This window comes from Argopecten irradians, chromosome 7 (genome assembly GCF_041381155.1).
Source record: "Argopecten irradians isolate NY chromosome 7, Ai_NY, whole genome shotgun sequence".
Lineage (NCBI taxonomy): Eukaryota > Metazoa > Mollusca > Bivalvia > Pectinida > Pectinidae > Argopecten > Argopecten irradians.
In genome coordinates this window covers 26,561,591-26,633,679 of record NC_091140.1, presented here as the reverse complement: position 1 = coordinate 26,633,679, position 72,089 = coordinate 26,561,591, and the positions used below count along the sequence as shown (strand labels likewise).

Below are 72,089 nucleotides of genomic sequence, written 5' to 3'. Positions count from 1 at the left end.
TATCGGATTTCTGGAGTTTGAGTATATTTGTGTTTAATAGTTTTAGCTTGTTTGTCTATATGACAGGTAGAGTGCTAACAAAACAACACAGTTGTTGTATTCAAACTTAAAAACGATTGAAAGAGGATAGAACATAAATGAAACAGCTGCATATAAGTTAAAGATATGTATTTAGCTCACGACTGCAGCAATGTCGTGGTATTATCCTGATCCTTTTAAAAATTAACAGAGATAAGTTAGTGTGCTTTGTTTCCCGAGGAGTAATTCTGTTCCATTGTCGTATTGGACTTGAAACTGCAGAATAAAAGCTCAATCTGTATGTGCCGTCTATGGTGCAATACTAGTTTATTATTCCGTGTTCAGCTATCACTATACACTCTAGGTCTTGAATAAACTTTTCCTCGTTTACTTCTATAGCGATACTGCCATGGGTCCATAGTCTTATTTTTCACAAACTTTGAAAGTTGACTTTTCATATTCAACCATCTTATTTAAAATGTCAAAGTGAGTGACACTGGCACATTGCATTCGAACATTGGATAAGATAGAAATAGTAAAATCGATTAATTGATGATGCATCAGCGGGTAAATACAAGCTTTGGTTACTTGTCGTACTTTCAACGATCAGTTTTTTTTTATGCACACATACTAAGGCTAGGTAGGGTAAGACTATGAGTTGTTTCGGGGGATCACAATTAGATCACGAACAGGACTTAGCAGTCTCCTGAGCTGTATTATCGTGCTACTAGTAATTATAGTAATATATCGTTTTAATTAACCTATCCGACTTAAAGACTGTTGTTGTCTTGTCATATCTTATCAAATGTTAACAATAAAATGCAATTCAATTTTATTGCTTTCTTGCATCCATACAAAAAAGGATCGATCGCAAAACATACATACATAAAACACCGTAGATTAAAACAACAACTTATTTATAATTATCAAGCCAGATTTCCTAAGTTCAAAGGACTTTTTAATAAAGAGGCCTAAATCCTGTAGAAGCCTAGATAATTAAAAGACAATTTAATTTAATTGAGGATTTTGTTTTTGCATACATGTTGCATATTACATTAAAATAGTTTTGCCGATACTTTGTTCGGCAAGGTTATATAGTAAGCCTGTTCTCAAAACACTATCAAAAGCTTTGTTAAAATTAACAAAGCAAGCATACACTTTGTTTTTTGCATGTGAATATTTATTCAACAATGTTTAAACTACTGTTTTTCTGAAAACCAAATTGATTTGGACAGATAAGTTTTGCGTAAAGATTCAAAATTGAATAAAATAATTTTGCCAGACAACTTTGAAGAAAGATGTCTCTGTAATCAAAGGGTTTGTGACACAAAAAGTGATAACTTGTCTATAGATTGGGCCCCCTTTAAGTTCTTCCGAAATAGCCCACTTCAAGGGGATGGTAAATACACACACCGATATACCAGGCTAGACATAGGACCGTCTTGGCAGCTGACCGATATGCAAAAATGTAGTGTGATAACGAGGCTGTAAGCAAGCATGTGTCACTGGTTCATCGACTGGCTCACCGCTGCTGAGTATAGAACTAAACATCTTAACTTACGGTTGTCTGTGTGTCACACTAAATAATTACAGACTGTCATTATAGATCCAGTGTGTTGCAATGTGCTGTTTATGGCTGCTATAAGAATCAAAGAAATAAAACAAGTTATTCAAAATACATGAGTTAACAGAAAATCATCGTCTATGTGAATGGGGTTTTATATGGAGGCATTAAATTACTTCATTAAATATATTACAGATTATATTCACGTATTAAAAAGAAATTATCAGATGAATACCCATAAACGCATCTACATCTATAGTTAATGCCAATAAATTAAAATAATAATAGGTGTATTACAAACCATGCTGCGTTGTCAACCGATACTCTTAATTAACTTCTTGGTTCTCTTGATCAGCATGTGAACCATCTGGCGATGCTATCCCCCTTCTCCGTAGAAAGGGAATTATCAGTGTGTATCAAAGGGTCAAACAGGTATGGGCTCATGTCCAGAGCAAAACCCAAAGCAGAAATATCACTGTCATTGTTTTCCACCGCAGATATTTACACAAAAAAATGCTAGAAGACTCTGTTTTTTTTTCTCTATAAATATACAGTATCTACAGCAGACAACAGAGCATGGTGAAACGGATGCCGCGTTGGAACCATGTGACCGGCTAGCTCATTAAAGTTTTCTCAGCCGCAGCAATTTACCCTTACTGCCTTTAAAACAGCTTTGCGGAGTGCTGTGAAACGTATGTCAGCCAACATTGAAAGGGTCAAACTATCAGAAAATCTATAAAAAGGTTTTTTGTGTCACAAACCAATTAATAAGATCAGCATCATCTGATTTGAAAACAGGAATAAGATATGATTAATTCCAGGAATTAGGATAGCAACCACAGCTTATAATTACATTAACATTCTTTGCTAATAACGGTATATAATACAAATAGAATATAAATATTGCAATGAATAACACTGCGTTGCTGATACAAAATGTAAACATTGCGACGTCATCGGAATGTGCAAAACTGTATATTGTACAACATTGTATATTATCGTACGCACGGAAGTATTGATCAAGGAGATACGATAGTAACTTCAACAGTTTAACCTTTCTACATTTGTGTTTACACACGCATATGTACGTATGTTTTTAAACCAATTTTGAAAAAATGTGCCTCGGTCGTACGATCGGAAATGAATACAGTTTCTGATGCGGATCATCGTATATCCATACACGTGACTCCAAATTAAGCGTGACATACTCAATCTATCGAGAAACAAAGTTGAGTAGCGTTTGGTTGAAATCTACGGTGTCTATACTACTAATTCACCACTGACTGTAAATATTACAACATAAATCAACAAGAGACAAATGCATCAAGTTGGTAATTAACATTTATTTCATCCTAGTGATAGAAACAAAAGTGCTAATAAAACAACACATTTTTTGTATTTAAACACAAAAGCGATTGAAAGAGAACACGACATTAACGGAAATAACAGCAAATTAGTTTTAGATATACGTGAAGCTAAAGACTGCAAAAATATTTTGATATTATCGGGATCCTTTCGAAAATTAACAGAGGAATATTGTTGTTTTTTTGTTCCTGACATGCCATTCGGTTCCATTGGCGTTTTAGACTTGATCATGCATTTTAACTACAATTAAAGCTATATCTGCATGCGCCGTTCATAAAACTAGATTATGCTCCTGGTTCAGGTATCACTATACACACTAGGTATAGTTATGTTTCTATAACAACATTATTACGACTTCCAAGGACACAATGGTCTTTTCTTCAGAAAGTTTAATTTTCATATTCAATCATCTTACTAAACATGTCTGGTACAGGCACCACAGCCACATCCTTGATCTCCGGGAAGTTAGAGATAGCTGCCTCCACTACACTGATCACAACCTTCATACCTCCTCGTTTTATGACGTCCCTGGATTTGCCTCTCAAGAAAAACTTGCCTTCTGGTGATATAAATTCAATGTCCCTAGTACGGAACCAGCCGTCATCAGTAAAGGATGTTACGTTTAGTTCCGGAGAGTTCCGATAGGACTTCAACATTGACCAAAAACTTACTAGGATGTCTCCTAATTCTCCACGAACAAGAGTTTCTTCGCCGGGTCCGGTAATCTTGACCTCATATCCCGGAAACAGCTAAACTATATAGCCTTTGTCTGCGTCCGGTGAAAGTGCTGTTAAGGACATCCACCAGGTCTCGGACAACCCGTAACCCAAGAACAGTTTCTCCGTGCATTTTTCGATGATTTCAGTGATATGTCTTCCGACGCTTTGCCCTTCGATGGTGATGGTATACATTTTGTATCCCTGTTCTACAATTCTATCCATGTTTTCCAAAATATTGGTCAGTGTATAAGGAAGCAAAAATCCTGTAGTACATCGTTCCTCCTTAATGATACTCCAAACAGACATAATGCTATCTTTCATCAAAGCGATTTCAGTTACTGTGAACACTCGTTTGGTGCCTCTCAGGATACTGATCACGGGTATAACACCACTCCAGCAGACAGGTGTAACATGTGTCTTCCTAGTTGATGGTCGCCGATCCTACGACAAATTCCTGATAATTAACAATTGACAAATTAGTGCTCTCAACCATCTTTGGAACTCCGGTTGAGCTAGAAGTAAGAATCATATATGCAGTACTTTCTGGCTGCACATTGGGCAACGACAGCTTTTCCTGTTCTGGTGTGAGAGTAACATCGGCTAGTGAAGAGAAAGGAGATGAAGGTGTTTTTTAGCAAGAGAGGATTGAAATCATTCTTTGTTGCTTCCTTACTATTGACATATTCCACCATGTCCAACATACACTGTACATCAGGGCCTACATCGATCAGAATAACATTACATCTTATGGATTCTAATTTTTTCAAAGTCTCCGCAAACGACACTGATGTTTTAAACACATGGACTGCCGCAGCTCATGTTGAGCAGATGGCGAACTCCCCAATGATCCACTCTAGCGAGATTTGTCCTATTAAAGCGACGGTATTGTCAGGTTTGACTCCCTCAATAATAAGATATTTTGCAATATACGTTGATTCAGCAGTTCAGAATACGTCATTGATCTGCTTCCTTTGCCTAGACTCCTTTCAACGCAGATTTCTTTATCAGGATTTCTTTGCGTATTCTCCTGCACTATATCGGGAATCGCCTTGTACTGGAGTGACGCAGGATTCGGACAGGAAAGATAGCTTAGTTGTTTTGCCATAATTAGGATACAGTGGTCGTTATTCTGAAAACAATAATTATCTCTAGAAACTTATACTGTTAATAACATAGATGAAGCCTGACTTTATGAAATAAATTATGTATACATTATTGCTTTAATAAATTAAAAAATGGTTTTCAAATCATACAGAGATGATGTTAAAGAACGGAAAATGATCAAATTAGAAATGAATGTGGATTACAAAATACGTGCCATAACTGGGCAAAAGTTGGTCATTGATGAGGATGATATTTTTATGACATATTGATTGATGATGTAAGTGTATATGATGATCATTGTTGAGGATAATGATATATGATGTGAGTCGGTCTATCGGTTTATGATGATCTTTGATGAGAATGTACCTGGTAGATAGTAATACAATATTTCTCCTGTTTGATAATAATATATTGCAATGCTTAACGATGAGTATGAATGATGATCATTGGTGAGGCTGAATGATGTGAATGTAATGGTCATTTTTAAGGATAATGATGATAACTGAAAATGGCAATATATTGATATCATGCTGAATATGATATTAATTAGTGTGTATGTCGTGAGTGAGAAACCATGTATCTCTTTTAATGTATAATTCGCTTCAAAAATAAAAGAAAATTATAGAAAAAAATAACTATATTTATTTACATGCGAATAAGAAACCTATATGTAATAAAAATCATCAGTAATCTATTGCAAGCCATAAATTAAGCTTTGAAAAAGTCCCAAAGAAATATTTTCGATGTTTTTAAATTATAAGCATTGGCTACAATCAGAATATATTCACTGAAATGGTTCTGGTTTTTAATACTTAACGTGATATGTTCAGATGAAAATACATAAGAAGAAAATAACTTAAAATTACTAGAACTCTTGTAAAATGTGAAAAGAAATTGTAGACCACAGCTTGGTTCTTTGTTTGACTATATGTACTCATTTAACTGCATTGTTGATGTAAACATTATTTTTGACAGTACTACCGGTATTTTGAAGTCTGATATAACTTGATCAAATTAAAAACTATGTAATTTTTTACCGTGTGTGGTGGTAAATAACATATCAAAAGCTCTTTTTTTTCGTGATTATGAACTTAAAACAATATTTCTGTGGTGTATATAAATTTCAGCATTGTGCAGACATATTTCATATAAACATTTCCGTAAACTCAGTATAAACAAGAGTAGACAATGAACACTGAATTTTAATTAGAAATCTATTATGTAAATGTTATAAAATTATAAATAAATATAATAGGTGTAAATAAATTAGTACACAATTACCTACCTGATCCCTTACCTGCTTTCCATGACAAAGACCAATTGGTATTTTTTTAGAAACCAGACAATTATTATAAATATAAGTTGGTTATTATGCTATTCCATGTAACATAGAGGACAAAGTCATGACAGAGCAAACTAATTATCAAATTCATATGGTTTCTATGTGTACGGTAATTTTATGTCATTCTTTATTCAAAAAATTAAAGAAATTTAAAACTGAAAAAATGTATGGTTGTGTGCTGAATTAATCTACTCCTGTGTGAGGACACTTGAAGATGGGTTCCCGCATAAGTTGCGCTCAAATTCACTTATCGGAAAAGGAATAAGATTTATTTTTCATTTTTTCGCCAATGCCTAAAGTTATAAACTTTGTGTTAATACCAAGATTACCAAGTAGTTCGAAGTGTAAGTAATTCAAATATATATAATTGTCTTTGATTTGTTTGTAACCCACAAATAAATACAAAACCACGTGTACGGAATGTACCGACGGTTTCCGATCGAACTTGCATTCGGAGCTGCGCATGCACGTCGTGCTGTTAACGCAGTAAATAATGAGAATAGCAATGGTCCATTTTCAACGAAAGCCTGGTCTTCCAAGATTATTCTATGATATGAAACAGACAGAAATTAAAAATGTCTCAAATCCAATCTGTTATAACAGAGGAGAAGTGTTTATCCTAATGGTGAATCAGAATGATAGACACTTATCAAGAAGTAAAAAGGTACATGTATGTAACTTCGTTATGAAGTTGCAAAGCTATTCGGCAGGTACAACTTTGCACGTGGGGTTACAGAAGGGGCACGAAATATGATAAAATAAGAAATACTAATATCGTTATTTTGTTGATATTATCCAATTAAAACTTTTTTAAGGATTATACTAAACCTGACTTTCTCTCTCACTGAGAGCTGTTGTATAGCTGACAAATACATATATGTACCTGGTACATAGAGAATACATGGTCAGTGTCTTAAAATATGAACTGTATTTTAACGAGGGTTAAGGAAGACAAAAGTGGCGAGTCTCCGGCGAAAGTTTGTCATCATTTAATTACTTTTTAACTAATATTTAGAAAGATCGATGATCTACACAGACGTAAAAATCATTTACATGTATATTTAGGTAATGAAAATAGTTTAAACAAGACTATTTAGTTATTAGAAATATAAATGTAGTTAGTTATAATTTGTTTTAACGGCGTCAATATAATTGTGCCTATTTCTAGGTTGTTTTGTCTCCCTAATCTACCAGCAGACACGTATATGTACATGTCACGTATATGTACCAAATACACATGTATATATTCGCGTACAGACAGCTGTCTAATTTTGGTTTACTGCATGATAAGGCGAATGATATATATCCTATTTTATATCAGATTTTCATTTTTTTCATTTCATTGTTTCTTTCTGATGTAATTTTACCAAATTATGCACGCGATCTCTTTCACATTATTCGTGCATTTTGTTATTACCCCTTGTTGGACTAGACGAAGCGTGACATCTACTGGATCATAGAACAGTCGTATAATTTGAGGATTATCGACGTGAAATTAGCATAATATGTGTAAAAGTTGTTACCAAGTAATGAATTTCACTATTTGTATTCATAAGAGTTTCAAAAATAACAAGATATTTGTGCTGTAACACATGTAAACATTACTTCTGACCCTGTTGACCCTATTTTCTGAAGTCTTATGCAATAGACGCGGAGTGTATCATGTTTGTCATGCCTTTATCGGTTCGCCTGTGTCAGTATAATGTGATCGGGTGGGATGTGTTGCTTAATTTGTAATTCATCACTACACAAGAAGATACAACACGAATATCAGCAGTCTCCCAGAATACGCGTCTCGCACTTCACACGCTGGACACTACATCCACTGGAAATCGTCCTTAAATGTCCCTGGTTATTGATATATTGATATGATGTAAATATAGTAAACCAATCAAAACCATAATCCAAACAACATACATGACGGTATAATTATCTTTAATGGATAACTTAAGCTGTGGAGGCCAATGTAACAAGCAAATATTAAATTGGTTAAGATTTTGCCGTTCTTAAGACTATGTGCAACAGACAATATAATTTTTTCCATCCATTAACTTTATGTCAACAATCTAACTTTCAATACATGACAGTAACAAGCTGACCGTAAATATTCAAGTAGAACGGTGTAATTCAAATTATTAAAAAATAAATTGCAAGCGTAACAAACTGTCAAGTCGATATTCATTGTTCAGTAGAAGGATTCTAGTCCCGTTACACCAAAATAGGCTTTTAGGAAGGAACAGCATGTTATTTGGTTCTGGTCTAAAGGCGGATTTCTAGTTGTTTATGATAACCGTTGTTATTATAACACGTAATCAAGTTGTAAAAATAAACATACAACGATTGCAAAAGACAAAATCGAAATCAAAACGATCTCTACAGTTCTTAGCTCTCTTCAAGTAGAACTTTGTAACTTCTCCTCCTCTGTCCACATTAGATGTACCACATTCTCATCAGACCCTATCGTAAAACCTGCTCCATCGAAAGCGCTGGCGTCTGTAAACACTATACGCTTCGGCATATTGTATATCTAAATAACGGGATTACTTGGAATACCCTCTAGACTCTCCAAACAAAATGTAAGTTCATTTAATGCCTCAGATGGTACAAAAAATACTTGATCTCAAGAATCATTGTGACATACAACATATACGAATGCCTGGTCATCAGCTGACATATATTACCCAATGTCGATTGAAATTATATCATTTTTGAATTTCATTTTACCGATGTAGCAACTCAGCTTAATTATTTCCATAAGACCACTGTGGAACATTTAAGGTATGGAAGTATAAGCCTAATAACTGTCAAGGAGGATGAGTATACATATAAGTATCCAGAGTATCATGAAGATATATCAAAACCTATCGCCGGAGAACTTTTACGTAGGAAGGTAGCGCTGTTCATCCTCCTGAGCGATGTCCTGTCAAGATTTATCAGCATTATATCAGTCTAAGGTAAGTTTGGAAAAGTGGTATTAGAGGGCGATAATTTAATGTACATTATAATTTCATCAGTTTCTAATAATGTTGTACGTTCATGCGTGAAACTACATGATAATTTATCATCCATGTTCGATTTGCATGTCGGTTTATTGCAGGGGATTTTTTTGTTTCCATTTGTATTTGTAAAAGGGAAACGTAGATTAGTCTATAGAAATTGTACTTAAGTTTTGGTACCTGGGTTTAGTTTTTATTTTAATGGAAGATTTACGGTAGCAAGAAGAAAAATGAAAATTTATCCTTAGTATAGAAATGAAAATATCCTTATTTGATACATATGCTACTTATCTAATTATGGATGTGAAGTTTGGGGTAAGATATTTCGCCACAAGTTCCAAAAATCAACTCCTTTTGCTTAAAAACATTATCCATGTCAGACAATACATCTAAGATGCTTTTAAAGGGTAGATGTCCATTGTATGTGCAATTTGAAACAATTGTTATGAAATAAAATGTAAATAGCGTACAGTTTTATATGATTACATTATTTGATTTATTTTGTACGTACAAGTTAGTATCTTGTACGTACAACTTAGTATCTTGTACGTACAAGTTATTATCTTGTACGTACAACTTAGTATCTTGTACGTACAAATTATTATCTTGTACGTACAACTTAGTATCTTGTACGTACAAGATAGTGTCTTGTTCGAACATCTTGTACGAACAAGTTACTATCTTGTACATACAAGTTGAGTTGAACAGCTGTTCATCACCACAGAATTGAGTCACCCGCCTGATATTTTTCGTAATTAAAGATAGTCTGTCTACTTTCCATTGCTTCAAGCACGATCACAGGTTTATTAACTTATTTGACAATATTAATAACATAAACGTATATTAATGAGGACCATATCTTTTTCATAGTCGTAATTGAAATTGCCGGATTATGAGTTGAAACTGTATAGTCACTTGCATTATTTTGAAACTGACACTGTATAGTTCCTTTCGACGAAATTGTATAGTCGCTTGTTTTATAGATAAGATACATTTAGTGATTAAATGGATATGATACATCTCCGATTAATGATAAGTTTTATCTATTAAAAAGAGGAGAAAGTAAATTTGTAATTTTCTTCAGTAATTAAAGTTAAATAATTCACACTGGTGCCATTATTGGAAATGTTGGAGCATTTATTTTACTTCAGAATAGTAGTATTGAAAATAATTAACTGCCTCCGAAACAAATCCTAGGCATTATGCCTTAATTTGAACGAGTTACTGATTGCACTGACAACAAAAGCAAAACAATTATTGTCCAAATGATGATCATAGTTAATACTCCGCTATAAACATTTACATGTATATGTTCGGAAACTTATCACAGCATCACAACTCCACAAAATGTCGCAAGGTATTTTTTTCCATTTGGCTGAAACAAAGGGTACGTAATATACGTATAGCTTCATGCGATGCCATTGTGACAGTCAACCAGTCACAGCCTTTAATACCGAAAGTTTCAACATTATACTATCTTGTACGTACAAGATAGTAACTTGCACGTACAAAATAGTAACTGTTTAGTACAAGATGCTAACGTGTTAGTACAAAATACTAACTTGTACGTACAAGATATTAACTTGTACGTACAAGATATTAACTTGTACGTACATGATACTATCTTGTACGTACAAGATACTAAGTTGTACGTACAAGATACTAAGTTGTACGTACAAGATTCTATCTTGTACGTACAATATAGCAACTTGTACGCACAAGATACTAAGTTGTACGTACAAGATAGTAACTTGTACGTACAAGATGCTAAGTTGTACTTACAAGATACGAAGTTGTACGTTCAAAATACTAGCTTGTACGTACAAGATATTAACTTTCACGTACAAGACATTAACTTGTACGTACAAGATATTAACTTGTACGTACGTACATGATACTATCTTGTACGTACAAGATACTAAGTTGTACGTACAAGATACTATCTTGTATGTACGAGATACTAAGTTGTACGTACAAAATACTAAGTTGTACGTACAAGATACTATCTTGTACGTACAATATAGTAACTTGTACGCACAAGATACTAAGTTGTACGTACAAGATACTAACTTGTACGTACAAGATACTAAGTTGTACGTACAAGATAGTAACTTGTACGTACAAGATGCTAAGTTGTACTTAACAAGATACTAAGTTGTACGTACAAGATACTAACTTGTACGTACAAAATACTAACTTGTACGTACAAGATAATAACTTGTATGTTCAAGATAAATAATTTTTGTAGTGGCCCTAATACGCCGCCGTACATTAGCCTTTGTTTTATTTGATGTGAGATTTGTTTATATATCATTATCGTATACCTTTTCTCCTTTTTGTAGTTTTTTACAACGTGGTTTCACCTCAACTTTTGACAACAATGACAACGAAAAGATTAAAATTTAAGGAAAAGACAATTTTGTGTGTGGTTATGCTATCTGCAAAAGCTAAGGACAGAATAAATATTATTTTCTGTCTACATGCAGTACATGTACAAGACCCTGACATAAGTACAAACAATTCTTCAAACTTTGACTTATATCCATATTAATCCTCCATTGTCATTCTCCTCTAGTTAGAACTGACCATGGCGATTCATACTTTCATTTATCCAAGTTACGTAACTGTAAATTTAATTCAACCAAAGAATTTTTTTCACTATTTAATTAAGATACAGAGTACGCAAATACAATATTATACTGGTGTTCAATCAGCGACGTCTCTGATTAAATCAAATAAATTGGTATGGATTTTAATATTAATTAAAAAAAATATGGTCCAATAAAATGATTCAATATATTTAATATCAAAAGTATTTCAGCACATCTTTAAGAATATAATCTTAAACAACCTTAGTCTCTGGTACACTCACTTGAATGTAGATATTTAAGTATCACAGTTTTACAGTTTACTCGTTGACATCCTCATGTCAAAAGCATTAACTTTTGAAACTTTTCATATCTATAATCTTGAAGCTTGAACTCAAAGAACGCACCAAACATTTCAAAATCCCTCTTAAAATTTATTCTCAAAGTTTACCTCAACAGGCGATTCATTTTTCGAGAGAAAACATTTTATCAAAGCTTTATCTGAAACAGATATTATTCTTTCAAATCTCGTAAATAGATTGTATCTCGGGCACTGGCCAAAAAAATAACCTTCAAAAAGTTTGGTTTGCATACTTGGAATGCATATGGATATGTTATCAGTTCATTGTTCTTAAGAACCGAACCACATTCGACCGAATTTGAAAACTATTTCAGCCATCCTCACCCCTGCATATTTCAGAGAAAAAAGATCGAAAACGTCCTGCATTACCTCGATTGCTGGATGTCTGATCCTATTGATGTACATAATATCAATAAAATATTGTTGAAATTGAAAAAAAAATTGCTGGATGTCTTCTCGCGGTCCTTGCGGCGCTTGAGCGATACCGAGAGTAGTGTATTCGCCGTGAGTCAAGCGTTGAGGTGACGCTTGCCACAATTGACTAAAATGGAAAGCAGAAACTGGTATTTTCTCGGCATTTTTATTTTCAATCGACTTTTTAGCGACATCTTGAAATAGTATATCGTCTTTGTTTTTGCCTCACAGCACAAAATTTACCCCACGCGGACGCAAAATAGAAAAAAAAACACAACTATGGCCTTATTGGAAATTGACATTACTCGGTGACCATTAGAGATACACAGTAGCCGGATAGGTCTTTTGTTCGTCAAAACTTTGTTTAGATATTATTTAGGTTTTCGGAAAACTAAAATATACAAAGCATGCTGTATAAGTTAGCTGTTTACAGTTAAGCCGAATGGCCTGTTTTATTATATGCATAAAAATACAAATGTATATGTCCTAAAATTGGTGAATTCAATCTAGAGACTTATATGTAGGCTCACATTTGCATAAAGAAATTCAACAAATTAGGTTCGAGATAAATGGTTTATAGGGTATCCTAATGTGTGTCTTAGACGGAAAAAAATAATAATTGTAGCAGAAGAAATTGATAGCCGCGGTACGAGGTAAGGTTGCTCAAAAGTTTAATGTTATACCTATCTCGAAATAGGCTCAGTTCCGCCAACAAGATAGTGATGCTTGGTTTAAACTGTATTCAAGAAAACAATTCTCGTAGAGTGGGTGTTATTTCGGGTTAAAAATCCCATTTCTTTGCAATTTAAAAACAAAATGGTTAGCATAGTGTTTACAGGCTCACAAAACCACAAAAATAAGACATGTCAAAATTTAATTTTGCATAACATTTGAAAATGTTTTACAGACTACAATATATATATACTTTTATATAGGTGTTATTTAAGGTATTCAAGCTGCGTGTACATATTTAAAGCCTGTACTTTATTTTGCTGAATTTTTCAAATCTACTGTGTTTTGCTATTCAAACGCTGCATGTGTTGTAAATAAATTGTTGTCAGTCACTGCTTGTGTTTCCTTTGAATAATGTACATCATTTTTGTATCAAACAGTTAATTTTTCACCAAAATATTTTTCAAATTGATGGAGACGGCCATTAAACTTGACTCATTCCCTGTAAGTGCCCTGGGGCTGACGGTAACAAAGGTGTAAAAAGACCAGTCAGATACAATCATCCCAGTGTTACTTATAGAGGCTAACTGTTTCACACCTCTCTTGTTTACGTATAAAAAATAAGCGTAATTTCTCTGTCCAAGCCGTGTCAAAATGGCAACCGGATGATGCGCGTTTTAGAAAAGTCAAAATAACATTTTTTTTGATCGCTGTAAAGAGGTTTTTTGCGACCTCAGGAAGGAAATTTAGTGGTCGCTAGTCGTGTTATAGACTGGCCAGTATAGTCTCTAGAATAATAAAAAAGCCCTAAAGTTTGACTTGATTATTTTTGTCTACAAGATGCTTGATTCTAGAGACTTGTCAAATCCGAATGGTGTTTGTAATTTGATACGCTAAGTTAGGCTGGATGGGAAACCACAAATTCATTAGGAGAATTAGTCTGACCTTAGGAACATTAGTCCCTCATTAACATAGCCATCGCTTTATCTTGTGGTGTAACCCCAACTCACTGAAGTGACTGAGTATACAGCTAGAGTAACCTGGTAGATAAGAGCTAGTCTGTCTTACGTGTATATTAACAAGGCTATTGCACTGAGAAGTTAACAAGTTCAATAATAAGTGTATCTTGGATGTACTAAGTTTTGTTCATCTAATCTTGTTACCAGTCTAACTGCACAACTGATAGATGATAGAGCTCACAGAGATTCTGATAATGTTTATACGAATTGATCAGATAGCTACTAAAACCTCAGTTTTCATTGTTTTAACGCCATCAACAAAGCGATTAACTTAACTTGTGTATGATGTGGAGAGAAAATCGAAAATGTAAAAATACGTCAAAGGCTGGTAACAAGCAAAGGTGAAAAGACAAGAAATTTAATTTTAATTGTAAAAATACTCAGTGTTACAATCTCTTTAGAAGGACATAACGATGATTGCTGCAGTCGCTGTGTACGCAAATTGGCAACCATTGATAAATCAATCAATCAATTCAAAGAAACTTATGTGTCAACAAGAGAAAAACTTAAACTAACTCATGGCAAAAAACAAACAGCAAGAACCCGTTGGGCCCCATTCAGTAGGCGAAAAGTTCCTTTCGAAATTTAAAATGCAGAGATTGATGACCAGGTAAGTCTTCTTACTGAAATAATCTAACATTCAGTGATAAATGATAAACTAATAACAAGCGACTATTCAATTAGATATTTCTTTTACTTGTAGACGATTATTTTTTAAACAAATTACAGATACATTACTAACAATTTATTTTTTACGATTGAACGTAAAACAGATGGTTTGATACCATTAAGGCCACGTTGGTTTAGTATTAAAACAAGACCGGAAGTATAAAGAAAAACTTACAGTGGTGTCCATGGTCGCCATATTTTATGATAAGTGACATTTTGATAACCATTCTGTTTGTTAAGCAACACTGTATCAGTAAGATTAAAGAAATGAGATAATATTTATAACAATATTTTAAGTTTCAAACTAGGGTGAGATAATCTAGAAAAAAACTGCGGAGAAAGCCTCTACAATTTAGGATCTGGTGGCCAGTCTAGTCGCGTTAGAGAGATGGTCGTTTAACAGAATTAAAATATATAGTGAAAACGCTTTGGAGGAATTGAAGTGGCCGTTTAGAGCAGAAGGTCGCTTAATGTTTTAAAATATATTATCGAAATTTGCCAACATCTCTGAGTTAAATCTTAATTACGTCATAAAACATTAATTATTGGACGAACTTAGATTTGAAGACATAATAACTTTTGTACTTCTTGAGTTCTAGCTTTTTTGTAATTTTATGTTTTAAGCCTACAGAACTATTTTGTATCCTATATCATACCATTTGACTGATAGAGCGTTCACAACAACACGAAGAAGAATGATAAGAATAGTAATAAGAATGAGAAACTTCACGAAAAAATAGGTCTTTTCACCATTTGGTGAAAAGCTTTAATAAGAATAAGAAACTTACCGAAAACAAAAAGTATTTTCACCATTTAGTGAAAAGTCCCAATAACTATATTCTGAAAGGTTGTTATATATCAAAAATTATATTGAATTATTCCTTAGTAACCGTATAAAAATTTCAACTATGTTATGTAAATATTTGTTTCTTACTACAGCGAAACGAAAGCAAGGTAAAATTCGAAAGTTATCGTTAATCGTTATTCGAATAACGAATAACTGTCTAACTTTACTTTGCTCGAAAAGAAACACTCTGCTCGCAAGTAATAACTGAATTATTGTTATAAATGATTGTCTGTCACCAGTTTCAATGTTGCCCTTGTATTGCTCATACATCTTACGTATAGACATACGTAACTCAATAGTATATGGGCTGAAATATTGTCCTCCGCCACAACCTGTAATTGGCCGTCCTTAAATTACTCAGACTGTTGATAGGATGTTACATATAAGCTAAATCACATTTCTGTATACTTTGGCTTTTGCAAAGACATTTTATTTTACTAACCTCTGCTTGATTGTCAGAATCAGAAATAGTATCAGACTTCGCCCTAGCCAGTTTTCTACTCTTATCGTTGTTATTTCTTCTCTTATCGTTGTTATTTGTCGTTTTATAAAGCATTTTTTACTCCTACGTTCATTTTGATTTTCAGAATTCGGAATTTAATTTAGTGAAGGATCGTTTACAGGAGAGGAAGTTTGTGAGTCAATGTCATGTCTGTCAATATCACCGAAACATTTCCCGTTGAATCTGCTAGCACAGCCATTTTCAACTGCTTACAGAAGCTTGCTGACCTAAGTTCTATCTCATACTTTCCATGAAACTTTCGATGCACTGTTGTTTCATGTCCCATGTGGCGCGATGCTTTTTCCAATTCTGTTACATTCATGCTTATGATCTGTGTCACAGTCCCCTATATATCTTGAAGCGCTGTTGGTGTCATTAAGGGATGTTCTATTTTTTCTACACTTGGTTACACCTTCATGCCCTCAGACAGATATATCATCTTAAATTTCGTATATGATGTGATATACAGCGTGCCGTATAAATGTCACTAGGTATCAAAAAACAAAAAACACGCCAGGGCTCTAATGGATTGCTAAAAAACAATTCCATGTCAACGCTTCAGATTCAAACTAATGAAAATTTGGTAGAAAACAAACTTACGGGTTAGGTAATCCATGTCTAATTGTCATCCATTGTCATGTGTGTGTAATACATTAGTTTTATCGGTGTTCATTGGTCAATTTAGAATCAAGGGATTAGGCCAAAGTGGCTAAACATCATGCCATGGGAGTGCATCTTAAGCCTAATCGGAAGGGGTTATGACAAAAGCATAAGTTTAGGTGCCGTTATTTTATGAGGATGTAACATTTTGTGAAAGAATATGTTAAGGTTTAGATTAAAAGTACCATGTGGATATGTATACTGTGCCGTACTGCGGATTGGATGCATTGGATTGATATAATTTGCACTTCGTCCATTTTGTAGAGTTGTTTATTCACGTCATATACGTCATCCACATCATATACATCTCGCCGTTAATAACTGTGATGATATTTCACTAATACCTACTCGGAAAGGCCGAATATAATTATAACCATTTTCTGCTGACGTTTTATACCTATTCCTTCTTGCCCTTTATAGGTTTTGAGTTTATATCGTTATAGTTGTAGGACTTTCATTACAAATAATAATAAAAATTAAAACAAAAAATGCATCAAGTAGGTAATTTATTTCATCCTTGTGAAAGAACAAAGCGTGCTAACACAATAATAATATTTTATATTTAAACTCAAAAAAGGATAGAACATGAAGGTATACATGTCACTAAAGACTGCAGAAATCATCGTGATCCTTTAGCAAATTAACAGATCTATGCTGTTCTTTGTTTCTAAATATAGTGGTCAGTTCAATGCCGGTATTGGACTTGATAATGCAGAATTAGAGCTTTATCTGTATGTGCTGCCTGTTGTGCAATACAAGCTTATTATTCCGTGTACAGAAATCCCGTTATACTGTAGGCCTTGGAAAAACCTTGCCTCTTTTATGTTTCTATAGCGATACTGCTGCGAATTTCATGGACACCATAGTCTATTTTCTTCCACAAACTTTGACAGTTGACCTTTTATATTCAATCATCTTATTTAACATGTCAAAGCGAGTAACACTGGCATAATTCGTCCGAGCCTTTGATAAGAAAACAATAGTACTCCGATTAAATTGATGATACTTAGGCGCAGACATACATGCTTTGGTTACATATGGCTATATAGATATCGTAGTTGCAGCTGTCAGTTTTTGACATTAAGCTTTTCTAAGGCTAAACCTACTAAAATGTTTTTGTCAGTTTTACCGGTCCTTAGTCTTGGAAAAGTATCAAATCGGAGAAAGAATGTAGGCGAGTTTCCCAAAACATTATTGCCGAGAATTTTCCTACATTTCCTGTCCAGTTCAGCTTCCGTTGTGTGTAAATCATTGTTCAGTATATAACAAGCACACACTTCCTCCAGGAGCCGTTTGTCTGGTACAGGCACCACAGCCACATCCTTGATCTCTGGGAAGTTGGAGATAGCTGCCTCCACTACGCTGATCAATACCTTCATACCTCCTCGTTTTATGACGTCCCTGGATTTGCCTCTCAAGAAAAGCTTGCCTTCCGATGATATAAATCCAATGTCCCCAGTACGGAACCAGCCGCCATCAGTAAAGGATGCTGCGTTCAGTTCCGGAGAGTTCCAATAGGACTTCATCATCGACCTAGCCCTTACTAGGATGTCGCCTAGTTCTCCACGAATAAGAGTTTCATCACCGGGTCCGGTAATCTTGACCTCATATCCCGGAAACAGCTCACCGATATAACCTTCGTCTGTGTCCAGTGAAAGTGCTGTAAAAGACACCCACCAGGTCTCGGACAACCCGTAACCCAAGAACAGTTTCTCCGTACATTTGCCGATGATTTCAGTGATATGTCTTCCGACGCTTTGCCCTCCGGTGGTGATGGCAGACATTTTGTATCCCTGTTCTACAATTCTATCCAAGTTTTCCAGGATATCGATCAGTGTATAAGGAAGCAAAAGTGCTGTAGTACATCGTTCCTCCTTAATGATACTCCAAACAGTCATAATATTATCTTTCATCAAGGCGATTTCAGTTACTGTGAACACTCGTTTGGTGCCTCTCAGGATACTGATCACGGGTATACCACCACTCCAGCAGAATGGTCGGTCGTTGTAAAATGTTTCTTCCTGGTTGACGGTCGTCGATCCTACGCCAACGTCCTGATAATTAATAATTGACAAATGAGTGTTCTCAACCATCTTTGGAACTCCGGTTGAGCCAGAAGTAAGAAAAATAACTGCAGTACTCTCTGGCTGCACCTTGGGCAACGACAGCTCTTCCTGTTCTGGTGTGAGAGTAACATCGGCTAGTGAAGAGAAAGGAGATAAAGGTGTCGACTGTTTTAGCAAGAGAATATTCAAATCATTCTTTGTGGCTTCCATACTATTGACATATTCCACCATGTCCAACATATACTGTTCATCTCGGCCTACATCGATGAGAATAACATTACATTTTATGAACTTTAAAGTTGTCAAAGTCTCTGCAAACGACTCAGATGTTTTGTACGTCTGGGCTGCCACAGCTCCTGTTGCGAAGATGGCGAACTCCCCAATAATCCATTCTAGCGAGTTTGGTCCTATTATAGCGACGGTATCGCCAGGTTTGACTCCCTTAGTAATAAGATATTTTGCAATATACGTTGATTTGTTCAGGAGTTCAGCATACGTCAGTGATCTTCTTCCTTTGCCTAGACCCCTTTCAACGCAGATTTCTTTATCAGGATTTCTCTGCGTATTCTCCTGCACTATATCGGGAATCGCCTTGTACAGGAGTGGTACAGGATTCGGAGAGGAAAGATAGCTTAGTTGGTTCGCCATAATTAGGATACAGTGGTCGTTATTCTGAAAACAATATATACATCTGGTAACTCATACTGTCAAAAACATAGATGAAGCCTGACTTTATGAAATAAATTATGTATACATTATTGCTTTTATCAATTAAAAATGGTTTTCAAATCACACAGAGATGATGTTAAAGAAAGTAAAATTATCAAATTAGAAACGAATGGTGATTACAAAATACGTGCCATAACTTAGCGAAAGTGATTTTTATCAGTCGACTATTGATGAGGATGATATTTTTTGATAACATATTGAGTGATGATGTAAGTGTATATCATGATCATTGTCGAGGATGATGATTCATTATGATAATATAATATTTATGTCATGTTGAATTATGATGTGAGTGGGTCTATCGGTTTATGATGATCTTTGATGATAATGTACATGGTAGATAATAATACAATAATTTTCCTGTTTGATAATAATATATTGGTATGCTTAACGATGATGCGAATATAAGTGATGATCATTGATGAGGCAAAATGATGTGAATGTGATGGTCATTTTTGAGGATAATGATGAAAAACGAAGACGACAATATTTTCATATCATCCTGAATATGATGTGAATTGGTGTTTATGTCGTGAGTGAGGAAACATGTATCTCTGAATATGTATAATTCTCTTCAAAATTAAAATAAATATAGAAAAAAATAACTATTTTTATTTACATGCGGAAAACTAATAAAAAATCATCAGTAATCTTTTGCAAGCCATAGACTAAGCTTTGAAAAAATCCTAAAGCAATATGTTTAAAGTTTAAATTATAAGCATTGGCTATGAAACAGAATGTATTCACTGTAATAGTTCTGGTTTTTAATACTTTATATGATATGTTCAGATGAAATTACTGAAGAAGAAATGACTTAAAATTACTAGAACTCTTGTAAAATGTGAATAGAATTTATAGACCACAGCTTGGTTCTTTCTTTGACCATATATACTCATTTAACTGCATTATTGACGTAAATATGATTTTTGACAGTGCTGCCGGTATTTTGAAGTCTAATATAACTTTAACAAATTAAAACCTATGTATTTGTTGTAATTGTTTACCGCGTGTGGTGGTAAATAACATATCAAAAGCTCTTTTTTTATTCGTGATTATGACATTTACGGCATAAATAACTTAAGATAATATTTCAGTGGAATATATGGTGTATATAAATTTCAGCATTGTGCAGATATATTTCACATAAACTTTTACGAATATTTTGATCCTAGATGCAATATTTACATTTATTTATTTATTTATTCCATTTTGTACATATTTTTTTTAATTAACTGGGATTACTAAAGAAAATAGTTTTATAAAAATGATTTTATCAATGATATTTTATCAGAACTAAAAGTAACTCTATTTATTTTAACAGACATAAAATAAATTGCGTTTGTCGACTTTGATTTTGATAGATATATTAATGCTGTCAGTTTTCTAATTTGTCAATCTTATCAGAATTCAATTTTCCTTATCATTTCCGTAGACTACGTATAAACGTTTTTATGGAGTAGACAATGAACACTGAACTTTGATTAGAATGCTAACATGTAATTGTTATAAAATCATAAATAAATATAATAGGTCTAAATAAGTTAGTACACAATTACTTACCTGATCCCTTACTTTCTTTCCGTGACAAAGACCAATTGATATTTCTTTAGAAACCAGACAGTTGATATAAATATAAGTTGGTTATTATGCTATTCCGTGTAACAGAGATGACAAAGTCATGACAGAGCAAACTAATCCTTATGTTTCTATGTGTACGGTAATTTTATGTCATTCTTTATTCAAAAAAAATTAAAGAAATTTAAAAGTATAAAAAATATATGGTTGTGTGTTGAATTAATCTACTCCTGTGTAAGGACACTTAAATATGGGCTCCCGCATAAGTTGCGCTCAAATACTTATCGGAAAACGAAAAAAGATATTCTTTATTTTGTCGCCAATGCCTACAGTTATAAACCAAGATTACCAAGTAGTTCGAAGTATAAGTAATTCAAATATATATAATTGTCTTTGATTTGTTTGTAACCAACAAATAAAAGCAAGACCGCGTGTGTACGGAATGTACCGACGGTTTCCGATCGAACTTACATTCGGAGCTGGGCATGTACGTCGTGCTGTTAACGCGGTAAAGAATGGAAATAGCAATGGTCAATTTTCAACAAAAGCCTGGTAGTCCAAGATTATTCTATGATATGAAACAGACAGAAAATAAAAATTTCTCAAATCCAATCTGTTAAAACAGAATAATGGACACTTATGAAGAAGTAAAAAGGTAAACGTATGTAACTTCGTTATGAAAATGCAAAGCTACATGTACTATCTGACAGGTACAACTTTGCACGTTGGGTTACAGAAGGGGTACGAGATATGATAAAATAAGAAATAATAATATCGATATTTTGCTGATATTATCCAATTAAAACTTTTTAAGGATTATAATAAACCTGACTTTCTCTCTCGATGAGAGCTGTTGTATACCTGACAAATACGTATATGTACCTGGTACATAGAGAATACATGGTCAGTGTCTTAAAATATGAACTGTATTTTAACGAGGGTTAAGGAAGACAAAAGTGGCGAGTCTCCGGCGAAAGTTTGTCTTCATTTTATTACTTTTTAACTAATATTTGGAAAGATCGATGATCTACACAGACGTACAAATCATGTACATGTATATTAAGGTAATGAAAATAGTTTAAACAAGACTATTTAGTTATTGGAAATATACATGTAGTTAGTTATAATTTGTTTTAACGGCGTCAATATAATTGTGCCTATTTCTAGGTTGTTTTGTCTCCCTAATCTACCAGCAGACACGTATATGTACATGTACAAATACACGTGTATATTCGCGTACAGACAGCTGTCTAATTTTGGTTAACTGCATAATAAGGCGAATTATATATTTTATATCAGATTTTCATTTTTTTTTTCATTTCGTTGATTCTTTCTGATTTAATTTTATCACATTATGCTCACGATCTCTTTCACATTATTCATGCATTTTGTTATTACCCTTGTTGGACGCTAGACGAAGCGGGACATCTGCTGGGTCATAGAACAGTCGTATAATTTGAGGATTATCGACGTGAAATTAACATGATATGTGTAAAAGATGTTGCCCAGTAATGAATTTCAATATTTACATTCATATTTACAAAACTAACAATGCGTAAATGAGCTCACGGTGTAAGTTAGATGATAACGATGTTTAAGATGTTTTTTGTGATGATACCTAGTCATTAGCCTTTGTTTTATCTGATGTTAGATTTGATTATATAGCATTATCGTATACCTTTTCTCCTTTTTGTAGCTTTTTACCACGTGGTTTCACCTCAACTTTTGACAACAATGACAACCAAAAGATTAAAGTTTAAGGAAAAGACAACTTTGTGTGTGGTTATGCTATCTGCAAAAGCTAAGGGCAGAACAAAACGTGTTTTCTGTCTACATACAGTACTTAAACAACACCCTGACATAAGTACAAACAATTCTTTAAACTTTGACTTATATCCATCTTAATCCTCCATTGTCATTTTCTGCTAGTTAGCACTGACCATGGCGATTCATACTTTCATTTATCCAAGCTACGTTACTGTACTACCACAACTACATAATTGAAACACGGTTTGTTTAAGAAAACTATATAACATACCATTTAATATTTGGAAATTTAATTCAACCAAAGAAAATTTTCACTATTTTATTAAGAAACAGATTACAAACATACAGTATTATACTTGTGTTCAATCAGCGACGTCTCTGGTTCAATTAAATAAATTGATATGGATTTTAATATTAATTTTAAAAAATGGTTCAATAAAATGATGTAATATATTTAATATAAAACGTTTCTCAGCACATTTTTAATAATATAACCTTAAACAACCTTAGTCTCTGGTACACTCACTTGAATTGGGATATTCAAGTATCACAGTTTTACAGTTTTACTCGTTGACATCACGATGTCAAAGGCATTAATGTTTGAAACTTTTAATATTTATAATCTTGAAGCTTGAATTTAAAGAACGCACCAAACATATCAAATCCCTCTATCAATTTATTCTCAAGTTTACCTCAACAGGCGATTCATTTTTCGAGAGAAAACATATTATCAGAGCTTTATCTTAAACAGATATTATTCCTTCAAATGTAACAATACGTCAAAGTCTGGTAACAAGCAAAGGTGAAAAGACAGAAAATTTCTTTTTAATTGTAAAAATACTCAGTGTTACAATCTCTTTAGAAGGACATAGCGATGTTTTCTGCCGTCTCTGTGTACGCAAATTGGCAACCACTGAAAAATCAATCAATCAATTCAAAGAAACATATATGTCGAAAAGAGAAAAAACTAACTCATGGCAAAAAAAAAAAAAACAAAAAACAACCTGCAAAGTGTCTACAAGAACCCGTCGGGCCCCATCCAATAGGCGGAAATTTCCTTTCGAAATTGAAAATGAAGAGAGATCGATGACCAGGTAAGTCTTCTTACTGTAATATTTTATCTAACATTCAGTGATAAATGATAAACAATTAACAAACGACTATTCAATTAGATATTTCTTTTATTTGTAGACGTTTCCTTTTGAAATAAATAACAGATACTGAACTAACAATTTATTATTTACGATTGAACATATAACAGATGGTTTGATACCATTAAGGCCACGTTGGTTTAGTATTAAAACATGACCGGACGTATAAAGTAAAAATACATGCGCAGTGGTGTCCATGGTGGCCATATTGTATGATAAGTGACATTTTGATAACCATTCCGTTTGTTGAGCAACACTGTATCAGTAAGATTAAAGAAATGAGATAATCTTTATAACAATATTCTAAGTTTCAAACAAGGCGCAGATAATTTAGTAAATATTTGCTGAGAAAGCCTTCAATCAACAACTTAGGGTATGTTGGCTATTCTAGTCACGTTAGAGAGATGGTCGTTTAATCGAATTAAAATATATAGTGAAAACGCTTGGGAGGAATTGAAGTGGTCTTTTTGATCAGAAGATCGCTTAATATTTTAAAATATATTATCGAAACTTGCCAAAATCTCTGAATTAAATATTAATATCGTCATAAAACATTAATCATTGGACCAATTTTAGATTTGAAGAAATAATAGCGTTTATACATCTTGAGTTATAGCTTTTTTGTAATTTTATGTTTTAAGCCTACAGAACTATTTTGTATCCTATATCATACCATTTGACTGATAGAGCGTTCACAACAACACGAAGAAGAATGATAAGAATAATAATAAGAATAAGAAACTTCACGAAAAAATAGGTCTTTTCACCATTTGGTGAAAAGGCTTAATAAGAATAAGAAACTTACCGAAAACAAAAAGTATTTTCACCATTTAGTGAAAAGTCCCAATAACTATATTCTGAAAGGTTGTTATATATCAAAAATTATATTGAATTATTCCTTAGTAACCGTATTAACATTTCAAATATGTTATGTAAATATTTGTTTCTTACTACAGCGAAACGAAAGCAAGGTAAAATTCAAAAGTTATCGTTAATCGTTATTCGAATAACGAATAACTGTCTAACTTTACTTTGCTCGAAAAGAAACGCTCTGCTCGCAAGTAATAACTGAATTATTTTTTTTCTTTTCTAAATGATTGTCTGTCACCAGTTTCAATGTTGCCCTTGTATTGATCATACATCTTACGTATAGACATACGTAACTCAATAGTATATGGGCTGAAATATTGTCCTCCGCCATCTTATGCTTGTCCATGTATAATACAAATGTCTGTACTGTTCCCTATATGTTTGTCATACAACTTGTAATTGGCCGTCCTTAAATTACTCAGACTGTTGATAGAATGTTACATATAAGCTAAATCACATTTCTGTATACTTTGGCTTTTGCAAAGACATTTTATTTTACAAACCCCTGCTTGATTGTCAGAATCAGAAATAGTATCAGACTTCGCCCTAGCCAGTTTGCTACTCTTATCGTTGTTATTTCTTCTCTTATCGTTGTTATTTGTCGTTTTATAAAGCATTTTTTACTCCTACGTTCATTTTGATTTTCAGAATTCGGAATTTAATTTAGTGAAGGATCATTTACAGGAGAGGAAGTTTGTGAGTCAATGTCATGTCTGTCAATATCACCGAAACATTTCCCGTTGAATCTGCTAGCACAGCCATTTTCAACTGCTTACAAAAGCTTGCTGACCTAAGTTCTATCTCATACTTTTCATGAAACTTTCGATGCACTGTTGTTTCATGTCCCATGTGGCGCGATACTTTTTCCAATTCTGTTACATTCATGCTTATGATCTGTGTCACAGTCCCCTAGATATCTTGAAGCGCTGTTGGTGTCATTAAGGGTTGTTCTATGTTTTTCTACACTTGGATACACCTTCATGCCCTCAGACAGATATATCATCTTAAATTTCGTATATGATGTGATATACAGCGTGCCGTATAAATGTCACTAGGTATCAAAAAACACGCCAGGGCTCTAATGGATTGCTCAAAAACAATTTCATGTCAACACTTCAGATTCAAACTAATGAAAATTTGGTAGAAAACAAACTTACCGGTTAGGTAGTCCATGTCTAATTGTCATCCATGGTCATGTGTGTGTAATACATTAGTTTTATCGGTGTTCATTGGTCAATTTAGAATCAAGGGATTAGGCCAAAATGGCTAAACATCATGCCCTGGGATTGCATCTTAAGCCTAATCGGAAGGGGTTATGACAAAAGCATAAGTTTAGGTGCCGTTATTTTATGAGGATGTAACATTTTGTGAAAGAATATGTTAAGGTTTAGATTGAAAGTACCATGTGGATATGTATACTGTGCCGTAATGCGGATTGGATTCATTGGATTGATATAGTTTGCACTTCGTCCATTTTGTAGAGTTGTTTATTCACGTCATATACGTCATCCACATCATATACATCTCGCCGTTAACAACTGTGATGATATTTCACTAATACCTACTCGGAAAGGCCGAATATAATTATAACCATTTTTCTGCTGACGTTTTATACCTATTCCTTCTTGCCCTTTATAGGTTTTGAGTTTATATCGTTATAGTTGTAGGACTTTCATTACAAATAATAATAAAAATCAAAACAAAAAATGCATCAAGTAGGTAATTTATTTCATCCTTGTGAAAGAACAAAGCGTGCTAACACAATAATAATGTTTTATATTTAAACTCAAAAAAGGATAGAACATGAAGGAAAATAGCTACAAAGAATTTTTAGATATACATGTCACTAAAGACTGCAGAAATCATCGTGATCTTTTAGCAAATTAACAGATCTATGCTGTTCTTTGTTTCTAAATATAGTGGTCAGTTCCATGCCCGTATTGGACTTGATAATGCAGAATTAGAGCTTTATCTGTATGTGCTGCCTGTTGTGCAATACAAGCTTATTATTCCGTGTACAGAAATCCCGTTATACTGTAGGCCTTGGAAAAACCTTGCCTCTTTTATGTTTCTATAGCGATACTGCTGCGAATTTCATGGACACCATAGTCTATTTTCTTCCACAAACTTTGACAGTTGACCTTTTATATTCAATCATCTTATTTAACATGTCAAAGCGAGTAACACTGGCATAATTCGTCCGAGCCTTTGATAAGAAAACAATAGTACTCCGATTAAATTGATGATACTTAGGCGCAGACATACATGCTTTGGTTACATATGGCTATATAGATATCGTAGTTGCAGCTGTCAGTTTTTGACATTAAGCTTTTCTAAGGCTAAACCTTTTAAAATGTTTTTGTCAGTTTTACCGGTCCTTAGTCTTGGAAAAGTATCAAATCGGAGAAAGAATGTAGGCGAGTTTCCCAAAACATTATTGCCGAGAATTTTCCTACATTTCCTGTCCAGTTCAGCTTCCGTTGTGTGTAAATCATTGTTCAGTATATAACAAGCACACACTTCCTCAAGGAGCCGTTTGTCTGGTACAGGCACCACAGCCACATCCTTGATCTCTGGAAAGTTGGAGATAGCTGCCTCCACTACGCTGATCAATACCTTCATACCTCCTCGTTTTATGACGTCCCTGGATTTGCCTCTCAAGAAAAGCTTGCCTTCCGATGATATAAATCCAATGTCCCCAGTACGGAACCAGCCGCCATCAGTAAAGGATGCTGCGTTCAGTTCCGGAGAGTTCCAATAGGACTTCATCATCGACCTAGCCCTTACTAGGATGTCGCCTAGTTCTCCACGAATAAGAGTTTCATCACCGGGTCCGGTAATCTTGACCTCATATCCCGGAAACAGCTCACCGATATAACCTTCGTCTGTGTCCAGTGAAAGTGCTGTAAAAGACACCCACCAGGTCTCGGACAACCCGTAACCCAAGAACAGTTTCTCCGTACATTTGCCGATGATTTCAGTGATATGTCTTCCGACGCTTTGCCCTCCGGTGGTGATGGCAGACATTTTGTATCCCTGTTCTACAATTCTTTCCAAGTTTTCCAGGATATCGATCAGTGTATAAGGAAGCAAAAGTGCTGTAGTACATCGTTCCTCCTTAATGATACTCCAAACAGTCATAATATTATCTTTCATCAAGGCGATTTCAGTTACTGTGAACACTCGTTTGGTGCCTCTCAGGATACTGATCACGGGTATACCACCACTCCAGCAGAATGGTCGGTCGTTGTAAAATGTTTCTTCCTGGTTGACGGTCGTCGATCCTTCGCCAACGTCCTGATAATTAATAATTGACAAATGAGTGTTCTCAATCATCTTTGGAACTCCGGTTGAGCCAGAAGTAAGAAAAATAATTGCAGTACTTTCTGGCTGCACCTTGGGCAACGACAGCTCTTCCTGTTCTGGTGTGAGAGTAACATCGGCTAGTGAAGAGAAAGGAGATAAAGGTGTCGACTGTTTTAGCAAGAGAATATTCAAATCATTCTTTGTGGCTTCCATACTATTGACATATTCCACCATGTCCAACATATACTGTTCATCTCGGCCTACATCGATGAGAATAACATTACATCTTATGAACTCTAAATTTTTCAAAGTCTCCGCAAACGACTCAGATGTTTTGTACGTCTGGGCTGCCACAGCTCCTGTTGCGAAGATGGCGAACTCCCCAATTATCCATTCTAGCGAGTTTGGTCCTATTATAGCGACGGTATCGCCAGGTTTGACTCCCTTAGTAATAAGATATTTTGCAATATAAGTTGATTTGTTCAGCAGTTCAGCATACGTCAGTGATCTTCTTCCTTTGCCTAGACCCCTTTCAACGCAGATTTCTTTATCAGGATTTCTCTGCGTATTCTCCTGCACTATATCGGGAATCGCCTTGTACAGGAGTGGTACAGGATTCGGAGAGGAAAGATAGCTTAGTTGGTTCGCCATAATTAGGATACAGTGGTCGTTATTCTGAAAACAATATATACATCTGGTAACTCATACTGTCAAAAACATAGATGAAGCCTGACTTTATGAAATAAATTATGTATACATTATTGCTTTAATCAATTAAAAATGGTTTTCAAATTACACAGAGATGATGTTAAAGAAAGTAAAATTATCAAATTAGAAACGAATGGTGATTACAAAATACGTGCCATAACTTAGCGAAAGTGATTTTTATCAGTCGACTATTGATGAGGATGATATTTTTTGATAACATATTGAGTGATGATGTAAGTGTATATCATGATCATTGTCGAGGATGATGATTCATTATGATAATATGATATTTATGTCATGTTGAATTATGATGTGAGTGGGTCTATCGGTTTATGATGATCTTTGATGATAATGTACCTGGTAGATAATAATACAATAATTTTCCTGTTTGATAATAATATATTGGTATGCTTAACGATGATGCGAATATAAGTGATGATCATTGGTGAGGGAAAATGATATGAATGTGATGGTCATTTTTGAGGATAATGATGATAAACGAAGATGACAATATATTAATATCATCCTGAATATGATGTGAATTGGTGTTTATGTCGTGAGTGAGGAAACATGTATCTCTGAATATGTATAATTCTCTTCAAAATTAAAATAAATATAGAAAAAATAGCTATTTTTATTTACATGCGGAAAACTAATAAAAAATCATCAGTAATCTTTTGCAAGCCGTAGACTAAGCTTTGAAAATATCAAAAATAGGGATTGGATTTCGTTTTTATGTTAACCATGCTTGTATGGAGCAATTCCTTTAAGAATATATTCTATGGGGCGCGTTTTACATATATTCTTAGCGGAATTGCTCCATACAAGCATGGTTAACATAAAAACGAAATCCAATCCCTATATTTACACTCACACGACTTTTTATTAATATTTTATGCAATAAAATCGTCATTTGAAAGTGACGTAATTATTCAATAAAAGTCGGTCAAAAGTGGGAGGAGCTTACTCAATTGAACAGCGAATGATGACGCTTCACGTAAGGTAGAATTATTCATCCGCGACGACAAAAAAAAGTTCAATATTTTAGTGTAAAATAAACATGACAAACAAAGTAAATTTCAGAGTTAATTTTATTTAATCAGGTCAGAACTTTAAATAGGTATTCAATTTTGCTTAAAGTTTATATATAGCGTAATAACATAAAGTATTTGTTCACGGCCACATGTGTGAACTCGGTGACCGTTATTGTGCAGCGAGGCGAGGCTGACGCACGCTTACACACTGGAGTTTTCCGAAGTTGTCAAAACACCAGTGTTCAAGTAGCTAAATTTGTTTGAGATTGTCGTCTGACTTGACGATATTACATCCTTCGGAGCCATGTGATTATATAATCTACGCTTAGATCCATCGCCATCTATGGAACAACTTCACTTATATGTATTTGTGGTGACGCGTAACTGTCAACACGTGGATTACTAGCGGTGCATGTTTTATAATACACATGATTAAATTCTCAAAGAACAAAGACAAGAGGATATGTTTATAACTGACCTCAGCTCTATCAGAGGGTCTCACGCCCGTCCACCCCAAAGACTCGATCGTAGGACGAACATAGGCACATACATTTGTAGGTAATGTTTACATTTGACACCCATCATTTTTAACAAAAATGAAAGCACGTCGGCCCGGTCGGGATATTTTTCCGTTTCTTTATACAATTGTTAATTCAAAAATTGTTTGAATCATATATAAATATAAAACATGTATATATTGTTTAGATTTTTCCAAAATTCTATGAAAAACAACAATATACACGTAATGTTGCGTCAAAATGTAAACAAAGCCATGTGTTTCTTTTTTAAAAAAGTAGTCCTTTTACGTTGCACAGAACATTTTCATACGCAAGTTCAAAGTTCAATGTTACCATGCAGTTATGGTAAACAAAATCGGCTAGTATTAGAGTATAGTGACCAAGCCTAGCAAGTGTAAATATAGCAATATGTTTAAAGTTGAAATTATAAGCATTGGCTATGAAACAGAATGTATTCACTGTAATAGTTCTGGTTTTTAATACTTTACTTGATATGTTCAGATGAAATTACTGAAGAAGAAATGACTTAAAATTACTAGAACTCTTGTAAAATGTGAATAGAATTTATAGACCACAGCTTGGTTCTTTGTTTGACCATATGTACTCATTCAACTGCATTATTGACGTAAATATGATTTTTGACAGTACTGCCGGTATTTTGAAGTCTAATATAACTTTAACAAATTAAAACCTATGTATTTGTTGTAATTGTTTACCGTGTGTGGTGGTAAATAACATATCAAAAGCTCTTTTTTTTATTCGTGATTATGAAATTTACGGCATGAATAACTTAAGATAATATTTCAGTTTAATATATGGTGTATATAAATTTCAGCATTGTGCAGATATATTTCACATAAACTTTTACGAATATTTTGATCCTAGATGCAATATTTACATTTATTTATTTATTCCATTTTGTGCATACTTTTTGAAATTAACTGGGATTACTAAAGAAAATAGTTTATTAAAAATTATTTTATCAATGATATTTTATCAGAACTAAAAGTAACTCTATTCATTTTAACAGACATAAAATAACTTGCGTTTGTCGACTTTGATTTTGATAGATATATTAATGCTGTCAGTTTTCTAATTTGTCAATCTTATCAGAATTCAATTTTCCTTATCATTTCCGTAGACTACGTATAAACGATTTTATGGAGTAGACAATGAACACTGAACTTTGATTAGAATGCTAGCATGTTATTGTTATAAAATCATAAGTAAATATAATAGGTCTAAATAAATTAGTACACAATTACCTACCTGATCCCTTACTTGCTTTCCGTGACAAAGACCAATTGGTATTTCTTTAGAAACCAGACAATTAATATAAAAATAAGTTGGTTATTATGCTATTCCGTGTAACAGAGATGACAAAGTCATGACAGAGCAAACTAATCCTTATGTTTCTATGTGTACGGTAATTTTATGTCATTCTTTATTCAAAAAAAATTAAAGAAATTTAAAAGTATAAAAAATATATGGTTGTGTGTTGAATTAATCTACTCCTGTGTAAGGACACTTAAATATGGGCTCCCGCATAAGTTGCGCTCAAATACTTATCGGAAAACGAAAAAAGATATTCTTTATTTTGTCCCCAATGCCTACAGTTATAAACCAAGATTACCAAGTAGTTCGAAGTATAAGTAATTCAAATATATATAATTGTCTTTGATTTGTTTGTAACCAACAAATAAAAGCAAGACCGCGTGTACGGAATGTACCGACGGTTTCCGATCGAACTTACATTCGGAGCTGGGCATGTACGTCGTGCTGTTAACGCGGTAAAGAATGGAAATAGCAATGGTCCATTATCAACAAAAGCCTGGTAGTCCAAGATTATTCTATGATATGAAACAGACAGAAAATAAAAATTTCTCAAATCCGATCTGTTAAAACAGAATAATGGACACTTATGAAGAAGTAAAAAGGTAAACGTATGTAACTTCGTTATGAAAATGCAAAGCTACATGTACTATCTGACAGGTACAACTTTGCACGTTGGGTTACAGAAGGGGTACGAGATATGATAAAATAAGAAATAATAATATCGTTATTTTGTTGATATTATCCAATTAAAACTTTTTAAGGATTATACTAAACCTGACTTTCTCTCTCGATGAGAGCTGTTGTATACCTGACAAATACGTATATGTACCTGGTACATAGAGAATACATGGTCAGTGTCTTAAAATATGAACTGTATTTTAACGAGGGTTAAGGAAGACAAAAGTGGCAATCTCCGGCGAAAGTTTGTCTTTATTTTATTACTTTTTAACTAATATTTAGAAAGATCGATGATCTACACAGACGTACAAATCATGTACATGTATATTTAGGTAATGAAAATAGTTTAAACAAGACTATTTAGTTATTGGAAATATACATGTAATTAGTTATAATTTGTTTTAACGGCGTCAATATAATTGTGCCTATTTCTAGGTTGTTTTGTCTCCCTAATCTACCAGCAGACACGTATATGTACATGTCCAAATACACATGTGTATATTCGCGTACAGACAGCTGTCTAATTTTGGTTTAATGCATAATAAGGCGAATTATATATTTTATATCAGATTTTCATTTTTTTTTTCATTTCGTTGATTCTTTCTGATTTAATTTTATCACATTATGCTCACGATCTCTTTCACATTATTCGTGCATTTTGTTATTACCCCTTGTTGGAAGCTAGAGGAAGCGGGACATCTGCTGGGTCATAGAACAGTCGTATAATTTGAGGATTATCGACGTGAAATTAACATGATATGTGTAAAAGGTGTTACCAAGTAATGAATTTTAATATTTACATTCATATTTACAAAACTAACAATGCGTAAATGAGCTCACAGTGTAAGTAAGATGATAACGATGTTTATGATGTTTTTTGTGATGATACCTAGTCATTAGCCTTTGTTTTATCTGATGTTAGATTTGATTATATAGCATTATCGTATACCTTTTCTCCTTTTTGTAGCTTTTTACCACGTGGTTTCACCTCAACTTTTGACAACAATGACAACCAAAAGATTAAAGTTTAAGGAAAAGACAACTTTGTGTGTGGTTATGCTATCTGCAAAAGCTAAGGGCAGAACAAAACGTGTTTTCCGTCTACATACAGTACTTCTACAACACCCTGACATAAGTACAAACAATTCTTCAAACTTTGACTTATATCCATCTTAATCCTCCATTGTCATTCTCTGCTAGTCAGCACTTACCATGGCGATTCATACTTTCTTTTATCCAAGCTACGTAACTGTACTACCACAACTACGTAATTGAAACACGGTTTGTTTAAAGAAAACTATATAACATACTATTTAATATTTGGAAATTTAATTCAACCAAAGAAAAGTTTCAGTATTTTATTAAGAAACATATTACAAACATACAGTATTATACTTGTGTTCAATCAGCGACGTCTCTGGTTCAATCAAATAAATTGATATGGATTAAAATATTAATTTAAAAAAATGGTTCAATAAAATGATGTAATATATTTAATATAAAAAGTTTCTCAGCAGATCTTTAATAATATAACCTTATAAACAACCTTAGTCTCTGGTACACTCACTTGAATTGGGATATTTAAGTATCACAGTTTTACTGTTTTACTCGTTGACATCATGATGTCAAAACATTAACTTTTAAAACTTTTCATATTTATAATCTTAAAGCTTGAACTCAAACAACTTAGGGTATGTTGGCTATTCTAGTCGCGTTAGAGAGATGGTCGTTTAATAGAATTAAAATATATAGTGAAAACGCTTGAAAGGAATTGAAGTGGTCGTTTAGAGCAGAAGATCGCTTAATGTTTTAAAATATATTATCGAAAAGATTTGAAGACATAATAACTTTTATACTTCTTGAGTTCTAGCTTTTTTGTGATTTTATGTTTTAAGCCTACAGAACTATTTTGTATCCTATATCATACCATTTGACTGATAGAGCGTTCACAACAATACGAAGAAGAAGAATAAGAAAAAGAATAATGAATATAAGAAACTTAATGAAAACAATATGTCTTTTCACCATTTGATGAAAAGCCCTAAGAAGAATAAGAAAGTTCACAAAAACCAACACGTCTTTTCACCTTTTAGTGAAAAGCCCTAATAACTATATTCTGAAATCTTATTATGATGCACTAGTCCGGCATTTTCAGAATTAAGAGCAAAATACATGAAAAATTATATTGAATTGTCACCAGTTTCAATGTTGCCCTTGTAGTGATCATACTTCTTACGTATATACATTTGTAACTCATAAGTATATGGACTGAAATATTGTCCTCCGCCATCTTAGGCTTGTCCATGTTATATTAATAATACAAATGTCTGTACTGTTTCCTATATGCATGTCAACAACTTGTAATTGGCCGTCCTTAAATTACTCAGACTGTTAATAGGATGTTACATATTATAAGCTAAATCACATTTCTGTATACTTTCGCTTTTGCAAAGACATTTTACTTTACTAACCTCTGCTTGATTATCAGAAATCAGAAATAGTATCAGACTTCCCCTTAACCAGTTTTCTACTCTTATCGTTGTTATTTGTCGTTTATTAAAGCATTCCTACGCTCATTTTTATTTTCAGAATTCAGAATTTAGTTTAGTGAAGGACCATTTACAGGAGTGGAAGTTTGTTAGTCAATGTCATGTCTGTCAATATCATCGAAATATTTCCCGTTGAATCTGCTAGCACACCCATTTTCAACTGCTTACAAAAGCTTGCTGACTTAAGTTCTATCTCATACTTTTGCAGTCCATGAAACTTTCGATGCACTGCTGTTTCATGCCCCATGTGGCGCGATACTTTTTTCCAATTCTGTTACATTCATGCTTATTATCTGTGTCACAGTCCCCTATATATCTTGAAGCGCTGTTAGTGTCATTAAGGGTTGTTCTATGCTTTTCTAATCTTGAATACACCTTCATGCCCTCGCAAATGCGTATCCTCTTTCTTAATTTTGTACTTTGTAGAACTTTCGATGCACTGCTAACACAGGTATTTGGCTCTATAGATATGTTTCTCTGTCTTTATATATATTTAATAATTTGTCAATGTCTATACTCGGCCGACCATAAAACACAACCAAATTTCACCAAAAAGAATGATTATCAACAAACTGTATAACACAAAATAATAGATATATTCTGAATCCATAGACACACATTTGATATTATTTTCGTATATGATATAATATACAGCGTGCCGTATAAATGTCACTAGGTATCAGGAAACAAGCCAGGGCAATAATGGATTGTTTAAAAACAACTGCATGTCAAAGCATCTATATCTGTTTCTAATAAGAATGTTGACGATTTACCTCCTGACAGCCCTCAGCCACAGCATACATTATCAACTTTCGACATTACAGAACAAGACATAATTGATCAACTTCATCTTCTCAACACCAATAAACCTTCAGGCCCTGATACTATTCCTCCACAATTCATAAAGGGTGTCTCTCAGTCAATTATAAAACCTCTTCATGTAATATTTAATATTTCTATATCATCTGGTATGCTTCCTGATGTATGGAAAAATGCCAATGTTACACCCATATATAAAGGTAAAGGTCTACGAAGTGATCCATCCAATTATAGACCTATTTCTGTGACTCTTATTTTTAGCAAAATTATGGAAAAAATTGTGTTTAAAAATCTTTTTAACTAACTTACCAGATATAACATAATCTCCAAACATCAATCAGGATTTTTACCTAAAGATTCAACAACCTATCAACTATTAGCTATATATGACACAATTGTAAAACATTTGGATAATGGCAATGAAGCGAGAATGATATTTTGTGATATAAGCAAAGCTTTTGATCGTGTCTGGCATGATGGTTTAATATATAAGCTTAAAAAATATGGAATCGAAGGTAATATGTTGACATGGTTTTCATCTTATTTGAAGAATAGGAGACAGAGAGTGGTCTTTGATGGATTCAAATCTACTTTTAAATCCATACAGGCGGGGGTACCACAGGGATCTGTCCTGGGACCATATCTCTTTCTATTGTATATTAATGATATTGGTGATGATATTTCTTCTAATGTTAAATTGTTTGGTGACGATACTTCCTTGATAAGTCTCATTGAAGGAAATAGACAGGAATCTGCCGAAATTCTTAATAATGATATGAGAAAAATATCTTTGTGGGCTGAAAAATGGGGCATACTTTTTAATCCAGATAAAAATGTATCTCTTCTTTTCTCAAGGCGAGTTGACTCCCAAATATTAATTCCTGATTTATTTTTCAACAATACAAAAATTAATAATGTTACCAATCATAATCACTTAGGAGTATATTTCAATTCAATGGCAAATTGGTCTACCCATATAAATTATATATATGAGAAAGCATACAAAAGAATAAACATACTCAGATTACTGAAATTCAAACTTGATAGAAAATCACTTCAAACTATTTATACTTCCTTTATTCGACCCATTCTCGAGTATTCTAATATAGTATGGTCTAATTGCAACCAATCTGAGTGTGATATTTTGGAGTCAATTCAGCTTGAAGCAGCACGCATTATAACTGGTTTAAGAAGGGGAACAAGTCACGCTATAATTTATAAAGAATCTGGCCTAGTACCACTTATTAAACGAAGACATCTACATCGAAATATAACTTTTTTCAATATATTTAATAACAATTGCCCTTCTCATATTTATGAATTATTACAACCCTCTTTAAATATTAGTGATAATTACAATTTCCGACATAACAGATTATTTAATGTTCCTGCAGCTAGAACCCAGTTATATAAAAACAGCTTTTTCCCGTCTATTATGACCGAATGGAACGAACCGTCCTGTCCATTTCCTACAATGTCATCTGTTAGATCCATCAAAAGTTTTACAGTAAATACATATATCTTTGATAATAGAGCTCAATGTTCCGATATTTTCAAATATAATGGTGATCGTATGTCAAATATTTTATTATGTCAGTTGAGAAATTTTGCTAGTAACCTTAATACGGATCTCTTTAATTCTCATCTCAGTGACAGTCCAGCCTGCCTGTGTGGATTTCAAAACGAAGATCGTGAACACTATTTTCTATACTGTCCTTTATACGTCAACCCTAGACGGCTCCTTTTTAACTCTATCTTGGAACTTGACAATGATATACCACTGACAACACAAACATTTTTGCAAGGCTCTGAAAGACACGATATAAACATTAACAAAGCTATATTGGATAAAGTTCAGTGCTTTGTCAGAGATACCAATAGATTTCAATAGATTTCGCTGATTTTGTTGAATAGATTTCGTTGAATTCGTTGAATATCTTGTAAAATCATTTTTTTTCTATTTGTAATGATATGAAGTAGGAGACATTTTGTATATGATGTTTATCAATATCTAGCTTGATGTTTTAGGAAATCATCATCATTAAATAAATATAGCAATTAAGATTATTTATGTATATATCAATATTAATTTGTATCTACTGTTAATATGTAAGGAGAGGGCGTGTATAGGCATGTTGCCTGTTGCCCAATTCCAATTGTATGTAACATCTGACAATAAAATATTCTGAAATGAACTGTCAAAGCTTCAGCTTCAAACGAATGAAAACTTGGTAGAAAACAAACTTATAGGTTATGTAGTCCATGTCTAAATGCCATCAATTGTCATGTGTGTGTTATACATTAGTTTTATCGGCGTTGATTCGTCAATTAAGATTCAAGGGACCAGGCCAAAATGGCTAAACATCATGCCCTGGGAGTGCATCTTAACATTTTATGAAAGAACCTGTTAAGGTTTAGATTGAAAGTACGGTGTGGATATGTATACTGTGCTGTTATGTGGATTTGATTCAATGGGTTAATATAGTTTGAACTTCGTCCATTTTGTCGAGTTGTTTATTCCACCACACTTTTCCACGTCATTTACGTCATCAACATCATATACATCACGCCGTTAATAACTGTGATGATATTTCACTAACACCTACCCGAAAAGGCTAATATAATTATACATGGACCCCTTAATCCTTAACCATATTGTACTGACGTTTTATGCCTATTCCTTCATGCCCTTTATATGTTTTAATTTTATATCGTTATAGTTTTTTCATTTCAAATAATAATAAAAATCATAACAAAAAACAATGCATCAAGTAGGTTATTTTTCATCCGTGTGAAAAAACAAAATGTGCTAACAAAATAATAACATTTTGTTTTTTAAACTCAAAATGAGGATAGAACTTGAACGAAAATAGCTACAAAGAATTTTTCGATATACATGTGGCTAGAGACTGCAGAAATGATCGTGATCCTTTAGCAAATTAACAGATCTATGCTGTTCTTTGTTTCTAAATATAGCTGTCAGTTCCGTTGCCGTATTGGACTCGATAATGCAGAATTAGAGCTTTATCTGTATGCACCCCCTGTAGTGAATTAAAAGCTTATTATTCCGTGTACAGAAATCCCGTTATACTGTAAGTCTTGGATAAACCTTTCCTCGTTTATGTTTTTATAGCGATACTGCTGCGAATTCCATGGACACCAAAGTCTATTTTCTTCCACAAACTTTGGCAGTTGACCTTTTATATTTAATCATCTTTTTTACATGTCAAAGCGAGTAACACTAGCATAATGCGTCCGAGCCTTAGATCAAAAAGCAATAGTAATCCGATTAAATTAATTCAAAGGCGAATAAATACATGCTTTGGTTACGTATGGCTAAATAGATATCGTAGTTGCAACTGTCAGTTTTTTATATTAAGCTTTTCTAAGGCTAACCCTTTTAAAATGTTTTTGTCAGTTTTACCGGTCCTTAGCCTTGGAAAAAATATCAAATCGGAGAAAGAATGTAGGTGAGTTTCCCAAAACATTATTGCCGAGAATTATCCTACATTTCCTGTCCAGTTCAGCTCCCGTCGTGTGTAAATCATTGTTCAGTATATAACAAGCACACACTTCCTCAAGGAGCCGTTTGTCTGGTACAGGCACCACAGCCACATCCTTGATCTCCGGGAAGTTGAAGATAGCTGCCTCCACTTCGATGATCAATACCTTCATACCTCCTCGTTTTATGACGTCCCTGGATTTGCCTCTCAAGAAAAGCTTGCCTTCCGGTGATATAAAGAGTTCCGATAGGACTTCAACATCGACTTCGACCTTACTAGGATGTCTCCTAATTTTCCACGATCAAGAGTTTCTCCTCCGGGACCGATATTCTTGACATCACATCCCGGAATCAGCTCACCGACATAACCTTCCTTTGTTTCCGGTTTAAGTGGTATAAAAGACACCCCTAAGGTCTCAGCCAACCCGTAGCCTGTGAATAGTTTCTCCGTGCATTTACCGATGATTCCAATGATATGTCTTTCGACGCTTTGCCCTCCGGTGGTAATTGCATACATTTTATTATTCTACAATTCTATCCATGTTTTCCAGGATATCGATCAGTGTATAAGGAAGCACCATTGCTGTAGTAAATCGTTCTTCCTTCATACTCCAAACAGATATGATGTTATATTTCTTCAATGCAAATTCTGTATGTGTGAACACTCGTTTGTTGCCTGTCAGGATACCGATCAGGGGTATTCCATCACTGCAGCAGTATGGTCGGTCGTTGCAACATGTTTCATCCTGGCGGTCGTTCACTGAACCTATAACTTCAACTGAGCATTAACAAATGATAAATGCGTGTGTTCAACCATCTTTGGAACTCCGGTTGAGCCGGAAGTAAGAAAAAGAAATGCAGTACTTTCTGGCTGCACCTTGGCAATGACAACTCTTCTTCTTCTAGTTTGAGAATAACAGCGGCTAGCGAAGGGAAACGAGATGAATGTGTCGACTGTTTTAGTAAAAGAATATTCAAATCATCGATTGCTGCTTCCTTACTATTGACATATTCCACCATGTCAAACATATACTGGTCATCTGAATCTACATCGATGAGGATAACATTACATCTAATGGATTCCAATTTCTTCAAAGTATCCGCAAACGACTCTGATATTTTAGACATCTGGACTGCCACAGCTCCTGTTGAGAAGATGGCGAACTCCCCAATGATCCATTCTAGAGAGTTGGTCCTATTAAAGCGACGGTATCACCAGGTTTGACTCCCTTTGTAATAAGGTATTTTGCAATATACGTTGACTTTTTCAGATGTTCAAAATACGTCAGTTATCTTCTTCTTTTACCTAGAGCCCTTTCAACGCAGATTTCTTTATCAGGCTTCCTTTTTGTATTCTCCTGTAATATGACGGGAATCGCCTTGTACTGGAATAGCACAGAATTCGGACAGGAAAGATAACTTAGATGTACATAATTAGGATGCAGTGGTCGTAAATCTGAACTCATTATATATGGTTACCTATACTGTAAATAACATAGATGAAGCGTGGCTCAAGGGACCAATATGCTAAACTTGTCTGTTTTTGTTGTAATCACAAACATATACATTTTTTAACATTGAACCAATAAACTGTATATTAAAGATGAAAGGCGTATTTTATGACATTATTCCATGCAGATAAATCTATGAGATTGAACGGTCAAATATCGTCTTGGAAACTTTCCTAAAATCGCCATTGCAAAACCGACAAGTACTGAAGCATTCGTACAATTGTATGTAAATATGTAAATGTTTGGAAATAATCAAAGTATCTTTACTGCAATAAATTGTATGTAGGCCTACACATTTTCTATGGGCAATGACATGTTTGTGCCTTTTTTCCCCTTGCTAAGCCGATTGGCGAATGGGTTACGTGATATTTTCCGGAAATCGTGAATATCCATGAAGATTTTCGTATAGCTTCGGTTTGTATTTATTGTGGGCCGCAATTGTTATTTTTATTTCTAATTAATTTATGTTTTTTTTTCGATTTTTCAAAGTTGGTCTCAGTGACAACTTATCTGGCTTTAATCAACATTCTATGCAGAGAGGATGTGGTAATTTTTTCTTTTAAAAGGTTTGTGAATAAAAAAAAAACTGAAAAAGTTACGGATATCAATTGGGGATTTGAAGATTTTGTAAATAAAATATGTTTTACATGTTGTTTTAATTCATTTTAACTCTAGTTTTCAATACACTCTGAGATGATGTCAAAGAAATCAAAGAATCTTAACTGCAATAAATTGTAGTAAAGCTCTTTCTATAATCCAAAATTAAACAGCTTATATGTGCAGAGACTCTTAAAATGTATAACGAGAATGGAATCAATTTTCCAGTGAGTAAATGTCTGCTTCATTTTGTTGTAAAGTCAATAATGGGATTACATATTAATTTCTTGTCATGTGTGATAAATGATTCTAATGACCTGTAAAACAAATGAGAACAGAAGGTAGAGCTACGGAGATATCTGTTGTCGGGCGATAATAGCTTGCATTGATCAAAGAACATTTAATTAAATTAAGCCGTGAAAAAGTTACGGACAAGCATGTTTGATGCTTTATTAACATTGGCAACAACACAGGATATATTCACTGTAATAGTTCTGGTTTTTAATGCTTTATGTATTTTTAGATGAAAACACGTCAAAAGAAATGACTTAATATTACCAATATAGTTATCAAATGTGAAATGAAATTGTAATGCACAGTGGGGCATCTTAGGTTGGCTATATGTACTCATTTCACTACATTGTAGACGTAAAGATGACTCTTGACAGTACTACCGGTATTCATTTTGAATTCTCATATAACTTTATCTGATCCAATATTTACATTTCCGTTTTCTATTTGCTTTATAACTTTACCCACTGTAAAATCGTTTACACTGAAACACAGTGGTTGCCGAGCAAGAATACACACACCGGAGCACGTTTACATATCTTTTTTAAATAAGATACATGCAATGGAATAAAAGTAAACATTAATTTCAATTTTATAGTTGAAAATAATCGCAGATCTGATTGATTTTCTGAAAAGTTTTCGTGAAACTCGAATAAAGCAGGATCGAAAAATTATGATATTTGCATTTCAGATTAATAAATTTAGACATATTTTGGTATTCAGCCAATTTACGTGATAGGGAGTTTTTATTACTAAATAATATGTGGATATTTATACCGTGTTTACAAAAGATAATAAAAAACAAGTACGAAAATATATAAAATATTTAACATATTGGAAGCATTTGCTTTTCTAATTTCCGAAATATTAGCTACCAAAATCGGTGTTCTGTCCGAAATCTAGATATAAAACACTTTAAATTGGCACGTTCAGTCAACTCTATAGGTTGATAGCTAGGTTTTTGTCTAGCCAATGAATTATCGGTCATGCATTAATATCAAAGACAAAATAATCCTTAAAGACATTAAACATAAACCGATATGGTTCAGGGTAAGATTTTATAAATGAAGGTATATAAAAAGAGCAAAGTCGGTAATGCTGGCTAACTTCAAAGGGTTTTTGGCCGTTTTCATCTTTCATTATCTCTTAAAGTGACTGAAATGATTGTATCATTTTAACTTATTATTACTAACCTTAAGTTTATCTTAATAGATACCTGATTTCATATTTCAAGCATTGCAAAATTAGGAGATATTATACTTCAGAAATGGCCAGAATGTGTGATTTCTTTATATTTTCTTATTTTTCGGGTGTTAAAAAAAACAACTTTCCGAACGTATAATTTTTGGCGATTTTTTATGTTAAAATACTTAAATCCCCCTAACCATAAAACAGAGAACAAATTCTGTTACATTTTTTTTGGAGGTAAGGCCTAAATTTTTCTGATTTTTTTTACTAGATTGTCAATGCTTACTTAAAATTCAAGAAGTGATGAAAATCTCAATTAAAAAAGCACAATATGTTTACTACAATAAAGGTATAAATATGTAAATCCTATTTAAAGTATTAAGTGTCGTTTTTTTCTTTCATAGGCAGTCGTGTTTAGAATAAAAATTAATAAGATTTAAAATTGATAATATATAGTTAAAATAAATAACAAAAGTCTTGACATCAATAATGATAATATAGTTCGAATGTTCTCACCTGGAACGATAGCTGGGAGGTGAATTCCGTCTAGTTCGTGTCTACCCCTGTTATATACTTTGTATGAAGTTCGCTCACCTGAACCGCTAACTGGGATGAGATGAATTCCCTCTACTTCGTGTCTAACCCTGTTATATACCGAGTATTTAGTTCACATGTAACAGTACCACAGACACATGACATAATTATGATATCAAATATAATTTATAGGAAAAAATGCATGTCCTCAACGCATTACTTCTGCACATATGTTAACGTGTCGATAAATATAATTCTGACCTATAGAAGGGTATACATGTATAACGTGTCGATAACTACATATCTGACCTAAAGAAAGGTGTGAAACGTGTCGATAACTACATATCTAACCTAAAGAAAGGTGTTTAACGTGTCGATAACTACATATCAGACCTATAGAAAGGTGTTTAACGTGTCGATAACTACCTATCTGACCTATAGAAAGGTGTTTAACGTGTCGATAACTACATATCTGACCTGTAGAAAGGTGTGTAACGTGTTGATAACGACATATCTGACCTATAGAAAGGTGTGAAACGTGTCGATAACTACTTATCTGACCTGTAGAAAGGTGTGTAACGTGTTGATAACGACATATCTGACCTATAGAAAGGTGTGAAACGTGTAGATAACTACATATCTGACCTATAGAAAGGTGTATAACGTGTCGATAACTATATATCTGACCTATAGAAAGGTGTGTAACGTGTCGATAACTACATATCTGACCTATAGAAAGGTGATTAACGTGTCGATAACTACTTATCTGACCTATAGAAAGGTGTATAACGTGTCGATAACTACATATCTGACCAATAAAAGGTGTGTAACGTGTCGATAACGACATATCTGACCTATAGAAAGGTGTTTAACGTGTCGATAACTACATATCTGACCTATAGAAAGGTGTGAAACGTATCGATAACTACTTATCTGACCTATAGAAAGGTGTGTAACGTGTCGATAACGACATATCTGACCTATAGAAAGGTGTGAAACGTGTCGATAACGACATATCTGACCTAAAGAAAGGTGTGAAACGTGTAGATAACTACATATCTGACCTATAGAAAGGTTTGAAACGTGTCGATAACTACATATCTGACCCATAGAAAGGTGTATAACGTGTCGATAACTACCTATCTGACCTATAGAAAGGTGTATAACGTGTCGATAACTACCTATCTGACCTATAGAAAGGTGTGTAACGTGTTAATAACTACATATCTGACCTAAAGAAAGGTGTGTAACGTGTCGATAACTACCTATCTGACCTATAGAAAGGTGTTTAACGTGTCGATAACTACCTATCTGACCTATAGAAAGGTGTTTAACGTGTCGATAACTACCTATCTGACCTATAGAAAGGTGTTTAACGTGTCGATAACTACATATCTGACCAATAGAAAGGTGTTTAACGTGTCGATAACTACATATCTGACCTATAGAAAGGTGTGTAACGTGTCGATAACTACATATCTGACCTATAGAAAGGTGTGAAACGTGTCGATAACTACTTATCTGACCTATAGAAAGGTGTGTAACGTGTCGATAACTACTTATCTGACCTATAGAAAAGTGTGTAACGTGTCGATAACTACATATCTGACCTATAGAAAGGTGTGAAACGTGTCGATAACTACTTATCTGACCTATAGAAAGGTGTGTAACGTGTCGATAACTACATATCTGACCTATAGAAAGGTTTGTAACGTGTCGATAACGACATATCTGACCTATAGAAAGGTGTTTAACGTATCGATAACTACATATCTGACCTATAGAAAGGTGTGAAACGTGTCGATAACTACCTATCTGACCTATAGAAAGGTGTGAAACGTGTCGATAACTACATATCTGACCTATAGAAAGGTGTGTAACGTGTCGATAACTACATATCTGACCAATAAAAAGGTGTGTAACATGTCGATAACTACCTATCTGACCTAAAGAAAGGTGTGTAACGTGTCGATAACTACTTATCTGACCTAAAGAAAGGTGTGTAACATGTCGATAACTACATATCTGACCTATAGAAAGGTGTTTAACGTGTCGATAACTACATATCTGACCTATAGAAAGATGTTTAACGTGTCGATAACTACTTATCTGACCAATAAAAGGTGTATAACGTGTCGATATTTACTTATCTGACCAATAAAAGGTGTTTAACGTGTCGATAACTACATATCTAACCTATAGAAAGGTGTGTAACGTGTAGATAACTACATATCTGACCTATAGAAAGGTGTGAAACGTGTTGATAACTACTTATCTGACCAATAAAAGGTGTTTAACGTGTCGATAACTACATATCTGACATATAGAAAGGTGTGAAACGTGTCGATAACTACTTATCTGACCTAAAGAAAGGTGTTTAACGTGTCGATAACTACATATCTAACCTATAGAAAGGTGTGTAACGTGTCGATAACTACATATCTGACCTATAGAAAGGTGTGAAACGTGTCGATAACTACTTATCTGACCTAAAGAAAGGTGTTTAACGTGTCGATAACTACATATCTGACCTATAGAAAGGTGTGAAACGTGTCGATAACTACATATCTGACCAATAAAAGGTGTTTAACGTGTCGATAACTACATATCTAACCTATAGAAAGGTGTGTAACGTGTCGATAACTACATATCTGACCTATAGAAAGGTGTGAAACGGTGTGAAACGTGTTGATAACTACTTATCTGACCAATAAAAGGTGTTTAACGTGTCGATAACTACATATCTGACCTATAGAAAGGTGTGAAACGTGTCGATAACTACTTATCTGACTTAAAGAAAGGTGTTTAACGTGTCGATAACTACTTATCTCACCTTTAGAAAGGTGTGAAACGTGTCGATAACTACATATCTGACCTATAGAAAGGTGTATAACGTGTCGATAACTACCTATCTGACCTAAAGAAAGGTGTTTAACGTGTCGATAACTACATATCTAACCTAAAGAAAGGTGTATAACGTGTCGATAACTACCTATCTGACCTAAATAAAGGTGTTTAACGTGTCGATAACTACATATCTGACCTAAATAAAGGTGTATAACGTGTCGATAACTACCTATCTGGCCTAAATAAAGGTATTTAACGTGTCGATAACTACATATCTGACCTAAATAAAGGTGTTTAACGTGTCGATAACTACCTATCTGACCTAAATAAAGGTGTTTAACGTGTCGATAACTACATATCTGACCTATAGAAAGGTGTTTAACGTGTCGATAACTACATATCTTACCTTAAGAAAGGTGTTTAATGTGTCGATAACTACATATCTAACCTATAGAAAGGTGTATAACGTGTCGATAACTACATATCTGACCTATAGAAAGGTGTATAACGTGTCGATAACTACATATCTGACCAATAAAAGGTGTGTAACGTGTCGATAACTACATATCTGACCTTTAGAAAGGTGTGTAACGTGTCGATAACTACATATCTGACCAATAAAAGGTGTGTAACGTGTCGATAACTACATATCTGACCTATAGAAAGGTGTGTAACGTGTCGATAACTACATATCTGACCAATAAAAGGTGTTTAACGTGTCGATAACTGCATATCTGACTTAAAGAAAGGTGTGAAACGTGTCGATAACTACATATCTGACCTTTAGAAAGGTGTTTAACGTGTCGATAACTACATATCTGACCTATAGAAAGGTGTTTAACGTGTTGATAACTACTTATCTGACCAATAAAAGGTGTTTAACGTGTCGATAACTACATATCTGACCTATAGAAAGGTGTGAAACGTGTCGATAACTACTTATCTGACCTAAAGAAAGGTGTTTAACGTGTCGATAACTACTTATCTCACCTTTAGAAAGGTGTTTAACGTGTCGATAACTGCATATCTGACTTACCTAAGAAAGGTGTGAAACGTGTCGATAACTACATATCTGACCTTTAGAAAGGTGTTTAACGTGTCGATAACTACATATCTGACCTATAGAAAGGTGTTTAACGTGTTGATAACTACTTATCTGACCAATAAAAGGTGTTTAACGTGTCGATAACTACATATCTGACCTATAGAAAGGTGTGAAACGTGTCGATAACTACTTATCTGACCTAAAGAAAGGTGTTTAACGTGTCGATAACTACTTATCTCACCTTTAGAAAGGTGTTTAACGTGTCGATAACTACATATCTGACCTATAGAAAGGTGTTTAACGTGTTGATAACTACTTATCTGACCAATAAAAGGTGTTTAACGTGTCGATAACTACATATCTGACCTAAAGAAAGGTGTGAAACGTGTCGATAACTACATATCTGACCTTTAGAAAGGTGTTTAACGTGTCGATAACTACATATCTGACCTATAGAAAGGTGTTTAACGTGTTGATAACTACTTATCTGACCAATAAAAGGTGTTTAACGTGTCGATAACTACATATCTGACCTAAAGAAAGGTGTGAAACGTGTCGATAACTACATATCTGACCTTTAGAAAGGTGTTTAACGTGTCGATAACTACATATCTGACCTATAGAAAGGTGTTTAACGTGTTGATAACTACTTATCTGACCAATAAAAGGTGTTTAACGTGTCGATAACTACATATCTGACCTATAGAAAGGTGTGAAACGTGTCGATAACTACATATCTGACCTATAGAAAGGTGTATAACGTGTCGATAACTACCTATCTGACCTAAAGAAAGGTGTTTAACGTGTCGATAACTACATATCTAACCTAAAGAAAGGTGTATAACGTGTCGATAACTACCTATCTGACCTAAATAAAGGTGTTTAACGTGTCGATAACTACATATCTGACCTAAATAAAGGTGTATAACGTGTCGATAACTACCTATCTGGCCTAAATAAAGGTATTTAACGTGTCGATAACTACATATCTGACCTAAATAAAGGTGTTTAACGTGTCGATAACTACCTATCTGACCTAAATAAAGGTGTTTAACGTGTCGATAACTACATATCTGACCTATAGAAAGGTGTTTAACGTGTCGATAACTACATATCTAACCTAAAGAAAGGTGTTTAACGTGTCGATAACTACATATCTAACCTATAGAAAGGTGTATAACGTGTCGATAACTACATAACGTGTCGATAACTACATATCTCACGTATAGAAAGGTGTATAACGTGTCGATAACTACATATCTGACCAATAAAAGGTGTGTAACGTGTCGATAACTACATATCTGACCTTTAGAAAGGTGTGTAACGTGTCGATAACTACATATCTGACCAATAAAAGGTGTGTAACGTGTCGATAACTACATATCTGACCTTTAGAAAGGTGTGTAACGTGTCGATAACTACATATCTGACCAATAAAAGGTGTGTAACGTGTCGATAACTGCATATCTGACCTAAAGAAAGGTGTGAAACGTGTCGATAACTACATATCTGACCTTTAGAAAGGTGTTTAACGTGTCGATAACTACATATCTGACCTATAGAAAGGTGTTTAACGTGTCAATAACTACCTATCTGACCTTTAGAAAGGTGTGTAACGTGTCGATAACTACATATCTGACCTATAAAAAGGTGTATAACGTGTCGATAACTACATATCTGACCTATAGAAAGGTGTGTAACGTGTCGATAACTACATATCTAACCTAAAGAAAGGTGTATAACGTGTCGATAACTACCTATCTGACCTAAATAAAGGTGTTTAACGTGTCGATAACTACATATCTGACCTAAATAAAGGTGTATAACGTGTCGATAACTACCTATCTGGCCTAAATAAAGGTATTTAACGTGTCGATAACTACATATCTGACCTAAATAAAGGTGTTTAACGTGTCGATAACTACCTATCTGACCTAAATAAAGGTGTTTAACGTGTCGATAACTACATATCTGACCTATAGAAAGGTGTTTAACGTGTCGATAACTACATATCTAACCTAAAGAAAGGTGTTTAACGTGTCGATAACTACATATCTAACCTATAGAAAGGTGTATAACGTGTCGATAACTACATATCTCACGTATAGAAAGGTGTATAACGTGTCGATAACTACATATCTGACCAATAAAAGGTGTGTAACGTGTCGATAACTACATATCTGACCTTTAGAAAGGTGTGTAACGTGTCGATAACTACATATCTGACCAATAAAAGGTGTGTAACGTGTCGATAACTACATATCTGACCAATAAAAGGTGTGTAACGTGTCGATAACTACATATCTGACCTTTAGAAAGGTGTGTAACGTGTCGATAACTACATATCTGACCAATAAAAGGTGTGTAACGTGTCGATAACTGCATATCTGACCTAAAGAAAGGTGTGAAACGTGTCGATAACTACATATCTGACCTTTAGAAAGGTGTTTAACGTGTCGATAACTACATATCTGACCTATAGAAAGGTGTTTAACGTGTCAATAACTACCTATCTGACCTATAGAAAGGTGTGTAACGTGTCGATAACTACATATCTGACCTATAAAAAGGTGTATAACGTGTCGATAACTACATATTGACCTATAGAAAGGTGTGTAACGTGTCGATAACTACATATCTAACCTAAAAAAAGGTGTGTAACGTGTGTAACGTGTCGATAACGACATATCTGACCAATAATTGGTGTGTAACGTGTCGATAACTACATATCTGACCTATAGAAAGGTGTATAACGTGTCGATAACTACATATCTGACCTACAGAAAGGTGCGTAACGTGTCGATAACGACATATCTGACCAATAGAAAGGTATGTAACGTGTCGATAACGACATATCTGACCAATAGAAAGGTGTGTAACATGTCGATAACGACATATCTGACCTATAGAAAGGTGTCGATAACTACTTATCTGACCTATAGAAAGGTGTGAAACGTGTCGATAACTACATATCTGACCTATAGAAAGGTGTGTTACGTGTCGATAAATTTATATCTGACCTTTGGAAAGGTTTGAAACGTGTCGATAACTACATATCTGACCTAAAGAAAAGTATGTCGATAATACGATTGATGCCCATAAACCATAAATCAAGTTATCTGTAGGCATGCAAACACATTGGGCTACTTTCTTTTATATTTAGAACGTAGACATTAATGTAATACACGAATTATCTTTACCTGACCATACTTCTGGTAATGTTTGTTGAAGGGAGGCAGCACATAACCCGATTGGTCCAAGGGGAAAACCCACATCTACATATGTTTTGGCTTAAATTGTCATTTACACTTTTGCTGTCGTTAAAACAGTTATTGATTTATACATTTAACTGATTTTTTTGCTCGTTAGCGTGTTGATGTTAGCTTTTGATATATTTAATATATCAGCCTTCTCGTTTCATGTGATGTTACATCATATAATATTTAACATACCTGCTGTTGCACTAATCTGTCGTAATCAAGATTAGAATTTGAATATCGTTTGAGCTTAGATTATATCATAATATTTTATTTCCATGAATTTGTAATTGCTCGGTAATTACTACGAATTTCTAGCTATTCGGAGAATCAGCTATGAGGTCGATGTAGTGTTATCTGTTAAACTAGCCTTATTCCTATATTAAATCTCGCATGCTAAGTGCCACCTGGTATCGATAGATCTATCGCTACTTAAGCCTGGTCGTAATATTGAATGTCCTACGTATTCTTAGGATTTCCTGTAATGTCGGCTCAGAGAAATAAACAACGCAGACCAACTCCTCAATCGTTCATCTTTTTTAATAAGAAACGAGATATTCGAGACAAACCACAAGGGATTTTTACGATTTTAAATTTTATTTTCAAATTTTTTAATGTTTTTATTATAAAGCAGCGTTAGTTGTGACGATTATTGAAGACGTTAACATGTGTTGTTGGTGCATTTACATTAGCTAAAATGACTTGTTCTACAAAGATTTTCTGCAAACTTGACTACTTGTATGGCCTGGTGAGGACATGAATACACCCTAAGAAATTTTAAATCACATTTACACAAATTCCGATGCTTCTAGTTAAGGATTAGTTTTATTAATAGGTATTCATCAATTTTAATTTCTTTATGAGGAATATAATCATAATTTTACATTCATGCATTAAAATTAAGTTCAAAAATATGAATTGATTAAAAAGTAACCTTTAAAAATCTACAATATTAATAGCTTATTCCTTCCTTCTTTTTTCTATGAACAAAATGTCCAAAGCAGCGAAGAAAAGAACTGCATCTATGGTTACACAGCCAAAGCGGAAGAAAACCGTTGGCAGCTCAAGTCACCTTCCAGATCCAAGTTCCGCTCAGCCAGGGATACAGCAAGTAAACGAGTCTGTTAACAGTCTCTTACAATTGGGAACAGATACGATCGCTAGTCCTCGGCCAGGGCTTAACATCAACCCCCAGCCGTGTCTCCAAACTGAACCAATCATAGATGAAAGGGAGGTCTCCATGTGTTGGAGATAAGCAGGGAGAAAATAGTTATCGGAAATACATAGATTTCAGCACACTCCTCCCTAAAAACATAAATGCCACAGAGGCTTCCCGTAAAGTTTCTCTGTCGATGGTGAATTTGTTGTACAGGCAAAATTGGCTAAACAAAATAAATGACATTAACAGTTGGACTGATGCATTCATAATATGTATGAGCATCAACCTAACATCACACCCAGATCATTCCAAGGGTATGTTGAAATATATGCAATCTATTAGATTGGGGGGCCTAACATTCAAACGGTATATGTTGGAAACAGTATCATGAACAATACCGACTTCGCAAACCTAGAGACCCTTCCTCGTCTTTGGGATTTATGGACACATAGCTTTGGTTGTTATCTATGCAGTTAATGGCTGCCACAACACAGGTAGCTCCTCTCATAACATAAATGTACCTGCTGCCTCCTGTGCTTTGATTATAACTTCAAGGGTTATCACTCTCACCAAGAATGTCATTATAAGCATAAATGCATTCGTTGCAATGGGAATCCCCCTTCAATAAAGTGTCGTGTCTCGCTTCCACATGATAGCTCCCCCTTTAGATTTCGTGCCTTACAATCGAACAATAAGCAGTCGGCTCGGGAAAAAGCTCTGTCCCCAAAATAAAAACTGTGGGCTCGTGGAAAGCCCCAAATCAACGTACATTACCTTAGAGTTTTACTTAAGGACTATCCTAAAACGGAGGTAGCCTATACCCTGCTCTCTGGTTTTGAGGAAGGTTTTCGTCTCCAGAAGGCTGGTTCTAGGATAACATCTGAGGCAAGAAACTTGTCAACTGCAGTGTCAAATCACAGAGAACTAAGTCATATAATATCTAAAGAAATAGATTTGGGCAGAAAAGCTAGTCCTTTTGTTAGTAGACCAATTTCAACAATTCACATTTCTCCCATAGGTTTGATCCCGAAACAGAATGGTGGGATGCGTCTTATTACTCACTTATCTCATACACCAGCGAACAGTATAAATGACTTCATTAACCCTGTGAAATGCTCAGTTTCTTACACATTATTTAATCATGTTGTTGAAAGGATTTCAAGGCTAGGTGTAGGTTGTTTGATTGCAAAAAGGACATAAAATCAGCATTTTGTCTCCTTCCTGCTAACCCATCAGATTTTGATAGATTAGGCTTAAAATTTCAAAAACAAAATTCCATTGACAAATGTCTCCCCATGGCCATGGGCTGTTCCTTTTCATGTTGCTTATTTGAAAAAAAAAAAACTTCATTTTTAGAGTGGGCAGTTAGATAGTAGTCTTGTTTGGATTATCTAGATGACTTCATATTTTGGGAGAAAGTAAACTCAAATTAAAGTGAGGTTTTGATGGGTACATTTAACAATGTCTGTTCACACCTCGGGGTACCCGTGGCAGATGAGAAAACTGAAGGTTCTTCTACAAGGCTGTTATTTTGGGATTAGAAATAGATACAGAAGAGAGAAAAATCAGAGTCCCATCTGAAAAACGTTTGGCCTTAAACTCAAGTCTAAGCTCTTTGGTTTCTAAAAAGAAAATATCATGAAAAGAGTAACAATCTTTTTTGTGGCAGGGCCATTTCATCTTCAGTTTAACCCACCATCTCATCCGTAGAACACAGGAGATGAAGGAGGAAGCAAAAGTTTGGCTAATTATTTCTAGGGGATTTTAACGGTGTCAACAAATTTCAAGACCCATCATGGCAGTCGAGTCAGTCTGTGGAACTATTTAATGACAGTGCAGGCAATTCAGAGCTAGGCTGTGGAGCCTTTTTGAGGGGTTGATGGTGTTGTTTTAAATGGCCTTTGTCATAGGCGAGTACTTCCATCATGACTGACATAAATGTCTTGGAAGTTGTTGTAATTTTGCTAGCAACACTAACATAGGGTCCACACCTTAGTAATAAGAAAATCATATTTTGGGTTGATAACTGTACTTTATCTACAATTTTGAACAAGAAAACATATAAGTCTGAGCGAGTTTTGAATTTCCAGACGGAAGCTTTTCCTTATCACAATGCAGTGTAACATTCAATCTAAGGCAAATCACATTGCTGGAGTTGATAGCAAAGTCGCTGATGCCATCTCTCGTTTTCAGGTTTCGGGCATTGGAGCCAATAGCAGAAGCACAGAACTATTTCTCCAATGATTCCCGCAGCTGAACTCGAGCGTGAGGTAGATAGGGTTGTGTCTGTTTCCATATCAGCGAATTCTTCAAAATCCTATAATAGGACGCTTGTTAGATTTTATGAGTTTAGGGTGGTCTACCAGTTACAAGAAATATTGCCCTTTCAACTAACCCATTTAGTTCAGTTTATAGCTTACCTGTCTGCCAATGGGATAGCATATTCTACAGCTAAATGATTTATTTCATGACTCAGATTTTATAATAAGACTCATGACTACATATGTATGTAGACCTTACAGATAATTTTATTATACGTTAGATGCTGGAGGGAATGAGAAGGTTGAAGCCTACCAAAGATACCAGACTTCCAAAAACACCCGATTTGCTTAATCAGCTTATTGACATTTTTGACAGGGTCGGTCTTTCCACTTACGAGGCGAAATTATTTAAGTCAGCTTTTTCATTAGCTTTCCACGCCTTTCTGCGCATTGGGGAGCTTACTATAAGTCACGGGCTTCAGTTTGAAAATATATCGTTCATTGATGAAAAAACTGTAGATTTCTTTCTTCCCAATTCAAAAACCGATCAGCATGGTCATGTTGTCTTTATTCAAATAAGTCGTATAGTAGGTCAACATTGTCTTGCTAGTTCGTCCAAAGTTCGAGGGTCAATTATTTTGTCACTTTGGCTGTGCACCTCTTACAAGATACAAGTTCACATCAGTTCTACATAGGTGATTGATTTCCTAGGCGTAGACCATTCAGGTTATAAATCACACTCATTCCGCATTGTTGCTGCAACTGCTGCATCTGCTGCATCAACAAATGGCGTGTCTGATGATGACATAAAACGAAGGGGTCGATGGAGTAGTTATATTTGGTAATGTTTTAATAATTACATAGTGAAGCAAAACATGTTAAAGCAAAGGGTTGATCCTTCAGTTACCTAAGGCTAACAGTATCCAAGATTAATGTAGGCAAAATCAACATATGGAATTTGGGCTCGTCCATGATAAAGCATACATTTCTGCATGCCATAAGTAGACATGATAGTGTGCGGGGAATCCATATGGTGCCACTAGATTGACATCCACCTTCATCATTAAGACTACTTTATCTTATTTCCACAGTATCCTTCCTAATACCATGTTAGTCTGGTCCAAACTGCTCCCCCGTCCATCCTGGCGTTACAGTAACAATAACGAGTCAATGAAGGAAGCTCAATTAGGCACAATAGCTGATGGCTACACATGTTCTAGAATTAGGCTGAGGTTATATCAGTTATCCAGATTTATCATCAAGTTCTCGCGAACTGATCTTTCAGATGGCGTTCACCTTTCTCAATTAGGTAATGACATTTTTGTAAACACTCTTCAAGGGGGGCTTGTAACTTTCCTTTGCATATTGATAAATTTGTTATCATTGGCCACATGCTTTATCTGGGCGAGCCCCATTCCCTCTACTTTGTGGCGGTGAACCAACTTTTTTCTATCCTGTGGCGGATAGTGCTACACCTACCATATTAATACATTGAATTTGAAGTTGGTATCTTATATCGATAAATGATCAACAATCATGGACAGTGTTAACCTTTTGTGATCATCATCGATTGATTAATTGACTGAATATATACTTTAAAATTTAATATAGCATTGATTTGTTTGCCTATTTGGCAATTTAGCTTTAATTTATTTGCCAATTATGCAATTTGACCTTTAAATTCCTCCCTTCTTCCCTGGTACGAAAATAATTATGATAATAAACAAAACTCGTTCTGCGCTTTTTTTGTTTTCTGTTTGTTGATTGGAGGTGTGCAATATACCCTATTTAGGGTCGATATTTCTCATGCTTATAGATAAAGGTGTGACCAAATTTAAACCAAAAATATCGTGTTTGTTTTCTTCGTATTATCGGTGATTACACGATTTATGCCCATAAACCATAGAGCAAGCTATCAGTAGGCATGCAAACACATTGGGCTACTTTCTTTTATATTTGTAACGTGGGACCGTAATGTAATACACGAGTTATCTTCTGCTCCTGACCACACTTCCGGTAATGCCTGATGAAGGGAGGCAGCCTATCATCCGATTAATCAAAGTGGTAAATGTTTCGGCTTAAATCCCTCCCTCCCTCCCTAGTATGATAATAATAAAACAAAACTTGTTCTGCGCTAATATTGTTTTCTGTTGCAGAGTCCCATCAACAAATCGTCACAGCTTCTTTTGCGACACCTGTGGGCGGGTGGTGCGACACCTACCATATTAATATATTGAATCTGAAGTTGGTACATTAGTACATGGACAGTGATAACTTTAGTGATCATCATCGATTGATTTATTGACTGAATATATAATTATATAATTTAGAATTTATTCTTGTATTTGCGGATTTCGCATTAATTATTTGCCGATTTGGCAATCTAGCATTGATTTGTTTGCCGATTTGACAATCTTGCATTCATTTTTTGCCAATTTGTCAATTTGCATTTGTGAATCTTCAGACGTGTTTCCAAGGGTCTGTTGGTTAATCTTAATTGAATTTTTTGTTTGTTGGAGGTTTGCCATAAACTCTATTTAGGGTCGGTATACCTCATGCTTAGTATTAAAGCTGTGACCCAATTTAAAGCATAAATATTGTTTTTGTTTTCTTTGCATGATCTAAATATAACGAAATATCTGACCTATAGAAGGGTGTATAACGACCGTTGCTTTTGCCCGCCTTATACTTCCATGAAGAATTAAAACTTCTTAGCTAATTGTATAATATACACAGTGTGTTGTAACATTAATGTGTGTTACATGACTCATTTGTCCGAAAATCGACACTTGTTTACATAATGGTTTTCCTCAATGCATTTAATTTTAATAGAATGTTGCTATCAATTGTACATAAATGATACACACTAATTTGGAGATGCAAGAATTGTAGAAAGCAAACAAAGTTCTCGAATAAACGTATTTTGTATTTGTTTGTGTTATCTACCGTGTGCTATGATATTGTTATGTTGTCTCAGGTTTTTTCTGAGAAGGCAACAAAAGTTTGCTCACGCTCAATTAGATTGTTTCATAAGAATGTTGATGTGTTTATAGTGAACATAATTTAAGTCAAGTCAATTTGCTTTAATCAAAAAAGGAGGCCTTTGAGTGATCTGTAAAGCAAGTAATTGTTGTTTGGTATAGGTTCACGCATCTCGCACAAATAGGTCGATCTTTGCCTTCTAGAGAGACACCGAAAGTCAAACAAACATCCCTACCTAGATGCCCACTACTTGTAAACTATATGATTTTGGTCAGTGCCGCATTGTCGTCTTAGGCATGATGGTGGGCACGTGCATAAGGTTTAAGGTTAGGATTGGTTAACAATTTGGGAGTTAATGAATATCAATTATCAAGCCGTGTAAAAAGAGGTGCACGCTTTACATGTTTCCCGGTAGTTTTAGAATTTAATGTAGGTGCCGTTACTTTGTGAAGATGAATTGTAAATGAACGATTTGAGTGTATACTGTGTTGTTAACGTATGTACCTTGGGTTCACTGGCTTAATAAAGTTTAGAACTTCATCCATTTTATCAAGTCGTTTACTCCATCACTTTTTATCCAAGTCTTACACGTCATCTACATCATACACATCTCGCCGTTAGTAACCGTAATGATATTTCACTAATACTTACCCTGAAAAACTGTATATATAATTATACATGGAAACTTTAACATATTCTTCTGACGTTTTATGCAAATTCCTTATTGCCCTTCATAGTTTTGGATTTGATATCGATGTAGTTGTCGGTCTTTCATTACAAAAAATAATGATAATAAAAAGTAGAGAAATGCATCAAATAATTTATGAATTTATTAATTATGAATGCGGAATTAGAGCTTTATCTGCATGCGACGTCTAAAAGCAATGATAGCTTATTTTTTCGTGTACAGCAAACACTACAGGTCTTGGATAAACTTTTCCTCATTTATGTTTCTATAATTTAATTTCTTATGTTATACTCATTCCTATAATTTCCATATCTGAGGTTATTTGTCCATGGACCGAAATAACTATATCTAGTAATATGATATCACCTTCACAGAACGATTTCGCTGGATATTTCAAAAGTGGAACAATTACTGGCAAAACTGAACTATTGGATAAGATCGATTGCAACATAACTCAATTAAATTCGATTGTCGGGGCCAATTAGCAATATTCTAAATATCTAATATCTTTTTGGATTATGAAGTCATAGTAATCGAGTAACACTAGCACATTGCGTTCAAGCGTTAGATCAGATAAAGTAGATAGTATTCCGATTAAATTGATGATACATAAGGAGAGAAATACAAGTCTTGGCTACTTATGACTATATAGATGCCGTACTCGCAACTGTCAGTCTTTGACATTTAACTTTTCTAGGGCTAAAACTTTTAAAATGATTTTGTCAGTTTTACCGTTTCTTAGTTTTGGAAATGAATCAAATCGGAGAAAGAAAGTAGGCGAGTTTCCCAAAACATTACTGCCGAGAATTTTCCTACATTTCCTGTCCAGTTCAGCTTCCGTCGTATGTACATCATTGTTCAGTATATAACAGGCACACACTTCCTCAAGGAGCCGTTTGTCTGGTACAGGCACCACAGCCACATCCTTGATCTCCGGGAAGTTGGAGATAGCTGCCTCCACTACACTGATCAAAACCTTCATACCTCCTCGTTTTATGACGTCCCTGGATTTGCCTCTCAAGAAAAGCTTGCCTTCCGGTGATATAAATCCAATGTCCCCACTACGGAACCAGCCGTCATCAGTAAAGGATGCTGCGTTTAGTTCCGGAGAATTCCGATAGGACTTCAACATCGACCTCGACCTTACTAGGATGTCTCCTAATTCTCCACGGAAATGAGTGTTTCCTCCGGGTCCGGTAATTTTGACCTCATATCCTGGAATCAGCTCACCAATATAACCTTCTTCGTATGTATCCGGTGTAAGTGCTGTGAAAGATACTCCTCCTGTTTCAGACGACCCGTAAACCATGATCAGTTTCTCCGTGCATTTACCGATGATTTCAGTGATATGTCTTCCAACGCTTTGTCCTCCGGTGGTGATGGCATACATTTTATATCCCTGTTCTACAATTCTATCCATGTTTTCCAGGATATCGATCAATGTATAAGGAAGCAATAATGCTGTAGTACACTGCTCCTCCTTAATGATATTCCAAACAGACAGGATGTTATCTTTCTTCAAGGCCACTTCAGTAACTGTGAACACTCGTTTGTTGGCAGTCATGATATTGAACATGGGTGTTCCAACAATCCAGCAGAATGGTCGGTCGTTGTAACATGTTTCATCCCGTCGATCGCTCGCTGATCCAATAACTTCCAGGTACCGAGCATTGACAACTGAAAAATGCGTGTGCTCAACCATTTTTGAAATTCCGGTTGATCCAGAAGTAAGGAGAATAAATGCTGTACTTTCTGGCTGCACTTTGGGCAACGACAACTCTTCTTCTTCGAGTGTGAGAGTAACATCGGCAAGCGAAGGGAATGGCGATGAAGGTGTCGACTGTTTTAGCAAGAGAATATTCAAAGCAATCTTTGCTGCCCCTTTACTATTGACGTATTCCACCATGTCTAACATGTACTGGTCATCTGAGCCCACATCGATGAGGATTACATTACATCTGATGGATTCTAATATTTTGGAAGTCTCCGCAAACGACTCTGATGTTTTGTACATCTGGACTGCCACAGCTCCTGTTGAGAAGATGGCGAACTCCCCAATGATCCACTCTAGCGAATTTGACCCTATTAAAGCGACGGTGTCACCAGGTTTGACTCCCTTTGTAATAAGGTATTTTGCGATATACGTTGACCTGTTCAGAAGTTCAGAATACGTCAGTGATCTTCTTCCTTTGCCTAGACCCCTTTCAACGCAGATTTCTTTATCAGGATTTCTCTGCGTATGCTCCTGCACTATGTCGAGGATTGTCTTGTACTGGAGGGGCACAGGATTCGGACAGGAAAGATAGCTTAGTTGTTCTGCCATAATTAGGATACAGTGATCGTAATTCTGAAAACAAATATGTCTGGTTAACCATACTGCTGTCAATAACATAGTTGAAACATGACTTATACATTATTGCTTTAATGAATTAATGACGTACAGGGACTCTGAAAATGTATAATTGAATCAGTATCCCAGAAGAGTATTATATATGTACCATAATTTTCATACTCACGAATCAATGCCATAATTTTCATACTCACGAATCAATGCCTAGATTTTAATTCCATAAGAACAAATAGGAACTGAAATGGTTTTAGTAGTACTGGCAAACATTGATATATTTATATATACTGTGCAGTGAAATAAGTACATACAATCAGATTGTGAAGTCAAGTTGTGTTTTTTTATCATTGTTAGTATTGTAAAATTGTAAAGAGCATTGTTAAGATATTTATGTATGTGTGTTACTCATAAGGCATAAAAACAAGATTTTTACTGTGCATAAAGTATGTGTTGTAACTAATGTCTATAAGGCATCATTCATGTTTGTCAATCCGTTTGAATGACTTTCGTAGCTTTCATGTGAAACTTGATAGTATTCAATAAATTACTTGAATGATAATACTGTTCGCCTAGTTACTGTACATATAACTTTAATGTCAGTAATGAGATTATGTTTTTACATCTGGTCATGTTCTGTAAATGACGTCGACAACCAGCTGTAAGGCAATTGAGAACAGAACGGAGAGTTAGGAATAGCTCTTCAGCCCTTGCTGATCTAAGAACGTTAAAAGTTATATTTGTCATCCACCATTTATTTTGTTTTATTCATACTAGAAATCACTAACTGGTTCCTGTTATTTTTTGTAAATAAATTGTCCAACCGTTTCTTTCCTGGCATTACATTCACCTTCCGATTCTCAACTTATGATGTGTGACCTGACCGAGCCATGCATCGTTTTATGTCCTCTGATAGCAATGTATTACGTTTATTATCGATGACGCAGAGAAAGGTAGCTCTTCCCGAACACATGAGTACAATAAAATTAGATATTAAACCATCCAAGTTATATGTGCCATAACTGGGGGACAATGATTTTCATCAATAATCTATTGGAAACCATCAGTTTTCATCAATTAAGCAGTGAAAACGTCACGGACAAAAATGTTTGATGCTGTATAGGTATTGGCTACAACACAGAATGTATTCACTGTAATAGTTCTGGTTTTTTATGTTTTATTCATGTATAAATGAAAACACATCAGAAGAAATGACTTAATATTACCAATATCGGTGTAAAAATGTGAAATAAAATTTTAGTCCACAGTGTGGCTTCTAAGGTTGACCATATGTTCTCATTTCAATGTATTGTAGACGTAAACATGATTTTCTGGCAGCACTGCTGGTATTCATTTCGAATTCTTACATTATTTTGTAGAACTAAATCCTATGCTAATTATGTAATTCTGATCTAGTGCGGTGGTAACTAACATGTTTTTTTTTTGTTTTTTTTTTTTTTTACATTTTGATGTTTTTGATTCGTGATTATGAAAATTACGGTACACGTGTCTTTAAACATTGTTTCTATGAAATCTATGTTCTGTATAATTTCCAGAATTGTGTAGAAAATTTTCATATTAACGTTGACAAATATTTTGATCTTAGATACAATAGTCACATAATGCATTTTTGTGTCTATGCTGTGAAGTTGTTACCGTTTACTAAAGAAAATTGTGTATTAAAGATGTTTTAAACAATACAATTGTACTGATAGTAAAAGTAACTATATTGCATTTAATAAACATATAATTACAAATTCAATGTTCATTATTTTCTCCGTAAACTCAGTATGAACGAGTTTACGGAGTAGATAATGAACATTGAATTTTAATTAAATTGCTACTATGTACTAGTTATAACAAAAGTATAACTAAATAAAATAAATCTTGATAAATAACTACAGAAGTACCGATCTGATCGCTTACCTGCTGTCCACGAGAAAGATAAAGTGTTATAGATTTAGATGTATAACAATTATATATATGTTGAATACTATGCTGTATAGGTAACATAGAGGTTCACCCCGGTACATGATAGCGAATTTATAACGCCGGCGAGGTGTTGGTTTTAAAATAAAGATTCGTTTCTGGTATAAAAATGAATTATTGCAGTCCACGTATTTAAACCGCAGTGCCCTTAAAGATCAAATTCATTCATTCAATGATAATTAATTCGAAATCACAAATGCCAAGTGTATTTGGTTTGTAAGTATACAGTGTATGTGTTTATGTATGCCTATGATGAAACATATTGAGAGTTACTTCCCTTTAATCAGACGGTTCATTCTATACCATAACATCTCAATAATCAATCTGAATCGAAAATAGACCGGTTGGAAGTAAGCGTTGGCGTTCTTACAATAAAATTGATCTTGAAAGTATGCCTGTTTTGAAAATAAACATTTAATTAAATGTATGTCTTTGATTCAGGGAAATTATCTCAAGAATAAGACGTTTTTATCTTAGGTGTAAACACTATATTTGTCACAACATTTTGTAAGGCTGGTGTTACTTAAGCACTGATTGTCAATATTTTTGTCAAGCATTGGTGTGTAACATACATTGGGTGTTCTAGCATATCCAATTACAATAAGTTGTATTAGAAATTTAACCATAGTCCAAATTAAAATGCCATATCGCACAGAGACACTTAAAACGTATAGAGGAATCAGTATCCCAGCAGAGTAATTGTAATAATTTTATGTGCCGTAAATTTCATACTCATGAATCAGATAGCGCTTTTGATATTTTGTTCACCACCAAACAATTACCAACATTTTGAGAATTACAATGATTGCAATGCATAGGTTTTAATTTTACAAGTACAAATAAGAGCTGAAATTGCATTTTTCGTAGTCCTTCCGAAAATCAGTATATTTATATCTGCCATACAGTGAATATGGTCATGTTCAATGACCACCATTGGTGGTCGGATAAAGAACACATCGGATGTGTTAGTTTATATAGAAGAAGTAAATGTAACTATAGTATATAATAACCATATAATTACCTGTATTCATCGACTCAGTTTTCAGATTGATATACTGACAGTTTTCTGATATATCAATTTAATCAAAATTCAATTTTCATTATCTTCTCCGTAAACTCAGTATGAACGAGTTTACGGAGTAGAGTTCTTCTCCGTAAACTCAGTATGAACGAGTTTACGGAGTAGAGTTTACGGAGTAGATAATGAACATAGAATTTTAATTATGTACTTGTTATAGTAAAAGTATGAATAGATAAAAATAGGTTTTAATACATAAATACAGAATTACTTTTTAGATGTAAAACAAACTTGACAATTATATATGTTGGATATTATTCTATAACAGATAGCATAAAGCACAGGGCCATGATAGTGCTTTCATTACGCCCGTTTGGTTGTTTTTAAAATAATGATTTTTTTTTTCTGTTATAAAATTGACTTATTGCAGTTAACTTATTTATAAAGATGCAACACTGCTGGAAAATGGTATGTTTCTCTATCTAAAAGAGGAGTTGATAAATTAATTTTTTTTTCTTCTGTTACAAAAGTTATTTGCCTTACAGTGGTACCACCATTTATCATTATTTCTATGTCCAATAAATGCTAAACACTAATTATTGTTCAAATGATGAGTACCGTTAATGCTCTGTAAGTAGTGGAGCATATTTAAACTTCAGTGTGATTGAAAATATAAATTTAATCATTGCTAATTAATTCTATGATCATGACAATTTATCAAAATCTACTGAGAGTTTCTTTCCATTGATAAGTCCTTTCATGTAGTAAAATGCATAAAATTAAGTAAATACCTCACATGCCATATACCTTTAAATCTCGATAATCAATTTGAACCGAAAATAGACCGGATAAAAGTAAGCATAGGTTTGCTCACAATCTTTAAAATATGCAGGTTTTGGAAATTAACTGCAATTAAATGTAAGCCTTGGATTGATTTCAGGGACATTATCTCAAGAATCAGTGTGGTTGATATAAAATTGTCATAACGTCATAGGAGTTGTTGTTATTTTATGTTCAAAGATACATGTGTACATATATAAATAAAATACTGACGGCTGAGCATACTTGTCCGTTACTTCAAATTTGTTGATGTAATGACTATGTACTTTATGTACACCGATAAAAGGTTACAGAAGTAAGCCGGTCTCGAAATAGTCCGCTAAACTAGCCTATATTATTATAGGCAATTAGCCGCTTATGAAAGAGTCTTATAATAGGACTCGTCTTTCTGTAGGTACCTCTTATTCTACGTTACTTCTTTACCAACCGCGTACACGTTCACAGTGTAGTCAACAAGCAGGGACATAGGACGTCTTTCATAATACGATTTGTTTGCAATATCTTAACAACATTATGGCATTTGTAGAAGTTTCGATTTCTGACACGTATTTTATCAGAATTTACCTGAATGATAAACAAATACTTACGCTTTTGTTATTGTTCTTGACCTGCTTTTTAATATTTGAACTCGATCTCTGGTTAATTATCCGAGAATACACTCTATTCTTGGAATTTTCCCTACTGTTTAGATGATAACCATCCAAACAGAATTGGTATTATCTCGACATCTTTATACAGAATGCGTCGTCATAACAAATGTCTTGGAGATATAGGCCTTCCCAGCCTTATATCATAATATGTCTTTGATATAATTTCATGAAAGAATAATGTCTGTAAGATATCATATCCTTTCTGTTCTACACTCTTATGTGATCGATATATGCAAGCCCTATAGGCCTCTTATTAAGAAATGCTATTTTTTGTTAAATGTTATCCAACCCCTGCAGTACTTTCAATACTTTGATTGTTAGATGTGTAACGAAGCTGCGGTGCGCTTCGTTGCTATATTTTCCGGAAATTATATTAACCGAGACTTTGGCGGGAATTGGCTGGGCACGAAATCTCGGGACTGCGCCGAGATTTTCAGTTTTCTACCGGGCCTTGAGAGGTGAGGGTTGTGTTTTTGAATCCTATGTAATTTTTATATATTTGTCGCCCATCCTTTCCCTAATTTGCTGTTATCGTATAGGATGGAAATGCATTAACATTACTGTGTGTGTATTTTTCGCTGTCAGTCGATATTTTCGCTATATTTTTGAGTTTGAAATACTTGTGAAATTGTGCAATGTTGGACTTGGCATGTCTCGCTTTTAGACGGGTTTCAATAGTAATTAAAAGTCTTCACTCTTGTGTTGAGAGCCGTTGGTAGGCTGGAAAAGAGTGGGAACCTCCTGTGTTGAGTTTCGGGGTTACCCGTTAAGGAGATATTTTGAGAATCTTCGCTGGAGAACGGTGTTTGTGAAATTGGAGGTTAAGCTATCGATAATCGGCCCGGTGTGTAGCGCCACGTGCTTGGTCTTTCATTAATAGGTTGGAGTTAATTCTGATAGCGAAAACGTGAGAATATTAGCAGCAAAACTGTCCATTACACACTACTTCCCACTGAGCCACGCGGGTATTTTCTTGTTGTCGCCTTAACACAAACTATAAAATGAATTTGATGTCGTCCATTGTCCATACTCACTAGTACCTTTGAATATTGTAGCGAGACATAGGAATCTGCAAGCTAACGCGGCAGTCGAACCCAGAGCAAAACAAATTAATTGTATCATTCTTACTCTATGCTAATGACTACGGTCGTAGCAAAACAAGTCGTTACAGATGTATCTCACCTTCTTTTGTCTCACAAGCAACAAACAACGAACGGCAACAGCTCTGCCCACTTTATCAGCGTGGTTCTTTTAGTCTCTTGTGACGGGTCACAACGGTGCAACACTGACATCATTCCTTTCAGGCCAACATTCTTTTATGGTAACAGTACAGATCAGACCCGAGAGAACAATGACAGAGGTACAGCGAATGGCGTGCTACAGACATAGTATAATTCTCACGATAAAGTAAAAGGTATATATCCTCTAGGGGCCTGTCATTTACACAACTCGTGTGACAATTCGTAGAACCCAATTTTATGGCGGCTGGAGACGGTTACAAAGAGCATAAGCCTAAACCAAGTGTTCACGTCACTACCGTCCTCTGTATAGAAACATGTCGCCACGATATTGTCATAGTAACACAAATGTCATCGCATTGTATAAATAATCACTGATTATAAATATGAAGAATGCCTTTTAATTTCGTTTGACTCGGCAAAACACGCATATTCAATTGGTTACAATTAGTAAATCATTACAGCTGATGGAATCAACACATTGCAAAAAGTCTATTCTGATCTACCAGAATTACTTCGTGTCACTCCGAAAGTAACTCTCAGATCAGAATGTGTTCAGGAGAACCAAGTGCTTCGGCAGTATGAGCGATCAATGATTAGTTTACCTGCCCATCAATATGTTGCAAATCTAGTTAAATATGAGTAAAATAATGGTTCGGGGGAAAATTCTGCAAATCACTCTATTTTCGCAAGAGTTATGTGAGAGTTTGAACGCAAATACAAATATTCCGCGAAAAAAAGTATGAAAATACAACTGGATGCACGTTTGTCTGTAAGGACCCTTAAATTCAAATTGATGTTTTCACTAATATCTTGAAATTAACAATGAGACGAAATATTGTTAACACTGAAATAAAAGTGTTTTACAGTAGTGATACTCCTAAATAACCATGAGTTAAATATGATGTCCATTCTTATCACTAAAGGCAGGGTAACCAGGCCTACTCTACTTATTGTATTAATTTTGCCTAGACATTGATTGCTTTCAAAAATGTGAAAGATCACTCAGAAATATTTTGTATGAAGTCTTTGTTATTTAAGTGAAAGGGTAAATTCCTTTTAATCTTATTTATAATAACCTCAACATATTTGGTATGGTCTGTGAAAAAATGACAACCTTCCCCCTAACAAAAGTTATGATGAAAAATATAAGTTAAGAATCTTATGTAAAATGAATAGCGAATTAAGATTATGTAAATAATATTTGTAAGTATGCAGTGTATTGTATGCGTGAAATAGTGTGATTTATGCATCTATGTGTATTGAGTATGTCATTTTTGTATTAAAAACCTTTAAAGTTTTAAAGTATGACAAAACCTGTACGGTTGTGTGTTGAAGGAATTAAATTCCGTGTTAGAACACTTAATGCTATGTAATATACTATATTTTTTTAATAAAATTTTATTTTGAAAAATAAATAAATAGATAAATTATGCATCTTAAGCAATGCGTATTCAAAGTCAGGACCATCGTATCCAAAGCGGCATGAATTTTAATTTAATTTTAAATTAAATAACTGAGTTATGGTAATACCTGTTCACAGAAATTTATTCTCTGGATACTAATGTTTTTTGTTGTCATTAAATTGTGATGTGAAACATACCATATTGGAATGTACGGTATATGTCTTACGAAGCCATTAACTGTGTCGTGTTTGACACGCCTTTATCGTTCAGTACGACGAGGAAGGGCACTGTGTTGTATCAAACACTTGACATCACTTACATAGACTCAGCTGGAGCATTACCCTCTGTCATAAACATTGGACAGAGGTGGACCATTTAATCAAATGAGGAATACACGTTTTTGTTTTACACGTAAAGTGTAATTATTATTTGAATTATTATATCATTTAAAGTAGGCCATGTACTGTAACGAAATGATGTTTTATTCAATATTCGATCTATCAGAATGCTAGGGTGAATACAGAGGAAGGTCAATTTCATTAAGAAAGCCCGATTGTTTTCCTAGCCACAAGGCATAGCATCATACCATACTGAAATTGAACGTATTTGTATAGATTTTCTGCCATGATTTTTTACCAAAGATATTACATTACGAACAATATTACAATGCGACATATGTCGCTTTAAATCGTATAGGAAGGTTTTGTATTCTTATTAGAGAACACATCTATCCAACAGAGATTAGACAACATCTATATTTAAGCTAGTAATGTTTAAAGTTAATTATTTGATTTAATTATCGCTATCTACTTCATTATACTCACAACTAATTAGGCATATTGATAAAAGTAGTTATATTGATAAAAGTGATTTCATCGGATTTTAAGACATCAAATTAGAATTGTTTACCTCGTTCAAGTTCATGTTATTTTAAAAGATGAATTGATCCAAATTTTACATGTCCATATATAATGTGAAGAAAACCATGTCAGTGATTGATTAATATATTGAGAGCGTCATTGATGAAGCTAAATAAATAAGAAACTTTCATTTGTTCTGTTTTGCTTTAAAAACACAATATAATTTTGACATTTTTAAAATTCCTACCACTAAGAAGAACGGTCTAGGTTTAAAGCGTTTGATAGTTTCATTTTATCAAATGCGCTTGTATCATGCAAATAACCTCTTCCCGCTCCACCACCTCAATTGTTTCTTGGTTTGTGTTACAGTAACAAAGAAATAGATTTAAGGATGAACAATAAGGAAGCAATTCAAGGGTAATATTTAGCGTTTTATAGTTTAATTGTACCGTTAAAACGAACACGAAAACAACATTTAAATTTTATTATGTAAAAGATGAAGATCTTTTGCTTTCTAAGAGGCACATGGTAACCTTTATCACTTTATCAAAGGAAGTTGTGGTACTAAAGAATCATTTTGGCGAAGACGTCACAATCACCACATTGCCACAGATAGAGAGTATGAAATTGTCTAGCTCAGAAAATGACTTTAAGAAGTAATACAGAAATAGAACATGCCTGCCAAACTGTTGGCAGTCTGTACACATTGTCGTATATAATTATTCACATGGCAGCCTTGAAAGTTGTGAAGGTGATCAGAAGCCTGTCGCCAATAAAACAGATTAGTGTAGGCAACATAGGCATCATATACTTTCAGTTACGATCATGGGGGGACCCGAGATCAAATCACTTCGTCATAAATAGTGCTGGGATTTGTGAAATGTCTATATAAGCCAATAAATCTCATAATCATATGATTTGTCGACCAAGGAAAAAGAATTTGGTAATAATAACACGACTTTGAAGTAGAACTTTGTAACAAAAACATGAATTTGTAAGACTTTTATAATAATAACACGACTTTGAAACGCATATGAATCTGTCTGGAGCCTGAATATTTATTCTTACCTTCAGATTCCGCCATTTCAGGGAGAATAATCTCATTTAACGCGACGTATAAGGCCGCAATTATAGTCACCATTGGAGAAACAAGTCATGTCCCTTTCTTACGAACTGTAATCAACAGATTTTAATTGCATTCTCTGACAATTACGCTGTAGCAAGGGAAATAGGTTAGTAATTCTCACGTGGTGTGGCGACAAAAGTGAAGCATGTACATCAGAAAATCTGAAATGGTAATTCATTGGCATTACAGTACTCCAATATCAAGTATTTAACAGATATAGCCATTAAAGCATATTATATATAAAAGTAGGATTATAATCGATATCATTATCTATATTAACTTTTCATGATTTAGAATCCGTGTAAGAAACTAGGGCATTGGTTAAAACGGACAGAATGTGAAAACAGTGATTCAATGTTGAAGCATACACAAATAAATACCTTCTATGCCAATGTAGAATTTATCTTAATGTTCCGTAATTCTTTGAAGGGTTGTTATTGACATGTAATGCTGTCATTTTTTCTCTTCTAAGACTACTAGATATTATATTTGATTAAAATCAAAATCATAACATGTACTTTGAATTGAGCTAAGAATAGTATAACAACGAAATGACATGGCACCAAGATACAAATTATCAATAAAATGTGTTATAGAATTCATGTTGGACAAACAATCACTAAAACGCATAAATATGAGATCATAGCATCAATATGATACCAAAATTTCTGATAAAAACTTATGAAATCGATTAAAAATTGAGGGCAGAAAATAATTGCTTTTCACAATTTCTCGCTGACAATACTCTCTTTCCTAGATTGTTCTTTGAGGTGGTATGTGAGTAAGAAAACAAATCTATTCCTTTTTTTGATTTTGGTCTTTGGGTAACTTAGCGTCAGCCTCAGAGATATGTCTGTTTCATTGTGGCACTTGAAACGTCATGTTATTCTTCTATGAACGTTTGTAGTCTATCGTTTAGGCTTGATATGGAGTATTTTTTATGATCTGAGACTAAATTTGACTTTTTTTCTTTTGAATAATGGATAACTGTTAATGTTACACTTCGTTAGTATACGTTACTTTACTTTGTTTCTATGCTATTAGTGCTAGGTGTATTTCGTTTATATTTTTCCGGTTGATATTTTATATCCTGAACAATTGAACAGCGTTCAAACATAAGAGTCAGGATCGACCACTTATTGGATTCGGCGGTGCTGTATAAATGGTAATAATAGAATAATGCTTTGACTCAATGTTTGTGTAGTTTTATACTAGGAAACTGTGGTTGCATAACTTCTTACAATATTTGTACAATTTCGTAGACTATTCATTATAACGTTATGCGTTTTAGAATGTCTCACATGAAATGTAATTTGAGATAAAGTGTCTGATTGGATTAGCCCAGTAGTGGAGCACCAATTAGGTGTCCCCTTACATATACAAGCGTCTGCACGATAATGCACATCATAAGTGACAGGATATACTTGGCGACTCATGTTATCGTAATTGACTATAATGCACAACATGATCTCGCTGTAGGGCGTCGAACTCGCTCGTTGAGGAGAGGAAGTCAGTCTGAAATCACGAGGATTCCATGTCACTTTCAACTGTTTTTATTATTGTATAGTAAACACTGTCTTATTTGTTGCAAAATACAGACGTGCAATTGATGAGAAACACTTTTTTTCTTCTCTTATTTTTTGTTCAATTATAGAAACACGATCCGAAAGGGTGGGACTGTAAGCATTTCGTTCTAAGCTAATTATGCTCCGATTACTACCAACTGATATCTTTAAAATAATTTATTTATAATCAGGTATTGAACATAAGTGTTTCTTGTAGTATAATCTGAACAAATTGTAGTGCTATCTAAATACAATATCAGATGGATAATGGTATGCTGATCTCTGATGAACAAGTTAAGGTGTGGATGCCAATAGTAACAAGAAAATATTAAGGTGGTTAAGATTTTGTCGTTCTTAGGTGTATATGTATACAAACAATATATCTGTTTCATGCATTAGTTTTTTGACTATAAAACAGAAAAAAGCTATAATGAAGAACAGCGTGCTCCATGGGTGAAAAATATAAATAGTTGGCGTTTTATATGTTCGTAACAAACTATCAAACTAATATCAAATAATCGCTGATATGCTTTGTTCAATTAAACGATTCTAATCCCGTTATACCAAATGCATTTTTAAAAGAAGGAACATCATATAGTTTGTTTTGGTCTGAAGGCGGAAATCAAGTTACTCGTGATGACCGTTGTCATTACGACATGAATGAAAGTGGCAAACAATAGCAATTTCAAAATAAAACATTTTAAAAGTATTTCACTTTAATGACCTTTCGAAAGGGTCGTTAGAGCTCTAAATCAATGTCCTAGAACAGCAATTGACTATCAGATCAATTCTATTATCTTGACTTGAATGTTTTAACATGATATTGCTGGTAAAAAAAGATGCCTTCGTCGACAGAAATTCTGGACCACTTTATACAATGAAGTTTTTATTAATAGAGTCCCATTAATCTTTGATAGTCTTGATTGAATTAATATCGAGGACCTGGAAGGAGACCTTAAGACAATCGAATCACTTAAGTGTTTTCAGTGAGTGGCATGTTGTTGTAATGTTGGTGTAATGCACAGGAATTGACTGTTACGTGGGTTCAGTGTTTTCGAGTTTGCAACATCAAACCTTGTTTGACTGCAATTTTAAATTTGATTCCATGTAATTTAATCGAGCAGAAGGAACGTTTGTGGCCGTTGGTTAGCACACGTAACACTGTTAAAGGTTTAATTGCATTGCAAAATATATCCTTAGGCGTCTTGTACGTACGTTCATATTCAATTGAATGCACATTGTGTTA

At 34.3% G+C, this 72,089-nt stretch overlaps 3 protein-coding genes across 3 annotated transcripts; all 3 read right to left on the bottom strand.

Annotated features, from left to right (window-relative positions):
* Window positions 1-17,312: 17,312 nt before the first annotated feature.
* LOC138326897 (putative acyl--CoA ligase YdaB) lies at window positions 17,313-21,327 on the bottom strand. Its single transcript, XM_069272878.1, has 2 exons — window positions 21,196-21,327; window positions 17,313-19,578 (listed from the first exon to the last, which is right to left on the bottom strand). The coding sequence occupies exon 2, from the start codon at window positions 19,552-19,554 to the stop codon at window positions 17,908-17,910; it is 1,647 nt and encodes a 548-aa protein (XP_069128979.1). The 5' UTR covers window positions 19,555-19,578; window positions 21,196-21,327; the 3' UTR covers window positions 17,313-17,907.
* A 5,378-nt stretch (window positions 21,328-26,705) lies between these two features.
* On the bottom strand, window positions 26,706-31,967 carry LOC138326896 (putative acyl--CoA ligase YdaB). Its single transcript, XM_069272877.1, has 2 exons — window positions 31,834-31,967; window positions 26,706-28,979 (listed from the first exon to the last, which is right to left on the bottom strand). The coding sequence occupies exon 2, from the start codon at window positions 28,953-28,955 to the stop codon at window positions 27,309-27,311; it is 1,647 nt and encodes a 548-aa protein (XP_069128978.1). The 5' UTR covers window positions 28,956-28,979; window positions 31,834-31,967; the 3' UTR covers window positions 26,706-27,308.
* A 25,967-nt stretch (window positions 31,968-57,934) lies between these two features.
* Window positions 57,935-62,166, bottom strand: LOC138328000 (long-chain-fatty-acid--CoA ligase FadD13-like). The gene is made up of 2 exons (XM_069274551.1): window positions 62,078-62,166; window positions 57,935-60,154 (listed from the first exon to the last, which is right to left on the bottom strand). Exons 1-2 carry the CDS (start codon window positions 62,162-62,164, stop codon window positions 58,478-58,480), a joined length of 1,764 nt encoding a protein of 587 aa, XP_069130652.1. The 5' UTR covers window positions 62,165-62,166; the 3' UTR covers window positions 57,935-58,477.
* Window positions 62,167-72,089: the final 9,923 nt, after the last annotated feature.

Coding starts and splice junctions, on each gene's coding strand:
- LOC138328000 (XM_069274551.1), bottom strand. CDS start 62,164: ATGTTACCTATACAGCATAGTATTCAACATATATATAATTGTTATACA. Junction 60,155..62,077: donor ATCTTTCTCGTGGACAGCAG/GTAAGCGATCAG, acceptor ATTTGTTTTCAG/AATTACGATCACTGTATCCT.
- LOC138326897 (XM_069272878.1), bottom strand. CDS start 19,554: ATGGCGAACCAACTAAGCTATCTTTCCTCTCCGAATCCTGTACCACTC.
- LOC138326896 (XM_069272877.1), bottom strand. CDS start 28,955: ATGGCGAACCAACTAAGCTATCTTTCCTCTCCGAATCCTGTACCACTC.